The sequence below is a fragment of the Zea mays genome, chromosome 7 (genome assembly GCF_902167145.1).
Source record: "Zea mays cultivar B73 chromosome 7, Zm-B73-REFERENCE-NAM-5.0, whole genome shotgun sequence".
NCBI lineage: Eukaryota > Viridiplantae > Streptophyta > Magnoliopsida > Poales > Poaceae > Zea > Zea mays.
The window spans coordinates 112,376,718-112,448,806 of record NC_050102.1 but is presented as its reverse complement, the minus strand read 5'-3'; the positions used below and the strand labels follow the sequence as shown (position 1 = coordinate 112,448,806).

Below are 72,089 nucleotides of genomic sequence, written 5' to 3'. Positions count from 1 at the left end.
ACGCCTCGCCCGAGCCTAGCCTCGGACAAGGGCAGCCGACCCCGGAGGATCTCCACCTCGCCCGAGGCCCCCCTCCAGCGGCGAACACGTTCCCGGCTTGCCCGAGGCCCTGTCTTCGCCAAGAAGCAACCCCGACCAAATCGCAGGAGCATTTAATGCAAAGGTGGCCTGACACCTTTATCCTGACGCGCGCCCCTCAGCTGACAGAGCCGAAGTGACTGCCGTCACTTCGCCGCTCCACTGACCGGTCTGATAGAAAGACAGCGCCGCCTGCGCTGCTCCGACTGCGGTGCCACTTGACAGAGTGAGGCTGAAAGGCAGTCAGGCCCGGCCGCACACCATAGGAAACTCCGCTCCGCTCGACCCAGGGCTCGGACTCGGGCTAAGCCCCGGAAGACGGCGAACTCCGCTCCGCCCGACCCAGGGCTCGGACTCGGGCTAAGCCCTGGAAGACGGCGAACTCCGCTCCGCCCGACCTAGGGCTCGGACTCGGGCTAAGCCCCGGAAGACAGCGAACTCCGCTCCGCCCGACCCAGGGCTCGGACTCGGGCTAAGCCCCGGAAGACGGCGAACTCCGCTCCGCCCGACCCAGGGCTCGGACTCGGGCTCAGCCCCAGAAGATGACGAACTCCGCTTCGCCCGACCCCAGGACTCAAATTCCGCCCTGGCCTCAGCCAACGGCCTCCGCCTCGCCCGACCTAGGGGCTCGGACTCGGCCTCAGCCACGGAAGACGGACTCGACCTCGACCTCGGAGGAGCCTCCACATCGCCCAACCTAGGGCGCGGACCGGCCACGTCAACAGGAGGCGCCATCATTACCCTACTCCAAGCTGACTCAGGTTATGGGGAACAAGACCGGCGTCCCATCTGGCTCGCTCCGCCAGATAGGCGATGATGGTGCCCCGCATGTTCCCTAACGATGGCGGCTCTCGGCCGCCTTACGAAAGCAAGAGGACGTCAGCAAGGACTCGATGGCCCCGACATATGTCCCTCCGCCAGGCTCCAGCGCTCCTCCGATGGCCACGACATCACACAAACCGGGCGCCAAAATCTCTCCGGCCGCCACGATGGCGTGTACTTAGGGCACTAGCTCTCCTCCGCTAGACACATAGCACTCTGCTACACCCCCCATTGTACACCTGGACCCTCTCCTTACGCCTATAAAAGGAAGGACCAGGGCCCTCTTAGAGAGGGTTGGCCGCACGGGGACGAGGACGAGACGGGCGCTCGCGTGAGGCCGCTCGCTCCTTCCCCCGTGTGGACGCTTGTAACCCCCTACTGCAAGCGCACCCGACCTGGGCGTGGGACGAACACGAAGGCCACGGGATTTCCACCTCTCTCACGCCCATCTCCGGTCACCTCACTTCCCCCCCTTTCGCGTTCGGCCTCGCGTCGACCCATCTGGGCTGGGGCACGCGGCAACACTTCACTCGTCGGCTCAGGGACCCCCCGGTCTCGAAACGCCGACAAATGTATTGTGTCTAAGTACTGGAAATAGGAAAGATTGAATTGGAAATGAGATGGCTTTGTTCAGCCAAAGTCTGCTCGGTCTGGGTGCACCGGACTGTCCGGTGGTGCACCGGACAGTGTCCGGTGCGCCAGGCTGGCTCTGGCGAACTTACTGCTCTCGGGACTTCGACGACGGTGTACGACTATAATTCACCGGTCGGTCCGGTGGTGCACCGGACTGTCCGGTGGGCCATTCACAGGCGAACTCGTCGCTCTCGGGAAACCATCAACGGCGTACGGCTAAAATTCACCGGTCTGTCCGGTGGTGCATCGGACTGTCCGGTGAGTCAACGGTCAGCCGGGGCAACGATCGGCCGAGTATTCCGCGCGTGACGCGTGGCCGAGCCAACGGTCACATTGGTGCACCGGACTGTCCGGTGTGCACCGGACAGTGTCCGGTGCGCCAATAGCTCTCAGACTCCAACGGTCGGCTTCGCCAAGTAAGGAAGGAGATCTGCACCGGACAGTGTCCAGTGGTGCACCGGACTGTCCGGTGCGCCAGTCGACAGAAGGCAAGATCTGCCTTCCAGGAATGTTCTCAATGGCTCCTAGCTGCCTTGGGGCTATAAAAGGGACCCCTAGGCGCATGGAGGAGTACACTAAGCATTCTTACAACATTCCTAAGCACCAAGACCTCAATTCCGCGCATTTGTTTCTTTGTGATAGCATATAGAGCTCTAGTGGAGTTGTGAACTCATTGGGTTGCGTTGTGAGCTCTTGTTGCGACTTGTGTGCGTATTGACACTCTGATTTTTGTGTCTTGTGTGCGTTGCTAATCCCTCCCTTGCTCTGTGCTTCTTTGTGAACTTTAAGTGTAAGGGAGAGAGGCTCCAAGTTGTGGAGATTCCTCGCAAACGGGATTAAGAAAAGCAAGCAAAACACCGTGGTATTCAAGTGGGTCTTTGGACCGCTTGAGAGGGGTTGATTGCAACCCTCGTCCGTTGGGACGCCACAACGTGGAGTAGGCAAGCGTTGGTCTTGGCCGAACCACGGGATAACCACCGTGCCATCTCCGTGATTGATCTCTTGTGGTTATTGTGTTTTGACTCCTCTCTAGCCACTTGGCGATTATTGTGCTAACACTTAACCAAGTTTTTGTGGCTTAAGTTTCAAGTTTTACAGGATCACCTATTCACCCCCCCCCCTCTAGGTGCTCTCAGATTTCTAGCAAACTCCATATACACAGGAGTACACACCGAATGACAGGTTCAGTTTGGCTTTTGTGCGTTTAATAGAATATTGAGGCATTATACTATATGGGCATTCCTCCCCCTAATGCCGAGATGTTCTAAAAAGCATACAGATAAAATCCCCAACCACAATCATCCAGTTGTGGCCAATGTATGCTATTGTGGTGATTTATTTGGGAAATCTTACGCACATTACATATAGGGGTTTTATGCAGTAAGCTTTGGACTTAGATTAATGTAGTGGCATGAATACTACATATTTGTCCTTCATCGTGAAGGATTAGTCTCAACTTCCAGCAAGACACGCAACAACAAGTTGCTTCATGGTTACAATTTTGCAAACTTATTGTTTTTATTACCAAATACACAGTCAATCATTAAGATTTAGACTGATATGCGCAACACTATGTTATCCAGAAGGGTCCTTCAGGGGCTCATGCATACCATTCATCGTTTGGAGCTAGTAGTTGACTTCAGATCAACAAGTCAAATGACCATCAGAGTCTAGCGCTCACAAGGACATTCATTGGTTACATTGTGCTTTCAAGCACATAGGAGAATATGTGCGTATATAATGGTGGTAAAGTGCACGACATCAGGCCAATGCTGCCAAGCAGAGATTTTTATATGCAGAGATATATAGTCCAGCTCGTTTTATTATTGCCCATGGGTTACCCAATTACTCATACCGATATGAAATCGGGTATCAATTTATGCAACATTTTTAGGTATTATAATTTTGAGAGAGAATTTATAACAATAGTTAATAATTTGTGGTGCTGCCAGCAGGGCAAATATTTCTCCTCATATTATATACCAAATTGTTCTATATAGCATTATTTCGATCTCTTCATTGTTCAGCAAAAAGAGAAGCTTTGGAATAGAACAGACAAGGCCAAGAATTTATTTTATCTGGGAAAATCACCATATAACTAGCTTTTGATGAAGCAAATGATGATAACTGCTTGGCAAGAATGAAACAAGACTGGTATCCGCCTAGGATCCATCTTCAACAACAGATAGTACTGCTCTCATACGAAGAAATCATCATGAGTAGAGAGGATACAATAGGTCTCTACAAGATCTTCATATTTCTATCACAAATTATCATCACTAGTAGTCTAGTGGTCAAGACATATGACTCTTCTGCTCCAAGGACCAAGAACATGTTAATGTCTAATTTAGCTTCAAGTTCTATGGTGATGTAGGATTTCATAGTTATTTGTCTACTCTTCTCACTTCTGGTAGATCGGAGGTAGATAATGGTAAGCATGCCAAAGGGTGGAATTCGGTGTAGTTCGGCTACATAAACCCCAAGTATGTGTCCATTCAGGACCAGCCTTTACCATTTAGCTTACAATGTATACCAAACTTGTCAAAGGACTATCCCGAGTCGATTCAGTGACTATAAGTATTTACAATTCCGAGAGATGTATGCGACACAAGCATAGAGGTTCTAGATAGAACGAGTAAAGTGGTTCGACGGGAACACACTATGGTTTTCACATCAACATAGTGAAATTTTTATTAGAATAACCTCTCGGTATACTCGCAACTTCGTGTTGCTGGCGATTACATGTCCTTTTATCTCATAGTTTGCTTCATGTCATTTAACGACAAAGAGAGCAATGTGCTAACATCAGGTTGAACAATGTATGGCTGAGATTTATAGTCTTAAATTATTTGATAAGGCCTTTTGCTTATTAATAGAATCCCAATTTGTGATGTCTTCTATGTCAAAAAGGCTTTCATGCATTATATTATATATCTTTGGGTTACTTCGGGTAAAACTTTATGCATGAGGAAAGAGCAGAAAATTAACTTATCTGTGTTTAATTGTATTTCAATTTAATTTCTCAGATTTCCAAGCACTATAGAGCTTGATACAGCTGTTATGGCCACTTGGCGATATATATAAATATATGATGTCACACAACACAATCAAATAAAATATAGAGCCAAATAAAAAAATTAGGAAGGTTGTGCATAATATGACTTCAGGGCCTTGAATAACTCACCACAATCCACGCGAGTACAAGCTCTAGCGTATCTGGCGTCAACGCGTGTGCGGCCATCAGGGCCACGACAACACAACAAGCCTTCATAATAAGCGCAACAGGCACAATTATGGCTTGGTAATCAGGATACACGATAAGTCCACGCAACGTGCGCAACAGGCACAATTGTGACTCAATGATCACGGTATACAGACAGTGCCTATAGGGCATGCGAAAAATACGCGACTCAATGATGGTGGGTCGACTCAACGGGAGCTGTCCGAATAAACGAGAGTGCTACATAGCAATCACATGACGCAGCCAAGTTCGTACGACACAAATACTACGTCGTGTTGCCAGGGCGCAGCCAATGCTTAGCTAATGTCTTAACTCAGCCGATTAATAATGTAACCTGATCGGCACATCTATATACCCACTATACAATTTAATCGCCCGATGTGTGTCCGAAGGCTCAACACATAGCAAATGTTCAGAGCAATTTGAGTATACACAATATAACCTTCACATGCATTTTTAATAATTTTCTGCTATTTATTTACTATGGAAATAAAAGCAGAAAAAAAATAAATAACAAATTTAATGCATGAACATGACACATCAGGTATAAAAGGTATTTCCCCATATTTAAGCATGCAAATTTCTACTAATTATTTATGACAAGAAATAATTAATTAGGGTAGAAATTAATATATAAAACATGCTTTATTCTATTTATAATTTGCAATAGAGAACAAATAAAATGAATAACATGGGGCATGCATATAAATTAAAATAGTACCAACATTTACGGTGTAGGTTCGTATGGTAAGTCAACTCTGATTGAGAAATAATTTGCGTCAACTTTTTAACCATAAATGTGGGTGTAACAAATCCTTAACAATAGCAAAGCATTTTCCTTTGTTTTCTTTAGGTCCGATAGATCCATTTTTATTGCCCCCATCCGCCGCTTACCGGAAGACAGCCAATCGGGCGTATGCGATCAAGATGCATGGATCAGTTGTAGGATCCGCTGCATGCGGTCATGCGTGCAACTGCCAACCGCACAAGGGATCAGTCCGCCTTTACAGGACGGTCAAGGACGACGACTCTTCTGGCGTTGTTTACGCGCGGCGCAGAGATTGTCCTCTGGACAAATCAAATCAAATACGAAAGAGATAGAGGAGGGCACCGCATTGCATAGACTGCCAAAGACGGAGCCGCGCATTGGGAACTGCCCCCATCTCTCTCTTCTCCCTGCGCTGCAATTTCTTTTTCCTTACACGCATGCATGCGTTTGGCTAGGCCATGCAGGACTGCACGCAGCCGCTTAACCGACGCTAGAGAAAAAAAAGGTGTGGGCTACTCTCCGAGCACTCCGGTGAGATATACCCGACCAGCGCGAACCCCTGAGTGGACCACCGACGCCCGGACGCAGCGGTGTCCAATGTGACACCCCAGTGTCACCTAGGGTTTCTCTCAAATGCCAAACCAAGAACCATCATTTTATGTGAACCAAAGTAAGCATGAGCATCAAATAACTTAAGTACTAAAAGATTCACCAAGTATATACTTAAAAGTATCATGATCCAAACAATTGAGTCTTTTAAAAAGATAAGAATGTACAACCCTAATGAAAAACCCTAAGTGAGCCCCATAAGCTAAATTCAGGAAAGTAAGAAAAAGGGGATGAAAAGTTTAAAATTTTGACTTGAGCCAATTATAAAAATTGAAGTATATTTAATGAGCAACAAGAAAGGTTGAGAAAGCTTAGCCAAAATAACTCAAGAAAAACCCCAAATCAAGCTTCTCATGTGGGGACTTAATGGGAATTCTGAATTTCAGAATTCTGAAATTCAGACCTTGAGCCAAAGATCAGGGATGTTCACCTTGATCCCCAACTCGAATCCTAATGGCCCCATTGACAAAATTGTGTCTAACTAACCCCTCTGTCGTGTGCCAGAAGATGGCATTGGGACGCGAGCCCTAGACACGACAAAACCTTGGATTTGCCTCGGGTTTGAGTAGGGAGACAGACCGGATTTCCTGGCTCCATATCTCTGCAACCAGTAGGCAAAATCCTTTGACCCCCACACAAGAATGGTAGCTTGTAGGGAGGAGAAGAGGTTTTGTGCACTGACCAAGGCGAGAGCAGGCTCGGATGAGCGACCACACGCGCCAGAACTTGGGCAGAACGCACGGGCACACGTGTTCGACCCTGGTCGGCACGCCAGAGCTCGCCCAACCCGCGCGCGCGCTCGCCCCGGCGTCCGGTCAAGTCCGCCGCGCGCCCACGCCCTCGGCCGTGCCCGCCCGCACCTATAAAGCCTCCCCAGGCGCACCTCACTTCGCCCCGCACTCACCCTCACCGGCCAGCCCCCTCCCCTTAGCTCCGGCGAGCTCAATTCCGCCCGCCATTGCCGCCAGAGCCTCGGCCATCGTGGCCAGCCCACCCCAGCCATCCTCTGGGCAAGCCAGTGCTTCGGCTAGCTCCGCCAGAAGCCCGTGAAACTTGCCAAGCCCGCGGACCCGGCCGGACTTCACCGGAGGCCCGAGATCGACCACACCGGACTTCGGTCTTCCGCCGCCGCGCGTGGACCGAGCTATCCAGTGAGTCTCCGACCGATTCCTTGCACTCATATCTTCTCTGGCATCCCGTGAACCTCTCTGACCCATCCAATTGCTCTATCTCGCCGTGACCAGGCCGGACTCCTCGCCGCCGACGAGCATCCCCGCCTGCGCGCGTGGACCAACCGACTCCGGCCATCTCCGACGGCGACCCGCACCTCGTTGTGATCCTCGAGACCTCCCCTACGTCCTCGACCACTTCACCGGAGCAATCTCGCCGCCGGTAAGCCCCTCCGCCCTTTTTTCCGCCGCGGTTACTGTTTGAGGTAGAAGAAGGACCTCGGGTTAGGATCCGTAGAACCCGAGGGGTTTTCTGTAACGTCAGCGACTCATGTGAATAGTAGCTTAAGGACTGATTCGCGAGGAAAACTTAAAAACCCGCCAGGGACCCCAGTGCAAAGTGGATTTCCATTAAACCATTTCTGTTAATCTTTTTAAAATAACCAGAGAACTTAGAAAATCCATAACCTGCTGAATTCTTCATAAAAAGTTGTCAAACCAATTTTGCTAGCTCCTGAATATTATGAACTGTCATTTAAAAATGATAAACCATATGCTTTCTGTTCTAAATTTTAGAGTTTAAAATTAAAAACAGAAACCCACCAAACCTTGTTTAATTAAGGAAAATTAGTTTTTCTTCTGTGCTGAACTTAAGAAAATGTGTAGATGTTTAAACCTCATTTAGACACTGTTTAAAAAAGGTAGGAACCCCAGCATTAGAAATTATGATGTAATTATTCATTTAAAGCTAATTTGTCCAAAACTTAGAGAAAATTTGAAAGGCATTAGAAATTAATGAACAGTGATTAAGATTATTTTTCCTAGTTTACTTATGTGACAGAGAACCTAGGAAAAATACAGAGACCATTAATTTGGACCAGTCTTAAATTAAGATGATTTATTTAGTCTTATATAGACTGAAAATAAATTATTAGAATGGCAAAACTATAACCAAAATGATTAATAAAAATCCAGTGGACTTACAACCCCCAGAGCCCCACTACAAAAATAAAGAGCACCTCAGCCCAACTTTTTAAGTAAGGAAAATAAATACAAAGTGATAATAAGGCATTTTCCCAATAATTCTTTAACAATCCCTAATAATGTGATAATGGGCAACCAAAAATTAGCTAAGTCCACGATGAGATAAACTACCAGAGAAAAATGCAAACCCATGAAAAAGAAGCAAACTCATACCTATTGCTAATAATTTAAAAGAAAGGCCATTTGATTCAAATAATGCATACCACCCCTTCCCTTAAGCAAATAGATGCCAAACTTCAGAATGATTGCTCTTGCACAAAACAAAAACTAAGAAAAATAAGAACTCTGTTGTTTGATATTTTTCAAATATAGTGGTAGTAGAAAGCACCCATGTGGCTAGAAACTTGAGAAAACCATAGAAAACTAACTAAAAGGTATTAATGGCTAGAAGTTTGCACCAAATCATGTTATGACACCTAAAAACCAGCAAAAATAAGTTTTAGAAAATTACCCACTGTTAAATAATAGTTGTAGTTCAAAGCACCCCTTCTGCCCTAGAATTTGATAATTTTGTCCAGAGAAAACTATTCACTTCCTGATCCCCAAATTTTGAGACATAGAAACATACACTAGTACCAAGCCACTGTAATTTTTGCAGAATTTTTAAAATTTTATAAAAGCAACTTGTAGTTCAAACCCACTCCAAAACATTAAAAAGAATAAAAGAAAAGGGAAGAAGAAATAAACCTCACCCCAATAAGGCTAACTTGAGAACTTATCAATTCTCCCTAAGACTTAAAAGGAATTCAGTGAAAGCCCAAAAAATTGAATCCACTACTTACCTTAACTAAGTTTAAACCAATTTACCAAGTATACCACCTAAGGGTCTTACATAAGTAAAGTAACCTTGTTTAACTCAAGAAGATCATACACCTTTAAAGTTGTAATTTCTAGAAGCACGTATCATATCATGCATATATCTTACGCATTGCATTCATTAGATTGTAATCTTGCCGACGGAGAGTACGTGCTCATCCCCGAGCAAGGACCTGTCCAAGAGGAGGACCAGGAGCAGGCTTCAAAGGCTGCTATTGAGGATCTCCCTGCAGCCCCAGCAATTGAAGGCAAGCCCCGGTTTATATGCATAACCTATTATTATATGCTACTTTACTACACTTAATGCTTGTAGGATTGCAATGTGCACTTAAGTGTAGGAGTTGCTTGAAACCTCTAGTTTGCATGAACTTAGGATTCCTTTTTGAGATGAATACTAGCATACTAGGTCGAGTAGCTGCTTGCTAATCAGGATCTCGGTAGAAGTCGAGTGATTTTTCTAGCACTCACGCGAGGTCAGGAATTGATTGTATTCATCTTGATAACGGGGTATATGTTGGTCTATGGACTTGGATCCAGGGAGGATGTCTTGTCCATGAGACGGGAAAAAGAATTAAGGATTAATGTGTGGATACCTGAGTCAAGCTTTTGAACGTACTAAGCACATGCCGGGAAATATGGTAACCGGTAAACCTAGTACCTGAGTGAAGCCGGGCGCGGACTTTATCCCTCATGCGACCTGAGACTGGGTCTCCCATGCTAGCTATGGTGGGTACAAGTGCGGCCACTGCACGGCGGCAGCCGGGGTCAGTGGAGCATTGTATGCCAAGGCGGTGAGGCCTGGACGCGAACGGGGAATCGATGGGGACGGTTGTCATGTGTGGGGTCGGAGTACCCTGACATGCCGTGTGTTTAGGTTTACCTTGCAAGGTTAAAACTCGATTCGAATCGTCTGCTTCTCGCAGCTAATGAGACTGCTTGATTCCTTGTACTGCATTGAGTAAGAAGTGAAATGAGGTTACATGAGATAACTTGTTGATTGATCTAAATGCTTGTTACCATGTATGCTTAGAAGAAGTGAATCTAGCTAAGTAATGATGATAGAATTTGAAAAGCTAAAAGTTGATTTTAGAAACAGCTAGTGCTTTTGGCAAACCAAACCCCTCAGCCAAACAGCTGCATAGTCTAGAGGTAGAGGAGTAGATTCCTCACACCGGGTAAGTCTAGCTGAGTATTAGTATACTCAGCCTTGCTTGTGGCAAAATTTTTGCAGGTACTATTCAGGAAATGGTTGATGGTGTGACTTGGCCTACCACCCTGCCACCGGGTTGGACGGTCAAGTGGGATGCTGCTCCGGCAGGAGAGGAGCACGAGGAGTAGTGGGCTAGGCCTTGCCCAATTCCTCGATACCGACGACATCGATCATCCGCTGCACTTTATTTTGTGAACTCTTATTTGCAACTCAAAAACTCCGATTTATGTAATAACTCAGTACTTAATTTGAGGTTTCCTGTTTTATTGTATTTCTTCTGTGACTCACCTTCAAGTGAGATTGTGGAATTTGATCCTGGTTAAGTGGCTCTATCAGACTAGATCTGAGGGACGGACGGGTTATTCCGATTTAAGTGTGTTACGGCCCCTGGGGCGTGACTTAGGCACTTAAGCTGGAATAATTCGGGCGGTTCTGCCACAGCTGGTATCAGAGCAAATTCCACCACAGAGAAGGACAATAAACCATGAATACAAATTTTCAAAATCTAAAACTTGCCTAGAAACTGTTATGGATCGTCAGGACTAGACCGCTAGACCTAGGACGAAAGGCCTTAGGCGTAGAGGGAAAATGGGTGGCTAATTACTTAGGCCCCGTGGGCCAGTACTTATATTTTCAAGGATGCCCTAAAAGCACCCTATTTTCTTTGAGAGGCAACGTTTCTTCCAGCATGCATGCATTATAAAACATCAAGGAGGAATTAAAATTTGAGCTAACCCACTTTCTCTAAAACCATTCGGGCTCTCTTTTTTCTTTTCCTTCCACCATAATCTTTACCTTTGATTCCCCTCCGCAGATGAATTCACCCACCCCCACCAGTGGAGGAGACTCTTGTTTCAGTTCTGACTTCCTTTCTCGCGATGGTTTTCCTTCCATCTTGTGGGAAGTGCTTAACTCCGCCGGCTACCCTACGCCCCCTTTGTACACGGTGCAGTTGTATGAGGAGCATCGGGTACCTCGTTGTCGGGTCTGGCTGACTTTGGAGGCTCATCCCCTTCAGCCGGGTTGGCGTTCTCTTGATTCTGAGACGATTGGACTCAGGACGGACGACACCGTTGAAGCAGCAGCCATGAAGGCCCTGACAACTTTCTGTGGCTATCATCCCCTGGAGATGGTGATGCACCCCTTGGGACTCTTCCCTGCTGAGAGGAAGGATGATCCCATGTGGTGTAACCGCATGAGCCATGTGAAGGATGTGTGGGCAATGTATCCTGACTTGGTTGGGAGGGTCACTGTTCAGTGCATGAGTGCGTTGTACCGCCTTCAGGCCCTTCAGAGCGATGCTATGGCACTCCTTGCCAACACCGCTCAGACTGCCAAGCTCACTCTCGACAGTCGGGAAGATTTTGTGGTCGACCTATCCACGGAGTTGGTGGAGAAGGATCTGCAGGTGGAGAGGCTGAGCCAGCGCATTGCCACCTTGGAGCAGCAGGTGGAAATCCGAGACAACACTATTGATGTCTTGGAGAACTAGCTTCACGATGTGCAGAGAGAACTCGAAGAAGCGAATGACCACCTGGACATGCACCACTTGGAGATGGAGGCCAATGAAGCAGGAAGTGAGGGAGAAGAGGATCCCGAGGAGCTAGGACCAGCCCCTGGTGCCAATGGGACTACCTCCGCAATGCCCCCTTCACCCGCATCTAGTGTCGCTTCCACCGCTCAGGGTTAAGCAGTCGTTTCGACACTTTTAGGCGGATAGAAACCTATGCGAGCTTAGTAATATCACATTTTGGACTAGGCTTATGGGTACTTTCCTCCTAATTGATGTAACCCTGTGAACTTTTGAAATCTGTGGGATGTTGTCACCATGATTATCTTCATTTCGAACCTAATATTATGATTATGGCATTTTTCCTTCCATATGAGATGATATCTTGTCGTTCGAAACGGTGAGTTGGGATAACAATGGTGGCAATCTCTGTTTTCAGATGGCAGCTAGGCAGTGTCGCGGGCATAACGAGCAGGTTCCCCCGCCACCTCCTCCAGCTCCCACAGTGCAGGAGCTGATGGCCCAGCAGAATGAGATTCTGCGACAGCTCTTGCAGCGCCAGCCCCACCCGCAGCAGCATGGTGGAGGCCAGCCTCAGCGACCTCCGGCAATGGCCACTTACCAGGAGTTTCTGAGCACGCAGCCGCCCCTGTTCACCAAGGCAGAGGATCCGTTGGACGCCGACGTATGGCTTCGCGTCGTCGAGTCCAAGTTTCCCCTCCTCACGGGAGACTGCCCTGATGCTACCAAGACCCGCTTCGCCGCGCAGCAGCTTTGCGGGTCTGCTCGGACTTGGTGGGATCACTTCCGTGCTATGCTCCCCGCTGATCGTGAGGTATCTTGGGAGGAATTCAAGACTGCCTTCAGAGGACACCACATCCCAGCTGGCATTCTTGATCGGAAGTTGAATGAATTTCTGGCCCTTAATCAAGGAACCCGCACGGTACTGCAGTATGCGCAAGCCTTCAACGACTTATGCCAGTATGCAGGGTACCATGCTGATTCTGATGAGAAGAAGAGGGATCGCTTCCGCAGGGGTCTCAATACCAAGCTGCGGGAACGACTCAACACTGTCCGGGCTGATAGCTTCAATGAGTTGGTCAACATGGCCATCTCCCAGGAGGATTGCATTGTTGCTCACCGGGCAGAGAAGAAGAGAAAGGCACCAATGGCAGCACCATCCGCTCAAGCTCAGAGGTTCCGGATTGTTTCTCACAATCAGAGCAGGGGTTTTCAGCAGCAGGCAGGCAGATGGGTGATCAGGCCACCTCAGCAGCAGCAGCAGCCGGCACCCAACCGCTACCCAGCTCCCGCCCCAAGGAACAACCAGCCTCAGCAGCAGCAGTTCCGCCAGGGCAATGGGAACAAGTGTTTCACTTGTGGCAATGTGGGCCACTATGCCAAGAATTGTCCCAGGAACCAGCAGAGGCAGATGCCAGCACCAAATCAAGACAAGGGAAGAAAGCAGAAGGTGCAAGTCAGGCAAGGGAAGCTCAACTTCACCACTCTGGAGGAAATACCTGAAGGAGCTCCTATCATGACTGGTATCTTTTCAGTTTATAATCAACCTGCTTTAATTCTGTTTGATTCTGGTGCATCTCATAATTTCATTAGCCAAAAGTTCAGTGCTAAATGTGAACTGCCATTCTCTCACTCTAAAGGGTCATTCATGATAGTCACACCTGGGGGTAAAATTGCAACTAATCAATTAAACCAAAGTGTGCCTATTCAGCTGGGAAACCACATTATCAAAACCACTCTTCTTGTGTTGGGATTGGAAAATGTGGACATTATTCTAGGAGCAAATTGGATGACCTTGCACCAAGTTGTGCTTGATGTAGCCAGCCGTACCGTGGAAGTTAATTCTCCGTTCTGTGGGAACTTCACTTTAATTCTGCCCAGTCAAGGTTCTACTCAGTCATGTGCTTTCTCTATGACGGAGTTACCTTTGAAGAAAATCCCAGTGGTCTGTGAGTATGCAGATGTCTTCCCTGATGAGTTGCCAGGAATGCCACCGGACCGGGATATTGAATTCGCCATCGAGTTGCAACCGGGAACGGGCCCAATTTCCAAAAGGCCCTACCGGGTGCCACCCGCTGAGTTGGTAGAGTTGAAGAAGCAATTGCAAGAGTTGCTGGATAAGGGATTTATTCGCCAAAGCACTTCGCCTTGGGGATGTCCAGCACTATTTGTGAAGAAGAAAGATGAAAGCTTGAGGCTGTGTATAGATTACCGCCCTCTTAATGCGGTAACTATCAAGAACAAGTATCCTTTGCCTCGTATTGATGTTCTCTTTGACCAGTTGGTCGGGGCCAAGGTGTTTTCCAAGATAGACCTTCACTCTGGCTACCATCAGATCAAGATACGAGCAAGTGATATTCCGAAGACGGCATTCTCAACCAGATATGGGCTATATGAATTCTTGGTGATGTCATTCGGGCTGACAAATGCACCAGCATATTTTATGTACCTGATGAATTCTGTTTTCATGCCTGAATTGGACAAGTTCGTGGTGGTTTTCATCGATGATATTCTGGTGTACTCAAAGAACGAAGAAGAACATGCTGGGCATTTGCATGTAGTGCTTCAACGTCTGCGAGAGCACCACCTTTATGCCAAGTTATCCAAGTGTGATTTTTGGCTAAAGGAAATCAAATTCTTGGGTCACACTATCTCTCAGGCTGGAATAGCTGTTGATCCTGATAAAGTGCAAGAGGTGATGAACTGGAGGCCACCAACAACTGTTCGTCAGATTCGGAGTTTTCTGGGATTAGCTGGTTATTACCGAAGATTTATTCCGGACTTCTCTCGAATTGCGAAGCCTATTACTGAGTTGCTGAAGAAAGAAGTCAAATTTGTCTGGAGTCAGAAGTGCGAAGATGCCTTCCATGCATTAAGGCAGCATCTGACCACAGCACCAGTATTGGCGCAGCCTGACAACAGCAAGCCTTTCGATGTATATTGCGATGCCTCTGGCACAGGGCTAGGTTGTGTCTTGATGCAAGACAACCGAGTCATCGCTTATGCCTTAAGAGCACTCAGGCCTCATGAGCAGAACTATCCCACTCATGACCTTGAGCTAGCAGCAGTGGTTCATGCATTGAAGATGTGGAGGCATTACCTAATGGGGACCCACTGCAACATCTTCACTGATCATAAGAGCCTTAAGTACATTTTTACTCAGGCTGATCTCAACATGAGGCAGAGAAGATGGCTAGAGCTGATCAAGGATTATGACCTGGAGGTACATTACCACCCAGGAAAAGCTAATGTGGTAGCAGATGCCTTGAGCCGGAAGATGCAGTGCAATTGTATTCTGATGGATTCTCGCATTAACACCTTGTGTGATGAGTTGAGCAAGATGCAAATTGAAGTAATTCCTTCTGGTTCTTTGTCTCACATTTCTGTTGAGCCAGCTTTGCAAGACCAGATCATCATGGCCCAGCTCAGTGACAAGGGAGTGCAGATTATCAAGGAGAATCTCCATCAGAAGGTCAAGAAGTATAATTGTTTCCGCCAGGATGAAAAGGGTGTGTTGTGGTTTTAAAACAGATTGGTGATTCCTAAGGACCAGGATCTCAAGAGGAAAATTTTGGACGAAGCTCATCTCTCCAAATTCTCTATGCATCCGGGAAGCACCAAGATGTACCATGATCTGAAGCCTTTGTACTGGTGGACCAGAATGAAGAGGGAGATAGCCCAGTTTGTATCAGAATGTGACACCTGTCAGAGGGTAAAGGCAAGCCACTTGAAGTCAGCTGGAGCTTTGCAATCCCTGTCCATACCTTCATGGAAGTGGGATGACATCAGCATGGATTTCATTGTGGGTCTGCCCAACACCTCTCGTCATCATGATTCGATTTGGGTTATTGTGGACCGATTGACGAAAGTGGCACGTTTTCTTCCTGTGCACACCACTGATAAGGCTCAGAAATATGCAGAATTGTATATTGACTGGATCGTGTGTTTGCACGGATTCCCTCGGACCATTGTTTCTGACCGAGGAGCCCAATTTGTTGCCAGATTTTGGGAACAATTGCAAGAGTCTCTGGGAACTAAGCTAATCAGAAGTTCAGCTTACCACCCACAGACTGATGGTCAGACGGAAAGGGTAAACCAAATTCTGGAGGATATGCTGAGAGCTTGTGTGATCGATTGTGGCAAGAACTGGGATAAGCACCTCTCCTTAGCAGAGTTTGCTTATAACAATAGTTATCAATCCAGCCTAAAGATGGCACCTTTTGAAGCTTTCTATGGAAGAAGGTGCAGGACACCACTCAATTGGTCTCAACCTGGTGAAAGAGAAGTTTTTGGACCTGACTTAGTGACTGAAGCCGAAAGGAAGGTCAAACTAATCAGGAAGAATCTAGAAGCTGCTCAGGCCAGGCAGAAGAGTTACCATGATAAGAGAAAGAAACCTCTCCAGTTCGAGGTGGGAAGTTTCGTATACCTCAAGGTATCACCCACCAAGGGAATGCAGAGGTTTGGGATCAAAGGCAAGCTAGCCCCTCGCTATATTGGACCTTATGAGATCATAGAAGCATGTGGACCCGTGGCATACAAGCTGAAGTTACCTTCAAAGATGTCTGCCATTCACGATGTATTCCATGTATCTCAACTGAAGAAGTGTGTTCGATTGCCGACTGAGATCTTAGCAGAGCCAGAATTGGAGATAGAGTCAGATCTATCGTACCAAGAGTACCCCTCCAAGATTCTGGATTGCAAGGAGAGATCAACTCGGACTAAATCGATCAAGATGTACAAGGTCCAGTGGAGTAATCACTCAGAGGAGGAAGCTACTTGGGAAACCGAGGAATTCCTGAGATCCAACTTTCCCGATTGCCTACCTAAGGAAGCTGATACGTAATCACCCCAACCCCTCCTCCTGCCCTTCGAATCTAATTTTCAAAAATATAATCTTAATTCAGAATGGAGTAACTATGAAGTAAAACTTAAGAGGGCTTCCTTCTGAAGTTGCAAAGAGAATGACATTTGAAGAACAGTTTTACCCTGATAATAACAACACTCACCCATTTCCTATAAGTCTCACCCTTCGCTTCACCCCGGGAGGACTCTGGCCCGAATCTTGGGACGAGATTCCTTTAAGGGGGGAAGGCTGTGACACCCCAGTGTCACCTAGGGTTTCTCTCAAATGCCAAACCAAGAACCATCATTTTATGTGAACCAAAGTAAGCATGAGCATCAAATAACTTAAGTACTAAAAGATTCACCAAGTATATACTTAAAAGTATCATGATCCAAACAATTGAGTCTTTTAAAAAGATAAGAATGTACAACCCTAATGAAAAACCCTAAGTGAGCCCCATAAGCTAAATTCAGGAAAGTAAGAAAAAGGGGATGAAAAGTTTAAAATTTTGACTTGAGCCAATTATAAAAATTGAAGTATATTTAATGAGCAACAAGAAAGGTTGAGAAAGCTTAGCCAAAATAACTCAAGAAAAACCCCAAATCAAGCTTCTCATGTGGGGACTTAATGGGAATTCTGAATTCTGAAATTCAGACCTTGAGCCAAAGATCAGGGATGTTCACCTTGATCCCCAACTCGAATCCTAATGGCCCCATTGACAAAATTGTGTCTAACTAACCCCTCTGTCGTGTGCCAGAAGATGGCATTGGGACGCGAGCCCTAGACATGACAAAACCTTGGATTTGCCTCGGGTTTGAGCAAGGAGACAGACCGGATTTCCTGGCTCCATATCTCTGCAACCAGTAGGCAAAATCCTTTGACCCCCACACAAGAATGGTAGCTTGTAGGGAGGAGAAGAGGTTTTGTGCACTGACCAAGGCGAGAGCAGGCTCGGATGAGCGACCACACGCGCTAGAACTTGGGTAGAATGCACGGGCACACGTGTTCGACCCTGGTCGGACGCCAGAGCTCGCCAACCCGCGCGCGCGCTCGCCCCGGCGTCCAGTCAAGTCCGCCGCGCGCCCACGCCCTCGACCGTGCCCGCCCGCGCCTATAAAGCCTCCCCAGGCGCACCTCACTTCGCCCCGCACTCACCCTCACCGGCCAGCCCCCTCCCCTTAGCTCCGGCGAGCTCAATTCCGCCCGCCATTGCCGCCAGAGCCTCGGCCATCGTGGCCAGCCCACCCCAGCCATCCTCTGGGCAAGCCAGTGCTTCGGCTAGCTCCGCCAGTAGCCCGTGAAACTTGCCAAGCCCTCGGACCAGGCCGGACTTCACCGGAGGCCCGAGATCGACCTCACCGGACTTCGGTCTTCCGCCGCCGCGCGTGGACCGAGCTATCCAGTGAGTCTCCGACCGATTCCTTGCACCCATATCTTCTCTGGCATCCCGTGAACCTCTCTGACCCATCCAATTGCTCTATCTCGCCGTGACCAGGCTGGACTCCTCGCCGCCGACGAGCATCCCCGCCTGCGCGCGTGGACCGACCGACTCCGGCCATCTCCGACGGCGACCCGCACCTCGTTGTGATCCCCGAGACCTCCCCTACGTCCTCGACCACTTCACCGGAGCAATCTCGCCGCCGGTAAGCCCCTCCGCCCTTTTTTCCGCCGCGGTTACTGTTTGAGGTAGAAGAAGGACCTCGGGTTAGGATCCGTAGAACCCGAGGGGTTTTCTGTAACATCAGCGACTCATGTGAATAGTAGCTTAAGGACTGATTCGCGAGGAAAACTTAAAAACCCGCCAGGGACCCCAGTGCAAAGTGGATTTCCATTAAACCATTTCTGTTTATCTTTTTAAAATAACCAGAGAACTTAGAAAATCCATAACCTGCTGAATTCTTCATAAAAAGTTGTCAAACCAATTTTGCTAGCTCCTGAATATTATGAACTGTCATTTAAAAATGATAAACCCTATGCTTTTTGTTCTAAATTTTAGAGTTTAAAATTAAAAACAGAAACCCACCAAACCTTGTTTAATTAAGGAAAATTAGTTTTTCTTCTGTGCTGAACTTAAGAAAATTTGTAGATGTTTAAACCTCATTTAGACACTATTTAAAAAAGGTAGGAACCCCAGCATTAGAAATTATGATGTAATTATTCAGTTAAAGCTAATTTGTCCAAAACTTAGAGAAAATTTGAAAGGCATTAGAAATTAATGAACAGTGATTAAGATTATTTTTCCTAGTTTACTTATGTGACAGAGAACCTAGGAAAAATACAGAGACCATTAATTTGGACCAGTCTTAAATTAAGATGATTTATTTATCCTTATATAGACTGAAAATCAATTATTAGAATGGCAAAACTATAACCAAAATGATTAATAAAAATCCAGTGGACTTACAACCCTCAGAGCCCCACTACAAAAATAAAGAGCACCTCAGCCCAACTTTTTAAGTAAGGAAAATAAATACAAAGTGATAATAAGGCATTTTTCCAATAATTCTTTAACAATCCCTAATAATGTGATAATGGGCAACCAAAAATTAGCTAAGTACATGATGAGATAAACTACCAGAGAAAAATGCAAACCCATGAAAAAGAAGCAAACTCATACCTATTGCTAATAATTTAAAAGAAAGGCCATTTGATTCAAATAATGCATACCACCCCTTCCCTTAAGCAAATAGATGCCAAACTTCAGAATGATTGCTCTTGCACAAAACAAAAACTAAGAAAAATAAGAACTCTGTTGTTTGATATTTTTCAAATATAGTGGTAGTAGAAAGCACCCATGTGGCTAGAAACTTGAGAAAACCATAGAAAAATAACTAAAAGGTATTAATGGCTAGAAGTTGGCATCAAATCATGTTATGACACCTAAAAGCCAGCAAAAATAAGTTTTAGAAAATTACCCACTGTTAAATAATAGTTGTAGTTCAAAGCACCCCTTCTACCCTAGAATTTGATAATTTTGTCCAGAGAAAACTATTCACTTCCTGATCCCCAAATTTTGAGACAGAGAAACATACACCAGTACCAAGCCACTGTAATTTTTGCAGAATTTTTAAAATTTTATAAAAGCAACTTGTAGTTCAAACCCACTCCAAAACATTAAAAAGAATAAAAGAAAAGGGAAGAAGAAATAAACCTCACCCCAATAAGGCTAACTTGAGAACTTATCAATTCTCCCTAAGACTTAAAAGGAATTCAGTGGAAGCCCAAAAAATTGAATCCACTACTTACCTTAACTAAGTTTAAACCAATTTACCAAGTATACCACCCAAGGGTCTTACATAAGTAAAGTAACCTTGTTTAACTCAAGAAGATCATACACCTTTAAAGTTGTAATTTCTAGAAGCACGTATCATATCATGCATATATCTTACGCATTGCATTCATTAGATTGTAATCTTGCCGACGGAGAGTACGTGCTCATCCCCGAGCAAGGACCTGTCCAAGAGGAGGACCAGGAGCAGGCTTCAGAGGCTGCTATTGAGGATCTCCCTGCAGCCCCAGCAATTGAAGGCAAGCCCCGGTTTATATGCATAACCTATTATTATATGCTACTTTACTACACTTAATGCTTGTAGGATTGCAATGTGCACTTAAGTGTAGGAGTTGCTTGAAACCTCTAGTTTGCATGAACTTAGGATTCCTTTTTGAGATGAATACTAGCATACTAGGTCGAGTAGCTGCTTGCTAATCAGGATCTCGGTAGAAGTCGAGTGATTTTTCTAGCACTCACGCGAGGTCAGGAATTGATTGTATTCATCTTGATAACGGGGTATATGTTGGTCTATGGACTTGGATCCAGGGAGGATGTCTTGTCCATGAGACGGTAAAAAGAATTAAGGATTAATGTGTGGATACCTGAGTCAAGCTTTTGAACGTACTAAGCACATGCCGGGAAATATGGTAACCGGTAAACCTAGTACCTGAGTGAAGCCGGGCGCGGACTTTATCCCTCATGCGACCTGAGACTGGGTCTCCCATGCTAGCTATGGTGGGTACAAGTGCGGCCACTGCACGGCGGTAGCCGGGGTCAGTGGAGCATTGTATGCCAAGGCGGTGAGGCCTGGACGCGAACGGGGAATCGATGGGGACGGTTGTCATGTGTGGGGTCGGAGTACCCTGACATGCCGTGTGTTTAGGTTTACCTTGCAAGGTTAAAACTCGATTCAAATCGTCTGCTTCTCGCAGCTAATGAGACTGCTTGATTCCTTGTACTGCATTGAGTAAGAAGTGAAATGAGGTTACATGAGATAACTTGTTGATTGATCTAAATGCTTGTTACCATGTATGCTTAGAAGAAGTGAATCTAGCTAAGTAATGATGATAGAATTTGAAAAGCTAAAAGTTGATTTTAGAAACAGCTAGTGCTTTTGGCAAACCAAACCCCTCAGCCAAACAGCTGCATAGTCTAGAGGTAGAGGAGTAGATTCCTCACACCGGGTAAGTCTAGCTGAGTATTAGTATACTCAGCCTTACTTGTGGCAAAATTTTTGCAGGTACTATTCAGGAAATGGTCGATGGTGTGACTTGGCCTACCACCCTGCCACCGGGTTGGACGGTCAAGTGGGATGCTGCTCCGGCAGGAGAGGAGCACGAGGAGTAGTGGGCTAGGCCTTGCCCAATTCCTCGATACCAACGACATCGATCATCCGCTGCACTTTATTTTGTGAACTCTTATTTGCAACTCAAAAACTCTGATTTATGTAATAACTCAGTACTTAATTTGAGGTTTCCTGTTTTATTGTATTTTTTCTGTGACTCACCTTCGAGTGAGATTGTGGAATTTGATCCTGGTTAAGTGGCTCTATCAGACTAGATCTGAGGGACGGACGGGTTATTCCGATTTAAGTGTGTTACGGCCCCTGGGGCGTGACTTAGGCACTTAAGCTGGAATAATTCGGGCGGTTCCGCCACATCCAAGACGTTCAACGATGTGCTGATCGAGATCGAGGATAATATCCAATCTACTTAGAAACACATACCGCTCGATTGCGTAGAGGGGAATCGAAGTTTGTCGCGTAGGACAGTTTGGCTAGGCCGGAGGACCTGCCGGCTTGAAGAAGAGTTGTTGCAGATCTGATCCCGTAGTAACGTTGAGGTAGAGCGTGCTGATAACGTGTTGAGAACTATGTTACCACGGATCACCAGATCCGCTCCCTTCCCTCCCGTCAGCAGTAGAGGCGTAAGAAGTCGTGGAAGACCTGTCTCCCTTCCCATAAGCACGATAGAGGAAACACACGAGACACAGGATATAGGGTTGGGCCTCTGGCCTCTTTCTGATCTATGTATTTGTTGGGGGCCTTCGTCTTCCGAAGGTCCTCAAAAACATGATTTAACAATGTTTCCGGAGTTTTAATACATGAATAGGTACCTTCAGATTCGAATCAGAACCACAGTGGGAGAAGCACGGACAATACAAAGATTGATGCAGCGCCGAAACTACGCGCAAGGGAGCTTCGGCATGACAGCAGGAAAGGAAACCGACTTAAAGGGGAAAAGGCTATTTAGACCCCGATGAGTTACCTTATAGTCATTAGCAAATGTAAAGGGCATGAATGTAATTTCACATGGGCTACGTCCCATGCCTATAAATAGATGAACAGTACCCCCGTACTGTTCACACTGACTTGGCATTTGCTTTTGCATCACGCTCGTACCTTTGCTATCTATCAAGTCGAAGGTACCAAATGTAATTCAATATTGTTTTTATGTTCTCATGATAATATAATGGAGATGAATTTATAATGCTATATGATTGTTTATGTTATCTTTTGTATTTTACACGCTTCATCTATTACCATCTTACCTTCGATATTCGAAGGTATGTCCTTCATGACCTTCGTCTGAAGATCATTATATCCTAAGGGAAATAATGTTTCGAAGGACAAAGGGCGTTAATATTTAACATTTTATGTTGCCTTGTTCTTGATTCATAGCATTTGAGAACAAGTCACCAACATTGGCGCCCACCTCCGGTGAATCCTTTTCGACCACCTTCGGCAAGCACTGACCTTCGTCATGCCACCGAAGAAAGCTTCAGCGACAGGGGCTATCGCTCTGCAGCCACTGGACCCAAACCAGGAAACCCTTTCTCTTCGAGAGGCCCGAAGCCAGAAGAGGAAGGCCACTAGTCCAACACTCCAGGAGGAGGAGTTGGACCAAGAAATCAGAAACATGGAGATGCTTCATCAACAAGTATAAAGGAAGAAGGAGAAGATGGCTCGACTAGCCGATCTTCAAAGGCAGATTAACGAAGCCACTGAAGAAGTACGCCATCTTGCCCAAGACGAACAAGAGCGAAGGCCCCAACATAGGGAGCTTCACCAAGAAGGCTTCTTCAACGAGGATGGATGGTATGATGATTTTAATCATGATACCTTTACCTTTGACGATGCTTCTCCCTTGGCAGCACAACTGTAGGCTATTCCATGGCCTCCATCATACAAGCTACCTCAGCTCCCCATGTATGATGGACATTCAGATCCGAAGCAGTTTTTGATGAGTTATGAAGCAACTGTATCTTCATACGGAGGCAATGCAGCTATCATGGCCAAGTCCTTCATCATGGCAGTTAAGAATGTGTCCCAAACGTGGTATTCTTCTCTTCGGCCAGGAACTATTACTTCATGGCAGAAGCTTAAGGATATGCTGGTGACAAGTTTCCAGGGCTTTCAGACAAAGCCAGTCACAGCTCAGACTCTCTTTCAATGTACACAAGAACATGAGGAGTATCTTCAAGCATACGTCCGAAGGTTCTTGCGCCTGAGAGCATAAGCGCCTACAGTGCCCAATGAAATTGTCATTGAGGCCATGATTAAGGGGCTTCATCCAGGACCTACTGCCCAGTATTTTGCTAGAAAGCCTCCATAGACTTTGGAGAAACTGCTTCAAAAGATGGATGAATACATTCGGGCTGACAATGACTTTCGCCAAAGAAGAGAGGAAGCCTACAGGTTCTCTGAGATGATCAGGGGCTTCGGAGCAAGAATCCACCCAAGACATGTCAGGTCAATTCACTCCACCCTGAGTGACGACAGAGGAAGTCAACAACAGAGGCCATAGTATTCCTCACACGCTTCGGGGTAGCAACAAAGCTCTTTCTGACCGCCAGCTCCAAGAGGTAGAGGCGCCAGGGGCTTCGGAGGAAGGTTTGGGGATCAGCCTAGAAAAAATTATTGCTTATTCTATGGTGAAGACAAGGGCCATACTACAAGGATGTGCCATGTCACTATTCAGAAACAAAAGGAAATAGCAGAAGCCGCAGGTCAGCAGAACCAGCCGAAGCAGGTCATGCATATTGCTTCGTATCACTCACCCTACATACCAGAGTATGTGGGTAACCATTCTGCAGCATCTGTTGCTTCGGCTAGTCAGCCATAGGCATCTTGGCTACAGCCTCCACCTCCGCCACCACTATAGCCCGTGTATTCACGAGGCCAGCAGCCAGAAGGGAGCCAACAGACCCATCAGTAGCGAGATTTCAGGGAGGAGTCCGAAGCTCGCACAGTCAACAGTACTGTGCTAGAACCGAAGCATATCTATTGAGAGACATCCTACCCCTGAAACAATTTTTACATTCATTGTCATTTTCTTTTTTAATAAGGAACAATTATTGAAAACCTATTTCTCTTGTCATTTTCAATTTCCTGTAATAGCTTCGTTCTTGTCATAGCGAAATATATCTTATCAACAGACTTACGAAGTCCAAAAAGTCGCTGAAGCACAAAAGTCGTTCCTAAGGGAACGCAGAGCTAAAAATCACATTACAAGTATCACCGAAGCTACAAAAAGTCGTTCTAAGGAACGCAACGTAAGTTTGCCGAAGATACAAAAAGTCGTTCCTAAGGGAGCGCAGTGTAAGTTTTCTGCTCAAAAGTTGTTCCAAAGGGAATGCAGAGCCAAATACCGCCGAAATATAAGGCGAAGCGCGAAAAGTCAACACGAATACCGCCAAAATAGAAGGCGAAGAAGTTCAAAAGACGTTCCTAAGGGAATGCAGAACTTACAGTGAAAAGTCAGCGCTGATACACCGAAAAATAAGCAGCAAAGAGATTGTGTATTCCACTATGGGGGTGTGAGTGTGTGTTTTCGGCATAAATATCATTTTGCATAACATAACATCATCACATCATTTCGCATAACATAACATCATACATTATATTGCATCAATGGCACAAGAAGGGGATACAATGTTGACCTTCGGAGAATGCTTCGAAAAAATGAAATTGTGCTAAGGCACAAAATAAGTCTTGAAGAAATACAGCTTCATCAGCTCTGATGTGGAGGAACAAATCTATTGTTGACGAAGCATTAATGTTTTTGCGACGCTTGGAGGATTTTTTACGAAGCATAGAAGCTCTTCTTTACGAAGCATGAAAAGAAGGGAAGGTGTTTTTTCGCCAAAGGCTCAAAAACGGTATGTACATAAAAGTTTCATGCATCGCAAAGAAATGAATTACAAAATCATTCATATATTACATTCAAAACCTACGAGCACCGAATATTACAAGCATGTTCCAGCAAATGTTACATTAATATTCTAGCAATGTTTTTACAAATAGCTATTCTTCTTCCTTCAGGACTTTTTCTGCAACTTCGGTTAATAATTTCGTGACAACTTCGTCCACAATAGCTTCGGCCATATTAATAATTTCTATTGTCTTCTTTGTCTCTGGGTCGGCCAGTGGGTCGAAGGGCTCTGGGGGAGGAGATAGTTCAGCTGCAATAGAAGATATAAATTAGTTCGAAATCACAAAAATAAGCAATAAAGTTAAAAGCCATTAAGTAATACCTATCCATTTTTCAAGTTTCGCAACTTTTTCAGCTGCTTTTGTTGCTTCTCGAGCGTCATGAATGTCTTTTTCACTCTTTTTCATTATTTCATGCACCATCCCTCGGCCGCCATTTTCCCAAATATCAGTGAAAAATTTCCCACCTATTAAGCTTGCTTCGGCCGAGGGGTCCTTCGTATCATCAATAGACAAAGCAGCTTCGGCCTGGGCCAAAGTTTTAACATGATCACACCTTGCTTTCTCCAAAATAGCTGCAACTCCCCTCGCACCAGAGAACGCGCAGACGTCCCCGCGGTCGCTCAGAATTTCTTCAAAAGCTTCGGCTTCGCTGCTAATCCACTCAATTACGCCCTCAGGGTCGCCTCTTATGAAGTTGCCTTCGCTTGAGTATGCGCCCGCGTTGGCGAAGCTAGTTTTTATCTTTTTGACGCATTCTACAGATTTTTCAAAACATCTTTCCTTCGATGAGCGAAGCTCTGCAACTGTTTTTCCAAAATAATTTTTCCAGTACTCACTGGCATCTCGGTCAGCTTCGGCAATAGCGCATTTAAATTTGGCTTCGGCCAGTTGTTTTTGAAGGTTTTCAATCTCATTCCTTTGGATTTCAGATTGAGCCTTGAAGTTAGCTTCATCCCCCTTTACTTTGTCCACCAATGTAAGTAGAATTTTGTCTTTTTCCAAAGCTTCGTTCCTCAGCTTGATAACCTCTGTTCGAAGGTTGTTGAGAGCAATAGTGCAAATCTCGTCTTCGGCATTCTTTTGCGCCCTTAAGGCGTTGCTAAGTATTAAACCCTATATGAAAAAATGAATGGGTTAATATAAGAACAAAAGAATAATTCAAAAATTCATAAACTTCTAAATACACAATTTTTGTACCTTCAGACTGTTATATGCAAGGCTATCTGCAAGATCGTCCTTCGTCATGGCGCAGAGGCCAGCTTCAAGCTTCGAGAACCCCATACTTCTGGCCGTCTCCCGGCAGACAGATAATTCTTTGTTCTCTGGGAGGCAATACAAGAAGTCATCTTCATCTGTGCCATTAAACACTAAGGCCCCTTTCGGGTACTTCAGTTCTTGGGCATAGTGTTTAGCTTCAAAATTTTCTTCTTCAGATAATCTTTTTCCCGAAGCATGTCGAATAATATAATCAAGGACTTCGGAAGACGCTTCGGGAGTAGGTGCGACCGCTTTTTCAAGCAAAATCTGTTTTATAGCTTCTTCTCCCGCCGCTTTTTCTCCAGTTTCCGAGGATTTCTCCTTGACGGGCTCTGAAGGCCCAGCTTCGGCATCGGCCTGGCTCATTGTAGCTTCAGCTTCGGTTATCTTTGCCTCGATTTTAATCTGCGCCTTTGAAGCCTTGGCAATTTTCCCTGGAGTAGAGCTTGAAGCTTTTATTGTCTCCAGCACATCTAGTACACTAGCCATCCTTTTTCTCTTAGGGGTCGCTGCTAGACCTTTTTGTGTCTTCGGCACCTCCACTCCTGCCGAAGGGCTTAGAACTTCTAATGTTTTCGTCTCTTCAATTCTCGATTCTTCAATTTTCTCAGTCTTCGGCATTGCAGCCGGCTCTTCAATCTTCTGTGTAAGAGCAGGTCCTTTGGCTTCAATAGCTGAAGAAGTCTCACTGCCAAATTCAGGCACTATGGTCAGTTCAATGTAGCGCGGTCAGTGAGTAAGGACCTTCAACTTTTTCCTCTTCGATGCGGGCTCGCTTGAGGTAGCCAAAGCAGCAGCCTTCCCAGAAGTTACACCCTTTCTTTTCTGCCCCCACGACGGGTAGCGATAGTCAGGGTACACAAATCTGATAGCATCAAAAACTCTATTTAGTCTTTTCTTTTTTCGGCTCCCGAAGGCCGCAGATAGTGCATTATCTTCAGACTTGGAGTATGTTCCAAGTAGTTCATCACTAGTATTTTCAACACACTTCAGCCAGTCATCGTCTGGTTCCATAAATTGGTCTCCAAACCTGAAAGTATATTTCAATCGAACCAAACCACCTTCGCTAGGGTTAGTGATGGTTTTCTTTGGCATTTCCCAGCTGTCTATCAGTGGCCATATCCTGTAGGCTATATGTTCTTGAACCAAATCTCTTGTCCCGATAAAAGAACAAACTGTACTGAAGGCCCTTCGGCATGCTTCGGCTGCCTCATCAATTTCTACCTTCGGTTTCTGAAGGCCGAAGCGTGACCAGATGGGTCGCATAATGATTTCTTTAATATCTTCTCTTGCTTTCAAATCATTTTTCACGTAAAACCATTCTTCCATCCAGGCCCCGGGCCACCTCTTCCGGAACGTTGGCACTGGGTAGCTTGCGCCAGAGCGAGCAACAAAGCTGTAGCACCCAAAGTTGTTATGATATTGTTCCTTACCCCAAGGCTTCGTCTCATACGAAAGCTCGTGCATACTGCAAAAACATCTTGCGCTTGGCTCTAGACCTTGACTCCTCACAGCCCAGACGAAGATCCCCATTCTGATAATAGCTTCGGGAGTGATCTGGTGAAGGAAAATCTGATATATCTTTAAAACTTCAACCACAAATCTGCTTAATGGGAACCGAAGTCCAGCTTTGAAGAAACTTCGGTAGATTACAACTTCGTCTTCTTCAGGAGCAGGAACAGCTCTATCTAAGTTAGCCCTCACAATAGAAATATCTCGAAAGTATCTTCCTCTCATATTATCAAGATGACTCTGTTTGATAGTTGATTTCCCGAAGACCGTGTGACTTGGTCACCAAGGACGATCTTCCGAGTCTTCGCCTCCACTCTCCACATCATAGTTGTCGCTATCATCAGTATCTTCAGACAAGCCTTCTAATATCTCTTTAGTTATCTTCTCTGTGTTGGTTTTTGCAATTGACTCAATAAATCCAGCAGTCTTCTCCTCAAGGAGCTTCTCCTCCTCGCTTAGCTTCGTCTCAGCAGCAACTTTTTTGTCTTGAGACATCTCTTCTTCGGAAATGGTGAAAATGTGTCCTTAGAACCGAAGCTTAGAAAATCTAAGGAACTAAGCAACTGTTGGTAAGCAAGAGCTAAGAAATTGAGCAAAGCAAAGCAGGCGGCAAGTAACGTACCAAATGTGCTCGGGGTGAGTTCTTATTTATACGCCCAGCGCGCTCCAAGTTGGAGGGCCCTGTCTGTCATTGACTGTTGCTATTCTAGCAAAGGGAATGTGTTTTTTCGGACCTTCGACTTAGGGTCTTCGTCCATATCGCAATCTGAATTCGTTATTCTAACAAATTAACCGTGCGAGGGGCTACTGTTGGGGGCCTTCGTCTTCCGAAGGTCCTCAAAACATGATTTAACAATGTTTCCGAAGTTGTAATACATAAACAGGTGAAAGGGAAATGTGCCCTTGGGCCATTTCTAAGTATTTTGGTGATTGAGTGTCAACACAAGTGTTTAAATGTAAATCTATGCCCATGGGTGAACAAAGTGCAAATCTAGAGCAAAGGTATGTTTCTAAGTCTTAGTACATTGGTTTTGTGTACTAATATACTTGTCTAAGTATTAGAAACAGGAAGAAGAAGAAAAGAAGAAAGCTGGCTGTGTACAGCCAAGAGGCTGTTTCGGTCTGGGGCACCGGACTGTCCGGTGGTGCACCGGACAGTGTCCGGTGGTGCACCGGACAGTGTCCGGTGCGCCAGGTTGCCTCGAGCGAAGTGGCCGCTCTCGGGAATTCGCCGACGGCGTACGGCTAAAATTCACCGGACTGTCCGGTGTGCACCGGACTGTCCGGTGAGCCAACGGTCGGCCGGGCCAACGGTCGGCCGCGCGATCTGCGCGGGACACGTGGCCGAGCCAACGGTCGGAAGGGGGCACCGGACTGTCCGGTGTGCACCGGACGTGTCCGGTGCGCCAACGGCTCCCGCATCTGCAACGGTCAACTGCGCTGTTTAAGGAAGGAAATCGGGCACCGGACAGTGTCCGGTGTGCACCGGACTGTCCGGTGCGCCCGACGACAGAAGGCAAAGATGGCCTTTCAGATTTGTTCTCAACGGCTCCTAGCTGCCTTGGGGCTATAAAAGGGACCCCTAGGCGCATGGAGAGAGACACCAAGCAACCTTAGAGCATTCTTGATCATCCACACTCAGTCTTTGCGCATCCGTTTGTTATTCTAAGTGATTCGAGCTCCGTTCTTGTGAGAACTTTGAGATAGTCTTTGAGCTCGATTCTTGGCCGTGTGTGTGCGCATTTCGCTGTGGATTTGTGTGTGTTGCTTCCCTCCCTTACTCCGTGCTTCTTTGTGAACTTTAAGTGTAAGGGCGAGAGACTCCAATTTGTGGAGATTCCTCACGAGTGGGATAAAGATAAGCAAGGCAAAACACCGTGGTATTCAAGTGGGTCTTTGGACCGCTTGAGAGGGGTTGATTGCAACCCTCGTCCGTTGGGACGCCACAACGTGGAGTAGGCAAGTTTTGTACTTGGCCGAACCACGGGATAAATCACTGTGTCTTCTCTGTGTTGAATTCTTTGTGATTGTCATATTGTGCAAGATCTCCTCTTTAGCCACTTGGCAATTATTGTGCTAACCCTTAACAAGTTTTTGTGGCTATAAGTTTAAGTTTTACAGGATCACCTATTCACCCCCCCCTCTAGGTACTCTCAATTGGTATCAGAGCCGTTCTCTTCAAGAAAGGGACTAACCGCCCGAAGAGATGGATCCTAAGGGGAAGGGAATCGTGATCAACGACAAGGAAAAGGAGTTCTTCGTCAACGAGCCAAAAGATGACAAATCCAACGACTCTGGCTCGGGCCACAGACGTAAAGATGGGAAGAAGAAGAAGACAAGACGTATCAAGGAGATCGTCTACTACGACAGCGACGAGTCTACTTCTTCTCACAAGGACGACGACTACGACAAACAAAAGACGGTTAACTCAAACTTTTCTTTTGATTATTCGCGCATTCCGCACAGCTCAAATGCTCATTTGCTCCCCATTCCACTTGGCAAGCCTCCTCACTTTGATGGAGAGGACTACGGATTTTGGAGTCACAAAATGCGTACACACCTATTTTCTCTCCATCCAAGCATTTGGGAGATTGTGGAAAGTGGAATGAAATTTGATAGCTCGGATAGTCCTTCATTTATTAATGAACAGATCCATAAAAATGCACAAGCTACTACTGTGTTGCTAGCCTCTTTGTGCAGGGACGAGTATCACAAGGTGAGCGGCTTGGACAATGCCAAGCAGATTTGGGACACCCTCAAGATTTCTCATGAGGGGAATGATGTCACCTTACTCACCAAGATGGAGTTGGTGGAGGGCGAGCTCGGACGATTCGCGATGATAAGGGGCGAGGAGCCGACGCAAACATACAACCGGCTCAAGATCCTTATCAACAAAATAAGGAGCTACGGAAGCACGCGATGGACGGATCACGACGTCGTCCGCCTAATGCTAAGGTCATTTACCGTTCTTAATCCTCATCTCGTGAACAATATTCGTGAGAATCCCAGGTACACGAAGATGACGCCCGAGGAGGTACTCGGAAAATTCGTAAGCGGGCGGATGATGATCAAGGAGGCAAGATACGTGGACGACGCCTTGAATGGACCAATCAACAAGCCTCAACCCCTTGCTCTCAAGGCAACAAGAAGCAAGGAGGCGCTACCTAGCAGGGTGGCACAAATTGAGGCAGCCGGACTTAATGATGAAGAGATGGCCCTCATCATCAAGAGATTCAAGACGGCGCTTAAAGGTCGCAAGGGACAGCCAAGCAAGACCAAAGCCAAGGGGAAGCGTTCGTGCTTCAAATGCGGTAAGCTTGGTCATTTTATTGCTAACTGTCCCGACAATGATAGTGATCAGGACCAAGGGAACAAGAGGGAGAAGAAGAATTATAAGAAGGCAAAGGGCGAGGCTCATCTTGGCAAGGAGTGGGATTCTGACTGCTCCTCGTCTGACTCCGACAATGAGGGACTCGCCGCCACTGCATTCAACAAGTCATCCCTCTTCCCCAACGAGCGTCACACTTGCCTCATGGCAAGAGAGAAGAAGGTAATCACTCGTAATGATGTCACTTATGATTCTTCTAGTGACGATGAGTCTAGTGATGATGAAATAGATTATTCTAGTTTGTTCAAGGGATTGGATAGAAATAAAATTGATAAAATCAATGAATTAATTGATGCCTTGAATGAGAAGGATAGACTCTTAGAGAAACAAGAGGATTTATTGTATGAAGAACATGATAAATTTGTTGAAGCACAAGGATCTCATGTTCTAGAAGTTAAAAGAAATGAAATGCTTTCTTGTGAATTATCATCTTGCCATGAGACAATTTCAAAACTAAGGAGCATTAATGATGAATTGAATGCTAAGTTAGAGATTGCTAGTAAATCTATCTCTTGTGTAGAAAATGTTGTAACATGCACCAGGTGTAAAGATATTAACATTAATGCTTATAGTGAACACCTAGCTTGCATTTCTAAATTAAATGAAGAGGTAGCTAGTCTCAAAGTCCAACTTGAGACTAGCAAAAGTGATTTTGATAAGCTAAAATTTGCAAGGGATGCCTACACAATTGGTAGACACCCCTCAATTAAGGATGGACTTGGCTACAAAAGGGAAGCCAAGAACTTGACAAGCCATAAGGCTCCCATCCCCGCCAAGGAGAAAGGGAAGGCCCCTATGGCTACTAGTGCTAAAAAGAATCATGCCTTTCTGTATCATGATAAGAGACAAACTAGAAATGCTTTTAGAAGTTATGATGCCTTTGATTCACATGCTTATGATTCTTATGCTATGACTGCTTCTAGTTCTCATGTTGTGCATGATAGAAAGGTTGGTAGAAGAAATGTTATTCACAATATGCCTAGGAGAAATGTTGTTAATGCTCATAGGAAAGTTCATGGACCTTCTACAATTTATCATGCCCTAAATGCTTCCTTTGCTATTTGTAGAAAGGATAGGAAAATAGTTGCTAGGAAGTTAGGGGCAAAATGCAAGGGAGACAAAACTTGCATTTGGGTCCCTAAGGAAATTTGCACTAACCTTGTAGGACCCAACAAGAGTTGGGTACCTAAGTCCCAAGCCTAAATTTGCCTTGCAGGCTTATGCATCCGGGGGTTCAAGCTGGATTATCGACAGCGGATGCACAAACCATATGACGGGGGAGAAGAAGATGTTCACTTCCTACGTCAAGAATAAGGATTCCCAAGATTCAATTATATTCGGTGATGGGAATCAAGGCAAGGTAAAAGGGTTAGGTAAAATTGCAATTTCTAATGAGCATTCTATCTCTAATGTATTTTTAGTAGAGAGTCTTGGATATAATTTGCTATCTGTTAGTCAATTATGTCATATGGGATATAACTGTCTATTTACAAATGTAGATGTGTCTGTCTTTAGAAGAAGTGATGGTTCACTAGCTTTTAAGGGTGTATTAGACGGCAAACTTTATTTAGTTGATTTTGCAAAAGAAGAGGCCGGTCTAGATGCATGCTTAATAGCTAAGACTAGCATGGGCTGGCTGTGGCATCGCCGCTTAGCACATGTGGGGATGAAGAACCTTCACAAGCTTCTAAAGGGAGAACACGTGATAGGTTTGACTAACGTAAAATTCGAAAAAGATAGACCTTGTGCAGCTTGTCAGGCAGGTAAACAGGTGGGAGGAGCGCATCACAGCAAGAATGTGATGACCACATCAAGACCCCTCGAGCTGCTACATATGGACCTCTTCGGACCCGTCGCCTATCTAAGCATAGGAGGAAGTAAGTATGGTTTAGTTATTGTTGATGACTTTTCCCGCTTCACTTGGGTGTTCTTTTTGCAGGATAAGTCTGAAACCCAAGGAACCCTCAAGCGCTTCCTCAGGAGAGCTCAAAATGAGTTTGAGCTCAAGGTGAAGAAGATAAGGAGCGACAACGGGTCCGAGTTCAAGAACCTTCAAGTGGAGGAGTTCCTTGAGGAGGAAGGGATCAAGCACGAGTTCTCCGCTCCCTACACACCCCAGCAAAATGGTGTGGTAGAGAGGAAGAACAGGACGCTAATCGACATGGCAAGGACGATGCTTGGAGAGTTCAAGACCCCCGAGTGTTTCTGGTCGGAAGCCGTGAACACGGCTTGCCACGCCATCAACAGGGTCTACCTTCATCGCCTCCTCAAGAAGACTTCGTATGAGCTACTAACCGGTAACAAACCCAATGTATCTTACTTTCGTGTATTTGGGAGCAAGTGCTACATTCTAGTGAAGAAAGGTAGAAATTCTAAGTTTGCTCCCAAAGCTGTAGAAGGGTTTTTGTTAGGTTATGACTCAAATACAAAGGCGTATAGAGTCTTCAACAAATCATCGGGTTTGATTGAAGTCTCTAGCGACGTTGTATTTGATGAGACTAATGGCTCTCCAAGAGAGCAAGTTGTTGATTGTGATGATGTAGATGAAGAAGATGTTCCGACAGCCGCTATAAGAACCATGGCGATTGGAGAAGTGCGGCCACAGGAACAAGATGAACGAGATCAACCTTCTTCCTCAACAACGGTGCATCCCCCAACTCAAGACGATGAACAGGTTCATCAAAAGGAGACGTGTGATCAAGGGGGAGCACAAGATGATCATGTGATGGAGGAAGAAGCGCAACCGGCACCTCCAACCCAAGTTCGAGCGATGATTCAAAGGGATCATCCTGTCGACCAAATTCTGGGTGACATTAGCAAGGGAGTAACTACTCGATCTCGATTAGTTAATTTTTGTGAGCATTACTCCTTTGTCTCTTCTATTGAGCCTTTCAGGGTAGAGGAGGCCTTGCTAGATCCGGACTGGGTGTTGGCCATGCAGGAGGAGCTCAACAACTTCAAGCGCAATGAAGTTTGGACACTGGTGCCTCGTCCCAAGCAAAATGTTGTGGGAACCAAGTGGGTGTTCCGCAACAAACAGGACGAGCATGGGGTGGTGACAAGGAACAAGGCTCGACTTGTGGCAAAAGGTTATGCCCAAGTCGCAGGTTTGGACTTTGAGGAGACGTTTGCTCCTGTGGCTAGGCTAGAATCAATTCATATCTTGCTAGCATATGCCGCTCACCATTCTTTCAGGTTGTACCAAATGGATGTGAAGAGCGCTTTCCTCAACGGACCAATCAAGGAGGAGGTGTACGTGGAGCAACCCCCTGGCTTCGAGGATGAACGGTATCCCGACCACGTGTGTAAGCTCTCTAAGGCGCTCTATGGACTTAAGCAAGCCCCAAGAGCATGGTATGAATGCCTTAGAGACTTTTTAATTGCTAATGCTTTCAAGGTTGGGAAAGCCGATCCAACTCTTTTTACTAAGACATGTGATGGTGATTTGTTTGTATGCCAAATTTATGTCGATGACATAATATTTGGTTCTACTAACCAAAAGTCTTGTGAAGAGTTTAGCAGGGTGATGACGCAGAAATTCGAGATGTCGATGATGGGCGAGTTGAACTACTTCCTTGGGTTCCAAGTGAAGCAACTCAAGGATGGCACCTTCATCTCCCAAACAAAGTACACGCAAGATCTGCTAAAGCGGTTTGGGATGAAGGACGCCAAGCCCGCAAAGACTCCGATGGGGACCGACGGACACACCGACCTCAACAAAGGAGGTAAGTCCGTTGATCAAAAAGCATACCGGTCAATGATAGGTTCTTTACTTTACTTATGTGCTAGTAGACCGGATATTATGCTTAGCGTATGCATGTGTGCTAGATTTCAATCCGATCCTGAGGAGTGTCACTTAGTGGCGGTGAAGCGAATTCTTAGATATTTGGTTGCTACGCCTTGCTTCGGGCTCTGGTATCCAAAGGGGTCTACCTTTGACTTAGTTGGATACTCAGACTCCGACTATGCTGGATGTAAGGTCGATAGGAAGAGTACATTAGGGACGTGCCAATTCCTAGGAAGGTCCCTGGTGTCATGGAACTCTAAGAAACAAACCTCCGTTGCCCTATCCACCACTGAGGCCGAGTACGTTGCCGCAGGTCAGTGTTGCGCGCAACTACTTTGGATGAGGCAAACCCTACGGGACTTTGGCTACAATCTGAGCAAAGTCCCACTCCTATGTGATAATGAGAGTGCTATCCGCATGGCGGAGAATCCTGTTGAGCACAGCCGCACAAAGCACATAGACATCCGACATCACTTTTTGAGAGACCACCAGCAAAAGGGAGATATCGAAGTGTTTCATGTTAGCACCGAGAACCAGCTAGCCGATATCTTCACTAAGCCTCTAGATGAAAAGACCTTTTGCAGGTTGCGTAGTGAGCTAAATGTCTTAGATTCGCGGAACCTGGATTGAATTGTAGCATACATGTATTTATGCTTTTGATCATGTTCCTTTTTGCATTTTGTTGCTTATTATGGTGCTCAAGTTGTACAAACACTCCCTGGACCTCACAAGTCCGTTGCAAAGTGATGCACATGTTTAGGGGGAGATGTGTTACAACTTGACCCTTTGAGACTAACCATGTGCTTGAGTTTGATGATTTAGTCTCGAAGGAGGATTGAAAGGGAAAAGGTGGACTTGGACCATGAAAGACTTCCACTGCACTCCGATGAGAGGGTAACTTATTCCAAGTTCATCTTTAGACTCCTATTGCCTTTGTATTCTTATGAAGATTTTGGTGAGGCAATGGGGTTAATAGGGCAAGATTGATCCCGTTTTGGTGCTTGATGCCAAAGGGGGAGAAAATAAAGGCCAAAGCGATAAATGGATCAGCTACCACTTGAGAGATTTTGAAAATAGTAGAATAGAGTTTTTGTTTTGTTAAACTCTTTTATTGTCTCTCTTGTCAAAAGTTGGCTTCTTGTGGGGAGAAGTGTTGATTATGGGAAATAGGGGGAGTTTTTGAAATCTTTGATCAATCTCTTTTGGAATGACTCTCTTTATGCTTCAACATGTGCGTTTGACTTAGAGATAGAGATTTGAGTTTGATTTGCAAAAACAAACCAAGTGGTGGCAAAGGATGATCCATATATGCCAAAATTGAATCAAAATCAATTTGAGTTTTATTTGAAGTGATTTTGCACTTGTTCTAGTTGCTTTATGTTGTGTTGGCATAAATCACCAAAAAGGGGGAGATTGAAAGGGAAATGTGCCCTTGGGCCATTTCTAAGTATTTTGGTGATTGAGTGTCAACACAAGTGTTTAAATGTAAATCTATGCCCATGGGTGAACAAAGTGCAAATCTAGAGCAAAGGTATGTTTCTAAGTCTTAGTACATTGGTTTTGTGTACTAATATACTTGTCTAAGTATTAGAAACAGGAAGAAGAAGAAAAGAAGAAAGCTGGCTGTGTACAGCCAAGAGGCTGTTTCGGTCTGGGGCACCGGACTGTCCGGTGGTGCACCGGACAGTGTTCGGTGGTGCACCGGACAGTGTCCGGTGCGCCAGGTTGCCTCGAGCGAAGTGGCCGCTCTCGGGAATTCGCCGACGGCGTACGGCTAAAATTCACCGGACTGTCCGGTGAGCCAACGGTCGGCCGGGCCAACGGTCGGCCGCGCGATCTGCGCGGGACACGTGGCCGAGCCAACGGTCGGAAGGGGGCACCAGACGTGTCCGGTGCGCCAACGGCTCCCGCATCTGCAACGGTCAACTGCGCTGTTTAAGGAAGGAAATCGGGCACCGGACAGTGTCCGGTGTGCACCGGACTGTCCGGTGCGCCCGATGACAGAAGGCAAAGATGGCCTTCCAGATTTGTTCTCAACGGCTCCTAGCTGCCTTGGGTCTATAAAAGGGACCCCTAGGCGCATGGAGGGAGACACCAAGCAACCTTAGAGCATTCTTGATCATCCACACTCAGTCTTTGCGCATCCGTTTGTTATTCTAAGTGATTCGAGCTCCGTTCTTGTGAGAACTTTGAGATAGTCTTTGAGCTCGATTCTTGGCCGTGTGTGTGCGCATTTCGCTGTGGATTTGTGTGTGTTGCTTCCCTCCCTTACTCCGTGCTTCTTTGTGAACTTTAAGTGTAAGGGCGAGAGACTCCAATTTGTGGAGATTCCTCACGAGTGGGATAAAGATAAGCAAGGCAAAACACCGTGGTATTCAAGTGGGTCTTTGGACCGCTTGAGAGGGGTTGATTGCAACCCTCGTCCGTTGGGACGCCACAACGTGGAGTAGGCAAGTTTTGTACTTGGCCGAACCACGGGATAAATCACTGTGTCTTCTCTGTGTTGAATTCTTTGTGATTGTCATATTGTGTAAGATCTCCTCTTTAGCCACTTGGCAATTATTGTGCTAACCCTTAACAAGTTTTTGTGGCTATAAGTTTAAGTTTTACAGGATCACCTATTCACCCCCCCTCTAGGTACTCTCAACAGGTACCTTCGGATTTGAATCAGAACAACAGTGGGAGAAACACGAACAATACGAAGATTGATGCAGCGCCGAAACTACGCGCAAGGGAGCTTCAGCATGACAGCAGGAAAGAAAACCGACTTAAAGGAGAAAAGGCTATTTAGACCCCGATGAGTTACCTTATAGTCATTAGCAAATGTAAAGGGCATGAATGTAATTTCACATGGGCTGCGTCTCATGCCTATAAATAGATGAACAGTACCCCGTACTGTTCACGCTGACTTGGTATTTGCTTTTGCATCACGCTTGTTCCTTTGCTGTCTATCAAATCGAAGGTACCAAATGTAATTCAATATTGTTTTTATGTTCTTATGATAATATAATGGAGATAAATTTATAATGCTATATGATTGTTTATGTTATCTTTTGTATTTTACACGCTTCTTCTATTACCATCTTACCTTCGATATTCGAAGGTATGTCCTTCATGATCTTTGTCTGAAGATCATTATATCCTAAGGAAAATAATGTTTCGAAAGACGAGGGCGTTAATATTTAACATTTTATGTTGACTTGTTCTTTATTCATAACATTTAAAAACAAGTCACCAACAGTATTATAAGGAGTGTACAGATTTCTTATATAGAGATGTGAGACCTTAAAAGTAAAACAGATATTTGCGCACGTAACCTAACTGGTTACTTCACTCAAGTCGGGGCGTCGTGCGTCCAGATAGGTAACGTCCAGTAAAAAAAAACTCAGAGAGCCGAGCGCTCCTTGGCCCTTGGATTGGATTGCGTACGTCAGGCTGTTGTTGTAGTAGTCAGCACAGGCCGGGCCCCAGGAATCCAGGAGGCGTTGGCCCCGCAGTCCTCCGTGGTGGGGCGACCACGTCAGCTGGGCCTTCGAATTCCGAAATGAAACAGCGGCACAGCGCTCGCCAGGCGCACGGCCCGAGGAGGAAAAGGCAGGCAGCCTCACGGGAAAGCGCTGATGCGAGGCAGAGGTCCGTCCGTCGCAATAGGGCTCGCAATAAAACCGCTCCCCACTGTCTCCGGCCGCACCGGGCTGAGGAGGCCATCGGACGCACAAGGACAGCAAGCAGAGTGCAGGGCCGGAGCGAGCGACCGAGAGTGTGTGTGAGAGAGAGATGGCGTCCAGCGCCTCGTGTACCCTGCTGCTGCCAACGCTCTCGCTCGCGGTGATCCTGCTCGCGCTGTGCGCCCGCGGCGGCGAGGCCAGGCCGCCGCCGCCGCTCCACGGCGTGCGCCCGCTCGCCTTCGACGAGGGGTACACCCAGATCTTCGGCAGCGCCAACCTCGCGCTCCTCCGCGACGGTAGGCGCGTCCGCCTCACGCTCGACGAGTCCACCGGTGAGCTGCCCTGCTGCCCCCTTCAGTTTCTCCTCCCTTCCGTGATTTCTGGCCGAGCCGGGGGGGGGGGGGGGGGGGGGGGCGCATTGCACTTCTTTTTTCTTTTCTTTTGCCGGATCGGTCCCCAGCTGGCACTGCAGCAGCGGCAGCGGAGGGGCGCCGTTGCGATTTTTCGCTAACGCCTGGGTGTTGTTTGCGAAACCTCACGCCTTCCTCCGCCCAGGAGCCGGGTTCGCGTCGCAGGACGTCTTCCTCCACGGCTTCTTCAGCGCCGCCATCAAGCTGCCCGCCGACTACGCGGCGGGCGTCGTCGTCGCGTTCTACGTGAGTCGGTCGTGAGCCAAACTTGTCCGCCATGTTGTGCTGAAAGAGAAGGCGTTTCACTCATTTTTGTCCCCGCTCGCCAACGATGCAAATGCAGCTGTCGAACGGCGACGTGTACGAGAAGACGCACGACGAGCTGGACTTCGAGTTCCTGGGCAACGTGCGCGGCCGCGAGTGGCGGGTGCAGACCAACGTGTACGGCAACGGCAGCACCGACGCCGGCCGGGAGGAGCGCTACGACCTCCCCTTCGACCCCACCGACGACTTCCACCACTACTCCATCCTCTGGACCAGCGACCGCATCATGTGAGTTTTTCTTCTTGCCTGCGTCACTCGCCGTCGCCCGTGCAGTTTTCCTCTTCCGTGTCTCATCTTATGCTCGGCGCGCTTCGTGGAAGGGCTTAGCAGAAACAGGAAACGTCTCTCTTTCTTTCTCCGTGTCTCTCTGCCCGTGCTCAAAGTCCTCGGGAGTCGCCGTCCTTTTGGTTGCCTCTTTTGCTGCTGCTGGCGTCGCCACCTCTGCCCCAGTGCCCCCGGCTAATTTGGGGGGCCTTTCCGAGATCTTTGCGCCCGTTTAAATGCGCAACTCTTGGACTCACTCACTGTCCAAAAGGAGAAGCTAAAAGATTTTCTTGTCATAAAAAGGGAGGGTGATGGAATCCAATGGAAATGTCAGAAGTACTAACGTTCTTGCATTCAAATTTAAGTATTGTTTCCTGGTGCTCGTGTCCAATTGGCAGTTTCTACGTCGACGAGACCCCGATCCGGGAGGTGGTGCGGACGGCGGCCATGGGCGCGGCGTTCCCGTCCAAGCCCATGTCCCTGTACGCCACGATCTGGGACGGCTCCGCGTGGGCCACGCTGGGCGGCCGGTACCGCGTCAACTACAAGTACGCGCCGTTCGTGGCCGAGTTCGCCGACCTCGCCATCCAGGGCTGCGCCGTCGACCCCGCCGCCGACCACGCCGTGGCGTCGTGCGGCGCGGGCCTGGGCCTGGCCCCGCTCGCCGTGTCCGCGGAGCAGCGCTCGGCCATGGCGGCGTTCCGGCGCGCCCACACCTCCTACTCCTACTGCCACGACCGGCGGCGGTACCCCGTCGCGCTGTCGGAGTGCGGGGCCGGCGCGGGGCTCCTCCCCGGCCGCATGTTTGGCCCCGACGGGATGAAGCAGCACCGGCGCCACCGGGGCGCGGCGCGCGGCCACCGCGGCGGCGCCCAGGACGACGACGTCATGTGATCGCCGGTCCCTGGCCCCTCGCCACGTCGCGGCGGCGGGGCGGGGATGGTTGCACGCTGTGGATTGGATTGGATTGGATTGGATTGGATTGGGGGGTTGGGCGGGGATTGTCCGGGATGGAAAAGCTCGCCTCATTGTACTATTCGCGCCATGGAAGTAGGTCGTGTTTATTGCCTGTGGTGGGACCCATGTCCGTGCCAACGCCAATTGCCAGCCGCGTAGCCGTTGATGAAGAAAAAGCCATTCGCTGGCCGCTCTTTACCTTGTAGCGTTAAAGGGTAAAAAAACGCTGTCTCGTGACGCCGTGGTTGATGAAGAAAAGCCATTCGCTGGCGGCGCTTTACCTTCTGGCGTTAAAAGGTTAAAACGCTGTCTCGTGACGCCGCGCCGCGGTGGTCTCGCGGTCGGGGCACCCGTGAGGTGGGGGGGCTCCGCCGTCTGCACTGAACGCCTCTGGCTCGTCGCGTAGTGTAGCACAGCGTTGCGTTGATGAGAGCGACGACGGCGGGCGGCGGCCTAGCTCGGGGGGAACTTGCACATGAATGGCCCTGCGCCGCTGCGCGTCAACGGGGAGGCGTGCCCGTGTGCCTCGATAGGGGGACTGGGGAAGGGAAGGGGGCTGTGTCTTTGTCGGAGGTGGAAGGAAAGAGAATCCCCTTTTCCCAGCGATACGACGAACGGAGATTCCCGCGTTGCTTGCCTTGCGTTGCGCCTGTCACTGTTCCCAAACGGGGAGGAGGTGGCCACTGATCAACTTCTCGGGAGGCTAAAGACAGGACATTTCCTATTACTACTCACTCCCCTACTGTATTGATGTAGCTGAAGTACTAGACAAAATCGAGGAGCTCCACAGCGCGTAGTGGTAATAGTCTACAGTACTTTCAGTCACTCACGGACACGGGTTGCAATGCAGTATGATATCGCTATGGGTCAGGTAATGCACGGGGTTGCATTGGCAGTTGGCACCTGCTGAACTGAACGCTCACTCACTGAAAGTCCATGCCCAGCAGCTGTGTGTGCAACCCAACCATCCCACGCGCACGTGAGACTGCGAGAGCAGGTGCCTGCCTGACCAAACGGCAATGGCAGGCAGACCGCCCCCGCTACAGTACACCATTCCTACCGATGTGCCAGCAGCACGCAGCCCAACCCACCACCACAGCGTCCTTTTGTGCAGAGGTTTTCATGGACCAGCAGCGGCCCTCGATTCTATTGCATCTCAGCAGCGGCTTTAATTTGATTCCTTCCTTGAGATGCAGGCCGCCACGCTTTCAAGGCTCAGCGAACGGAGCGTCGCCGTCGCGTATGGCGCTGCGTTGCCATACGGCGCGGGCTGCCTGGTCGCTGTTCAGACTTGGGTTGAGGATGACCAAAATCTCAGATGCCAGGGCCCTCTTCTAACATCTTCGATCAGCGGCACCTGTTTGATTATGGAGACACAAATGACAAGTGTGAAATCTCAGTTATCTTTATTGATGGATACAAAGGGGTGTCTTAAAAGGGTCAATCCAAAAGGTGTCTCTACAACCTAAGGGGTGCCCTAAAGGGATGAGATCATTTCTCAACACTCCCCTTGACCGAATCCAACATAAACATCCTTCAATAATGTTGTTAATTCATTTAAGAAAAACCCATAGAAAAAAACTTAGGAATTTATGTAGGTTAATGTGATATTCTGGCCCCTGTGATGGTGATATTTTGGTCCAAGGCTTATTAGAATTAATAGAATATCCATATCCCATATCAACAAGGTGCATATTCTTTTTTTGGAAGCCGGTCTCGAAAGAACCTCCAAGTTAAGCGTGTTTGACTTGGAGCAATTTGGGATGGGTGAATGAGAAGTTTTCTCGCGTGCGCATGAGTGAGGACAAAGTGTGCACAAAATAATCAGATTGGTCTGTGGAGACAATATATGATACTAGAGAGCTGACAGGAGTAAGTACCGCTGGTCCAGAGATTGGACGAGGTGTTACAAGTGGTAGCAGAGCCGACCCTCGCGGTTTCACGAGAGTGTGTGGGTTAGGGGTTCGGGTATATGGCGCATGACGCATGTGGGCCCGGAGTGGTCACATGGCATGGCATATGACGACACTAGACACGCATACGTGGCTAAGAGGGGAGATTCCTGGATTGGGGTTGACCGACGAGGACGTCGATCTTCTAAGGGAGGTGGATTGTGATATCCTGGCCACTGGGATGGTGATATCCTGGTCCAAGGCTTAATAGAATTAATAGAGTATCCATACTAAAAAGGTGCATCTTCTTTTTCGGAAGCCTGTCTCGAAAGAACCTCCAAGTTAAGCATGCTTGGCTTGGAGCAATTTGGGATGGGTGACCGACCGGGAAGTTTTTTTCGGGTGTGCATGAGTGAGGACAAAGTGCACACGAAAGACCCGGTTTGGTCTGTAGGGACAATATATGATATTAGAAAGCTATCAGGAGTAAGTACCGGGATGGGTGACCGACCGGGAAGTTTTTTTCGGGTGTGCATGAGTGAGGACAAAGTGCACACGAAAGACCCGGTTTGGTCTGTAGGGACAATATATGATATTAGAAAGCTATCAGGAGTAAGTACCGTTGGTCTAGAGATTGGACGGGGTGTTACAGTTAATTAGTATCAAGTGAACTCAAAACCCAGTAGAAAAAATAAAGAGTAGAACCATAGTACATCATTATTCCCCATGTACCTCTAGTCCAAAAAATAATAGTATGTCTACAGTCATCATTCCTAAAAACTCCAGTGGGGACAAATAAAGTCATCATTCCTAAAAACTCCCGTGGGGACAAATAAATGATGAGACATACAACTCATGCCAATATTTCTCCAAGATAATCTTGTTAGAAAATCTGAGAAATCATGTCGGCCGAGTCTTCTTAAAAACCCAATGGGAAAGATAAGGAGAGTAGTCATTCTCTATTATCGATCCATTTAAACTCTAGGGAGATAAACTCATAACCTAGTTTAAATACAATAATAACTATGTCATAATGTATCATCCTTGAAAACCCCTACGGGAAAATAGATGATACGACAAAGGCCTTGTGTTGACGTTGCCTAGTTAAAAACTTTGAATGAGAAACCAAAACATGGGAAAACTCATGCAAAGAAAAGAGTACAACATGATGTATAGACAAGTTCTTCCGATCAAAAGGGAAACTCCCCTGATCTTTGCAAATCACTAAGTCATCCCATACTCTCGGGTTTCTGCTGGGCGCGCTCCACTAAAATTCACCGGACCGTCCGGTGAGCCAGCGGAGCAACGGCTCCCTACGCTCCAACGATCGACTGCTCAGATGAACAGTGGCGAACAGTGCCATGACAGAAGTCAGAGCGCAGAAGTCAGAGGTCACCGGACTGTCCGATGTGGCACCGGACTGTCCGGTGCAGCAAAAAGACAAACGGCTCCAACGGTCAACTGCTCCAAACCCTAACAGACACGCTGACGTGGCGCACACCGGACAGTGAATAATGTCTGTCCGGTGCGCCACCGGACTATCTGGTGCACCCATTGACAGTAGCCTTTGCCAACGGCTAGGAAGTGGTTGGGGGCTATAAATACCCCCAACCACCTCATTCAAAGCCATCCAAGTATTCTGAATTCAACATTCAATACAAGAGAAAAAAACTACACTCCAAGACACATTCAATAGATCAAAATCCTCTCCAAGTCCCAAAATCAACTCCACCGCTTAGTGACTTCAGTGAGAGAGTTCTTGTGTTCATTTGTGCTCTTGTCGCTTGGATTGCCTTTCTTCCTTCCTCATTATTTTTCTAAGTGCTTGTAAAGCTAAGCAAGAGACACCAAGTGTGTGGTGGTCCTTGCGGGGTCTTAGTAACTCGTTTTATTAAGGAGAAGGCTCACTTGGTCTAAGTGACCATTTGAGAGAGAGGGAAAGGGTTGAAATAGACCGGGCCTTTGTGGCCTCCTCAACGGGGACTAGGCTCTTTGAAACCGAACCTCGGTAAAACAAATCACCATGTCTACTCGCTTTGATTCTCGCTTGATTTGTTTGCCCTCTTTCCTCTCTCTAACGTTTCCTTGCTAGTATTGATTTGAGTTTGCTCTCATACATCATCTGCATCCTTTGAGCAACTCTTAGCAAGCGAAACAATCTTTCGTACTTGAATTTAATTCTAACGCTAACCCCACCCTTAGTGTGTGTTTAAGTTTGTAAATTTCAGGTTTCGCTTATTCACCCCCCTCTAGGCGACTTTCAGTACTATCGCACGAAGTGTGCTACATAATGATTAGTGTAAGTGACCATTAATCTCAGTTGATCGACATTTATCAAATAGTAGGTCCAACTTACCTAAAGTATGTCATTGATCTTATACCTCGGGATCTTCTATAGATATCCAAATCAGTATATCCAACCATAACCAGATCATGAGTACTATTAGAGAACATAACTCGATCTCATGTGTTGTTAGCTAGCAAATCATTGCAATGCAATATCCGGTTGGATGCTCTTGCAAGATACAATAGCACATCTCATGATCCGAGAGAATCAAATAACCATGATTCCATTATACTGAATTTCTTCAATATATGTTGGTTATAGACAACTTCGTATCAAGATACTCAAGAGAGTTTACTGTTGAAAATCTCTTTCAATTCATATCCTCTATCTTGAACTCCGTCGATAAGTAATGTATGTTTAGAAATATGATGCACATATTTACACTAAACATACCATTATTCGTGTATCCCTTCGGAAGGAAGGATTCACTAGGTCGATTGTACCATATGTGATCGGGATGCTCTAAGTCACAAAGACTTTCCAAGCATTGCAAAATTGTGATTGACGATTTATGTATTTGGAATCCTTCAAGACTCCACAAATACCATAATCTAGTGACCACATATGCATATGTTGTCACTACATCTATCAACTGCACATATAGATGATTTACTGCCCATATTATTGTATCGAAATTTTACTACTCACGGTAGAAGAGAATTTATAGCATTCAAATAATGCTTGGGTTTGCGTAAAAAACTAAGTTGCCACTAGCCATGCTTTCTCACCACCTCATTGTTTCCAAGTTCATGAAAACAAATTTGTATCCACAATAAAATACCATTAAGTGAAAATAATTCAACACTTCTTTTCTGTGAGCAAGGCTATCTCTGCAACATTATATCACTCAACAAGATCCAATTTGAGCATACTCGTGCTCTGCTATGACCATAGTCTTTTGGATCACTTGGAGCGCATATATAATTGCTCAGTTGTATGTGTCGACACTTGTAGTTTTCAAATAACACAATTCTCCAGTTGACATAAAGTCATTTTCTTATGCACCCTTATGATTCCTCGTGAAATCCCAAAACAAGAATTAAGGGCTTCCGATAACCTAGCCTCACTGAAAGGGAAATATGCCCTTGGGCCATTTCTATAAGATTTTGATGATTAAGTGCCCAACACACATTAAGGGAATGAGTATATGCCAAAGGCTGGACAAAGTGCAAATCAATACAAAGGTATGATTCTAGACTTAGTACATTGGTTTTTGTTACTAACATATTTGTCTAAGTGCTAGAATCAGAGAAAAGACAATTGGAAAAGACTTGGCTCGAGCAGCCAAGACTCTACTCAGTCTGGGTGCACCGGACTGTCCGGTGGTGCACCGGACAGTGTCCGGTGCGCCAGGCTGGCTCTGGTGAAAAGGCCGCTCTCGGGATTTCGTCGGCGGCGTATGGCTAAAATTCACCGGACAGTCCGGTGTGCACCGGACCGTCCGGTGAGCCAACGGTTGGTCGAGCCAACGGTCGGCCGCGCAATCCGCGCGTGACGCGTGGCCAGGCCAACGGTCTGAAGGGGGCACCGGACAGTGTCCGGTGTGCACCGGACAGTGTCCGGTGCGCCAACGGCTCCAAACCTTCAACGGTCGGCTGCGCCAGAATAGGAAAGAAATCCGCACCGGACTGTCCAGTGCGCCAGTCGACAGAAGACAAGAATTGCCTTCCTGGAATGCTCTCAACGGCTCCTAGCTGCCTTGGGGCTATAAAAGGGACCCTAGGCGCATGGAGGAAGACACCAAGCACACTTTGAGCATTCTTGATCATTCACACTTCATCTTTGTGCACTCGTTTAACATTCTTAGTGATTTGAGCTCCGTTCTAGTGAGAACTTTGAGATATTCCTTTGAGCTCAAGTCTTGGCCGTGTGTGTGTTGCTGTGGACTTGTGTGTGTTGATCATCCCATCCTTACTCCCGTGTTCATTTGTGATCATCTTTTGTAAGGGCGAGAGACTCCAAGTTGTGGAGATTCCTCGCAAATGGGATATAGTGAAAGGAAAAGAAATATCGTGGTATTCAAGTGGATCTTTGGATCACTTGAGAGGGTTTATTGCAACCCTCGTCCGTTGGGACGCCACAACGTGGAGTAGGCAAGTGTTGAACTTGGCCGAACCACGGGATAAACCACTGTGCCTCTCTGTGTTGATATCTTTGTGGTTATTGTGTTTTGCAAGAACTCCTTTCTAGCCACTTGGCTTTATTGCTCTAACACTTAATCAAGTTTGTGGCATTAAGTTTTAAGTTTTTACAGGATCACCTATTCACCCCCCTCTAGGTGCTCTCAATTGGTATCAGAGCCGTTCTCTTCAAGAAAGGGACTAATCGCCCGAAGAGATGGATCCTATGGGAAAGGGGATGGTGGTCAACGACAATGAGAAGGAGTCCATCTTCATCGAGCCAAGGGACGACAAAGTCAATGACTCCGGCTCGAGTCAAAAGAAGAAAGATGGAAAGAAGAAGAGGCGCATCAGGAAGGTTGTCTACTACGACAGCGACGAATCTTCCTCTTCTCAAAAGGACGACGAATACGAGGAGAAAAAGAAAACGGTTAACTCAAACTTTACTTTTGATTACTCTCGTATTCCGCATAATTCCAATGCTCACTTGCTTTCTATTCCACTTGGTAAACCTCCTCACTTTGATGGAGAGGACTATGGATTTTGGAGTCACAAAATGCGTAGTCATTTGTTCTCTCTTCATCCAAGTATATGGGAGATAGTAGAAAATGGAATGCAATTTGATAGTTCGGATAATTCTATGTTTATCAATGAACAAATCCATAAGAATGCACAAGCTACTACTGTTCTTCTAGCATCCTTGTGCAGGGAAGAATACAACAAGGTGAGCGGCTTGGACAATGCCAAGCAGATCTGGGACACCCTCAAGATCTCACATAAGGGGAACGACGTCACCATGCTCACCAAGATGGAGTTGGTGGAAGGCGAACTAGGAAGGTTCACAATGATCAGGGGGGAGGAGCCAACCCAAACGTACAATAGGCTCAAGACCCTCATCAACAAAATAAGGAGCTATGGAAGCACGTGATGGACGGACCACGATGTCGTCCGACTTATGCTAAGGTCTTTCACCATCCTTGATCCTCATCTTGTTAACTCTATTCGTGAGAATCCTAGGTACACCAAGATGACGCCCGAGGAAATACTTGGAAAGTTTGTAAGCGGGCGGATGATGATCAAGGAGGCAAGATACGTTGATGATGCGTTGAATGGCCCAATCCACGAGCCTCAAACCGTTGCTCTCAAAGCAACAAGGAGCAGGGAGGCGCTACCTAGCAAGGTGGCGCAAGTTGAGGCGGCCGGGCTTAACGAGGAAGAAATGGCCCTCATCATCAAGCGTTTCAAGACGGCGCTCAAAGGTCACAAGGAGCATCCCAACAAGAGCAAGACGAAGGGAAAGCGCTCCTGCTTCAAGTGTGGTAAGGTTGGTCACTTTATCGCTAATTGTCCCGATAATGATAGTGACCAGGAACAAGGGAAGAGCGAAAAGTGGGAAAAGAAGAAGACCTACAAAAAGGCGAAGGGGGAGGCACACCTTGGAAAGGAGTGGGATTCGGATTGCTCCTCGTCCGACTCCGACAATGAAGGACTCGCCGCCTCAGCCTTCAACAAATCAGCTCTCTTCCCCAATGAGCATCACACATGCCTCATGGCAAAGGAGAAGAAGGTAAATACTAGAAGTACTATCACATATGCTTCTTCAAGTGATGATGAATCTAGTGATGATGAAATAGACTATGCATGTTTATTCAAAGGATTAGATAGAACTAAAATTGATAAGATCAATGAGTTGATTGATGCTTTAAATGAGAAAAATAGACTTTTAGAAAAGCAAGAAGATCTTTTATATGAAGAGCATGATAAATTTGTAAGTGCGCAAAATTCTCTTGCCTTAGGAGTTAAAAGAAATGAAATGCTTTCTCGTGAATTATCTACATGCCATGAATCCATTTCTAGCTTAAAGAGTATCAATGATGACTTGAATGCTAAGTTAGAAATAGCTAATAAATCAACCTCTTGTGAAGAACATGTTGTGGTTTGCAATAGGTGTAAGGATTTTAATGTTGATGCTTGTAGTGAACACCTAGTTGCCATTTCTAAATCAAATGATGAAGTGACTAGTCTTAATGCTCAACTTAAGACTAGCAAAAATGAATTCGATAAATTAAAATTTGCAAGGGATGCCTACACGATTGGTAGACACCCCTCAATTAAGGATGGGCTTGGCTTTAAGAGGGAAGCCAAGAACCTAGCAAGTCATAAGGCTCCCATCTCCACCAAGGAGAAAGGGAAGGCACCTATGGCTAATAGTACTCAAAAGAATCATGCATTTATTTATGATAGGAAATTTTCTAGAAATGTTCATCATGATAGGAGTTGTAATGCTTATGATTCAAATGCAATGTTTGCTTGAAGTTCTTCCTATGTGCATGGTAGAGATATGCCTAGGAAAAATGTCATTCATCATATGCCTAGGAGAAATGTTGCTCAGGTTCCTAGGAAAATAGTTAATGAACCTTCTACAATTTATCATGCTTGCAATGCTTCCTTTGCAATTTGTAGAAAGGATAAGAAGGTGATTGCTAGGAAATTAGGGGCAAAATGCAAGGGAGATAAAATTTGCATTTGGGTCCCTAAGACCATTGTTACTAACCTTGTAGGACCCAACAAGAGTTGGGTACCTAAAACCCAAGCCTAAATTGCCTTGCAGGTTTATGCATCCGGGGGCTCAAGCTGGATTATCGACAGCGGATGCACAAACCACATGACGGGGGAGAAGAAGATGTTCACCTCCTACGTCAAGAACAAAGATTCCCAAGATTCAATCATATTCGGTGACGGGAATCAAGGCAAGGTTAAAGGGTTAGGAAAGATTGCTATTTCTTCCAAGCACTCCATTTCTAATGTGTTTTTAGTTGAGTCGCTCGGTTATAACTTATTGTCCGTTAGTCAACTTTGTAATATGGGTTATAATTGCCTATTCACAAATGTAGATGTGTCTGTCTTTAGAAGAAGTGATGGTTCATTAGCTTTTAAGGGTGTACTAGACGACAAACTTTATTTAGTTGATTTTGCAAAGGAGGAGGCCGGTCTAGATGCTTGCTTAATAGCTAAGACTAGCATGGGCTGGCTGTGGCATCGCCGTTTAGCACATGTGGGGATGAAGAACCTTCACAAATTTGTAAAGGGAGAACATGTGTTAGGTCTAACAAATGTGACTTTCGAAAAAATAGACCTTGTGCAGCTTGTCAAGCAGGTAAACAAGTGGAAACGCTCATCACAGCAAGAACGTGATGACCACATCAAGACCCTTGGAGCTGCTGCATATGGACCTCTTCGGACCCGTCGCCTACCTTAGCATTGGGGGAAGTAAGTATGGTTTAGTAATTGTTGATGATTTTTCCCGCTTCACTTGGGTATTCTTTTTGTAGGATAAATCTGAAACCCAAGGGACCCTCAAGCGCTTTCTAAGGAGAGCTCAAAATGAATTTGAGCTCAAGGTGAAGAAGATAAGGAGCGACAACGGATCCGAGTTCAAGAACCTTCAAGTGGAGGAGTACCTTGAGGAGGAAGGAATCAAGCACGAGTTCTCCGCTCCCTACACACCACAGCAAAATGGTGTGGTAGAGAGGAAGAACAGGACACTCATCGACATGGCGAGGACGATGCTTGGAGAGTTCAAGACGCCCGAGAGGTTTTGGTCGGAAGCTGTGAACACGGCTTGCCACGCCATAAACCGAGTCTATCTTCATCGCCTCCTCAAGAAGACTTCGTATGAGCTTCTAACCGGTAACAAACCCAACGTTTCATACTTTCGTGTCTTTGGGAGCAAGTGTTATATTCTAGTGAAGAAAGGTAGAAATTCTAAGTTTGCTCCCAAAGCTGTAGAAGGGTTTTTGTTAGGTTATGACTCAAATACAAAGGCGTATAGAGTCTTCAACAAATCATCAGGTTTGGTTGAAGTCTCTAGCGATGTTGTATTTGATGAGACTGAAAGTTGCCTAGAGGGGGGGTGAATAGGCAAGTTAACACTTTTTCAACAAAAACTAGAAGCAAACTGGGTAAAACTAAATTGATCTCGAAATTCACCCAGTTAACTTTGGAAATGAGATGTTCTAGTTGATCCACAAGGTTCAAAGTAGTAGATCTGAGAAGGGCACTTCTCAAAATCCACACACCAAAAAGATATGAACAAATCTTTCACGGAAGGGTGAGAGAACGAAGAACACAAACAAACACAATGAACAAGAACACAAGAGACACAAGATTTATCCCGAGGTTCGGTCACACCACCAAGGTGCCCTACTTCCTCGTTGAGGCGCCCACAAAGAGCCGGGTCTCTTTCAACCCTAATCCTCCCTTTGCCGACCACAAAGGTCAAGCTCACACACTAATCTTTGCTCAAACGAGCGGGTAATACAAACTTTCTTGCGGTCTTCCACAAGATTTGGAGACTCATAAGAGACACCTAGTCGTCTAGGAGCTAGAAGCTCCAAGAGTAATGAATCCACAAAGAACTCGATGTAGTACCAAAGCTCGAATGAAGAAGAGCAAGAGAGATTTGGAGATGAAGCACAAAAACCGCAGCTCTCAAACTCACTCAAAGATTTCTCTCCAAAGATTTGAAATGGGAGAGGCAAGAGATGTGTGAGAGAGAGTGGGAGGTGTTCTTCAAGTTAGAAATGGAGTTTGGGTCGTGCTCTTGTGTATGGGGAGAGAGGTAGGAGTGAATATATATAGGTGGAGCTCAAAACTAGCCGTTGGATAGATTTTTCTGCCTGAGACCGGTTGAACCGCCCCTGGCAGGCCTAGCAGCCTGTCCGCCAGTCTGACTGGCAGACTGACGCGCAGACTGACCTGCAGACTGGTCAGGGTTGACCAGACCGGTTGAACCGCCCCCTAGGGCGGTTGAACCGCCCCTGACACCTCTGGCGACCTGTTTGCCAGTCTGACTTGCAGACTGTTGGTTAGAGGTCAGAGGGGTCAGAGACCAGCTGAACTGCCCCTTAGGACCAGTTCAACCGGTCTTGACCAGAGAGTTTAGGAGAGAAAACCCTAGCTCAACTGCCCGGAGGCAAGTTCAGCTGGTGTATGGTCAAAGAGGTTCACAGCTGAAGTTGAGTTCAGCTGAAGTTGAGAAAGCTCAACTCAGCTGAAGTTCAGCTCAGCTGAAAAGCTCAGCTGCAGCTGAAGAAGCTCAACTCAGCTGAAGTCAAGTTCAGCTGGAAAGCTCAGCTGCAGTTGAAGAAGTTCAGCTGCTTTTCAGCAAGAACACTCTAGGTTTCTCAACCCTAACCACGGTCAACCATAGAATGTTAAAGAGATTTTTGCTTTTCAAAAATAGCTTTTGAATAGAGAGGTTTGAGCTTTGGCAAACATCTACCTTCTTTTTGGATCCCTCTTTATAGTACGACGATTCCTATACTCAAATTAAATAAAATTAATTAAGTAAACTCCTTGAGTCATTGGTGTCTCATGTGTGATTTCTCCATGGCGTTGCTTCATAAGGATCACAAACATCTTTGTCTCACCTTTTGAAGCAAACACAAATCAAACCCTATGACTTGTACCATATCACCATATATGAGATCAAATCATGGCTTCAAGTCATCTTACTGATGCATCAACATGTTATAACTCTTCATAGCTGATTAGTTCATCGACTTACTGCAAGTACTCTCTTCTTCACCTTAGCCATGGTACCTCGGTCCATAAGCCGTCGCTTGGCCTTCACCTTCGCTTAGTTCCTCGAAGCCCTTTCCTTGCTATCTTCACCCTATCAAGCCATTCTTGAGTCACATCATATTGAGCATCCATTGAGAGAATCATTTCTTCAATATTGTGAACCTTGCTTGAATGTCATCTAGATATAACTGCTAAGATCAATCAAGCTCTAGTTTGATTCTCATATATTCATATATGGACTAATAGTAATATGGTCTAGCCAATTCACGATTCCTCATATCTTATTCACTTTGGCTTGACCAATCCTCTTAATCACTTCAACCTCTATTATGATCATATTTATGCATAGTGATTTCTCAGGACTTGTCCATATATTCAAACCAATATAGAGACCAAATTATATCCATTTGCATTGTCTCACTGATTATTTGACCTTGTGTTGAACCTTGTTCACTGATCATTATACACTATTCAAGTATGTTCACCATACTGAATTTCCTGTTCAACACTTAGCAAAATTGTTAGACCTTTAAATGTGTTGTTATCCAAATCACCAAAACTCACAAAAGGGATGAATGCACTTTCAATCTCCCCCTTTTTGGTGATTGATGACAACACATTTAAAGCTTACATAAGATTTGATAAATAAGATTTTGAATCCTATGATATAGTTTCCTCCCCCTAAATATGTGCATTTCAGAAAACAACACTTTTTGTACTCAAATGCCAAAAGCACATATTTGGGTCAAAGTATGGAGACAACTTATATCATACTATTCATGGAGTGCAGTGTGTCATAAAATAAACGTGATGCTCATGACATAGTATGCACTCATCAACTTTCTACATCTTATGTTTTTCTTATGATTCCCCTTTTTTTGTTAATTATTTCTCCCCTTCTTAAAAGTATTCTAACACTTAGTTACATAATACTAAAGGTAAGCTTTAATGCAAAATTTCTCCCCCTTTGTCATAAATCTCCAAAAAGGATACAAAGAATATAAATGGTAGAAATTATGATTAAGCGAGATGTGAACACACTTTCATGAAAAGGGTCCTTAGATGACGCGAAAGTAATGTAGAAGTGACATGATGTGATGTACCTTTGTGTTTTACCTTTTCAAGGGGGTGTTCCAAACTTTAATGCAAAATTTCTCCCCCTTGTGTTGCAAGCTCTTGTTGGTATAGTTGTGACATAGGTCTAAGATATTAAATGAAGATTGTCATACTAAATCGAAGGTGACGCTTGATACCTGGAGTCTAGATGTCACCTAGCATTTTCTTATCATAACAAGAGGCAACATGAAAATTGCACAAGTGTGGATTATACAACTAGTGATCTTGTATGAAAAATATCAATTGAAAAACACCAATTGATACAATTTGATAGATAAGCATATCACTAATTTCATATTACATTAAGTTCTCCTCAAGTTTTATTGCACACATATATATGTATTCAATTGATACCTATTGAGAGTACTTATTTGCAATTTAAAGTACCGTTGGCATAAAAAGAGTATCAATTGAATATAATCATACAACATAAGGAACATGTGCATTTAATGAATTAAGTTCTAGAAAGGAGAATTTATAGGCTATGCTACTTTATACATTTGCAATCCAAAAGGATATGATACATATTTACCAATTTTAAATGACGTTGGAGTAGCATATACAAGAGAAACTCATTCTCTTATGAAATGTATAAAAGATACATTTATTGGAGCAAAGAATCTTTGATACCCATCAAATTTGCAGTGGAAGCGATTGTCTTTGACGGAAGGTTCCTTTCTAATTTGAGACTACACACATAATAGACTTGAAAATGAAGTTAGTCTCAAAGATTCAAATTATAAACCATTCTCCCCCTAAATGTGTGCATACAAGTGATGAATACTTGTTTAGCTTATGCACTTGGACTTATGAGGCCAGGGGATTAAGTTCTACAATTTGAACCTTGGTACAAATAAAGTATGAAAATATGAAATTGCACCAATTGAAGGAATTACTCATAATCAAAGGTATACTAATATACATGATATGCAATATTTTATGCCAAGATTCTTGAGAAGTTAGCATATTTGACTCATACCTCACTAAGATGACTTAATACTAACTTATGACATCACCACAAGAGGTATTAATCGAATATCTAGATATTCTTTAATCATCACCACAAGTGCAACCTTATGATGTGACTTAAGATATTGCATATACATGCACACACTAGCATGTAAGAGCCTAGATACACAAATGTTATACAATAGTTCATGGAATGACACACCTTTGTTTTATGCCACATGTTCTCCATTATAATCATGAATTTCCATCTTAGCTTTTGACAGGCTTGACATTTCAAAGAGAAACTTATCCTCTTCAAACGATCAAGATAAACTCATTCTCTTCAAAGAACTACACAAATTCACTAAAAGAAAATGTTAGTCTTTAAGGACACAAGATATAAAATGAGCTCCCCCTAAATGTATGCATCAAGTACTCGAATTACTTGTAACATGCACTTGATTCAATTAAGATTCTTAGAGGAGTTAATCATATATCTTGGTCAAGGCACAATATATTTGAAACAATTGAATTTATGCTAGAGAACACATATCGTTCCCCAATAGAACTAATCCATGGGGTGACATGTGGTAAATATTTGATCATTTCCTTGGAACCACTCATCCTCATTTGATGTTCTCCAAGGTGTGAGACTACAAAACATGAATCTTGAAGAAATCATTAGCCTCACAAGATATAGGCTAAACTCTCCCTCAATTTGTGCATGCAAGAGTACACAAAGTACACTTATGCACATCAACAATACGAGGTTAAAGGAGATGTTTGCACTATATCTTGGTTTAACATAACATGCGTTACATAGATGATGAAAATTAAACCAATTGAAAGTTTAAGAACTAAAAGTATATCAATTGAAATTCTGAAGGGTAAAGCATGCTAATGTGAACCTCAAACCTCATAATGAAGGATATCATATAAATATGTCACTACATCTTCATTATTTGGTTGACAAAAAAATATAACTCCCTTCTTGAATCACTATGATCTCTTTTCTCTTTACGATTTCATCCAACCAAGTGATCTTGAACTTCTTTCATCTTTTCTTGATTCGATCAATTAAAACTCAACGATTGAAACAACCAAGACTCTTTGTAGATTTTGAATTCATCTTCAAAGAACTTGGGAGGACCTTGTTGAAACACTTAGAAAAGAGAGCATTAGAAACACAAGAGAGGGTTTCACAAATGATGATCCTTATATGTGGATGGAAAATGAATCATCATTATTGAAACCCAAAAGGATAGACTAAATTCCTTTAAATTAGTGCACACATATAGTTGATGTCAAAGTTATATGCACTATTGAACATTTTATATTGCAAGGAATTTAACCTATACTATGGTACATCCCACTAAGGATAGAATACTAAAACAACTGAAGGAGAGGAAGTTTTCATACCTTGGCCTCTTATCAACTTTATCTTACTTTAGTTGAATAATATCCTTTAAACTCGTGATTTATCCAATTTAAAACAAGCACCATCTCTTAACATAGATTTTCTATGGATAAACTCAACACAAGAGATGGCATTAGCAACACAAGCGCTAGTTTCTTATTTAGCAACCCTTTATATGTGGAAGACAAGCGAGTTGCTAAAATAGAGAAACCTCATAATATGGACTAAATTTCACTTGAGCCCTCATGCACAATATATTTTGAATGTCATGGATAATATGCATGGTTGTTCAATGAAGTCTAAAGGGCTGACTTTATCCATATTATGGTGAGTGTCTAATATAGAAGAATCAAATCCAAATTAACTAAAGAGAGAATATATCACATAATTTTGGATTGTTGACCATATGATAATATTCATTTATCTTACAATTGGACCTTTATTTCATAATCAACAACTGATGTATATCCTCAAGTGCTTCTTTTTCTTAGTGGCTACACAAGTCACAAAAGAGAAAAGGTTTGAAAATAATATGCACTTGAGATTCAGTTGTTACCACCCTTGCTACTATCTCCAAATATGATTTATACATTCATTATCAAACACCCAGCTTGATCCATTTAAGGAGTGATCCTGCAAAACAAGTTTAAGCTTCGTATTTTGGTACCCAATTTTAATTGGGTCCTTTAAGATTAGTAGTAAGAGCCTTGGGTACCCACACATTCCTTATTGTGGCCTTTCTCTTTGTGTAGGCATCCACATATACTTGACAACCATCTTACTATGGTTCCAAGTTAATATGTAAACTCACAGATAAGAGCAAGAGTTAAGAATAGGAGCCTTTTCTCCTTTTCTTGATACATCATTGTGTTGCCTTCTTGATGATGAACCCAGCTTTACCTTGGGTGCACCTACCTTATCAAGGTTAGTCGCACAAGCATTCATATCATAAAGACAAGTTATGCATGGAATTTACAACTTAGTGATCCAATTCAATGTGAAGCATATGGATACCGATTGAAGTAGATTTCTAAGATATCAAAATATGGGTTTCCAAAATTTAGAGAGTATGGATCACTAATTGTACCTTTTACAGTTTAAAAATCATATCTATGTTAGTGCATATGTATGTGATGAATATCAACAAAAAGGATTCTTATGCACTTTTAGATTTAACGATAAGGGAATTTTAAACTGCATCAAGAGTAGCTATTTAGAAAACAAAGATTACAATCCATATGAATGAGATACAAATTTACCATTTTGGATTGTCTTAGTATAGCTTACTCAAGTGAAACTTATTCTCTATGACACAAGATATATAATGTTCTCCCACTAGATATGTGCATCAAGTATTTGAATGACTTGCCACATGCACTTTCAATTCAGTTAAGAGTCTCATGAGGAGTATATTACATATCATGGTCAAGGCATGACAAATTTGCAATGAATTAACTTATGCCTAAGAATACTTACCACCATATAGAATGTACCATTTATTATACCAATTTGATAGATCTTACTATTTGTGGTGGTGTCACCTTAGTATTCTTCTTTTCATCATTTGTGGAGACTTCCTTCTTTGTTATATCTTTTCCTTTTAAAACTAGTCGATAAAACACTTTGAAAAGAGGTATTAGTAGTACAAGGAAGTATTTAATGAATGATGATATCTATATATGAATGGCAAACAAATCATCATTTATGAGGCGTAAAGGCATAAATTAAATTCCTTTTAAGTTAATGCACATGGAGCAGTGAATTCACAATATGCATTAATTTACAAATTTAAGCCAAAAGGAATTTTAACCTTTATATTGAGATTTATTTCCATGGAATAGATTATTACCAATTGAAAGAATGCCACTTGAAAGGAACTATTATTGGTCACATACCAAATGAAACAACTAGTTCCATACCTTTGCCTTGAGCATTCCTAATCTTTCTTTGTTTGAAGATTAACCTTTAATGCTTGTGATTTTACCAAATGAAAGAGCACAATCTCTACTTATGAATTTCCATGAAATGGCTTAAAAGAGATTGCATTAGAAACACAAACAATAGTTTCCTATTTAGAAACCTCTAGTATATGAATGACAAGAAGGTTACTAAAATAAGGAAACTTCATGATATGAACTAAATTGCCCTTACAAGCATCATGCATAACACCAAATTAAACAAGGTGAAAAAAATGATTATTTAATTAAGTTTACATGGCAAGTTTAATTCATAGCATGGTGAGTGATTAATGTAGAAGACTCAAAACCAATTTAAATGAGAATGAATACATCACATAGTATTGGTTCGATCTTCTTTGAACGTTGAAGGTCACACTCCATTTGGGAAACACATTCTCATGTTGTGAAACTACATAAATCACTTAGATAAAAACATTAGTCTCACAACTCTAGTCATATAGAGAATTTCCCTTTTGGTAAGTGCTTTAAGAATTTGAATTTCTTACTTAGCACTCTATTCATTTAAGAACATGGGATAATCCTCTTTATGTCTAGGTCATGGCAATAATACGATAATCAATTTGAAATATGCCACAAGATACATACAACCAATTTAAAGCATGTAGATTATCATAATATAAAAATATGAACTTGCAATCTACCATATAATTAGATCCTTTCCAAAGCAAGGTAAAATCTTTTAAGTTCATTCTCAAGTGCTTCATTTTTCCTATGTGGCTACAAAAGACACAAAGGAATATACCAATTAAAAGCAATGTGCACTTAAGAATTAATTGTTACCATCCTTTGGATATCACTTGGTTGTAGGCCTTTTGCTTGATTCCCACAAAGGTTAATCCTTATTCCCTACAACACAAGTTCTTGCTAGAGATGAATATGAAGTTAGTGATATAACAACTCAATTCATCTTTGGGTCAATCTTAAAGGATAGACAATGTAAGATTGATAGCTTGAGATAAGAATTGAGTTAAACCGCTCAAGCACCCCAAAGCTTCATATCATCTGTGGGTACCTGCAAAACTTATCAAGTACATTTTGGTACCCATCTTTGGATGGGTCCACCAAGGTTAGCTAACAAGTACTTAGGCAACCAAATGGCCTTTGTGCTAGTTTTAGGTGAACTAATTATCTTTATAGCACAAATGTCATTTTTGGGTCTCCTAAGCGAATATGAATGAATTGACATGGTAGACTTAGGATACTTACTCATGGGACAATCCTTGCATAGGTGGCCCTTTCTTCGGCAAGTGTAGCAAATCTGATTTTTAATTTTGCAAGACTCCTTCTTGCCTTGCTTCTTGTTTGCTACATGGTTAGTGAGCCTCTTTCTTTCTAAAGTTAAGCCACTATCTTTTATGTAGGGACATGACTTAATCTCATGTCCCTTCTCATGACATTGATAACACTTTCTAGTGCATCTTCTCTTATTTGGAAGAGTGGCTTGTTTGTTACCTTGTGTGGAGCATGTGGAGACGTGGTTGAGGCACTTGTCATGAGCTTTGGATTTCTTATCTTGATGTTTGCTCATGACTTTCTTGGAAAGCTTGGTATTCTTTTGAAGGGGTTTTGTGCATGCTACGGTTGTCCCCTTCTCAAGCTTTTTCACCATATTATCACAGTTATCTTGAGAAGGTTGAGCATGACACTTTCCCTTCAAAAGAGTTAAGCTCCTTCTTTGCCTTCCAACTTCTTCCTTGAGCTCTTTATTTTCTTGTGTGATAGAAATATCACTAGTTCCTGAAATTTCTAGCTCAATGGAAGATTGGCTTTCTTGAGAGCAACATTTGTTAGCACATGATAATATAGTTTCTACTTGAGTACATGTGCATATGTGAGGTTGGTATGATTTCAAATTAGTTAACACAACCTCATGAGCCATTTCTAACATGATATGTGAATCCATAAATTTATTATGAGAGCACACAAGCATATCATGTTTTTCTTGCAAAGCTAGATTTTCAATATTTAGCCGTTCTATCGTGTTCTTGAACATAGCATTTTTATTTTCTAATTGAGCAATATATGATGAATGATTAACAACTTTAATTTGCTCAATTGAAATGTCTTCATACCTTTGGACCAAATCATCATGAGAGCACTTTAGCTTCTCATGCTCTTTGGTCAACTTCTCTAAGTCTTCGATTTTTCTGATGAGGAAGTCTTCTTGCTTATGAAGCATTTCTTTTTGTTCTTCCGCTCTTTTCATGAGTTTGAGCAAGCTCATCCGATGTTTCTTGCTTAGCTGAGCGAAGAATTGTTGAAGATCATCCTCATCTTCACTATCACTTTCTTGCTCCTCCTCATCCTCACTTTCGCTTTCACTGTCACTCCCATTAGCAATAAAGCACATATGAGAAGTGGATTTGAAAGACGAACCTTGTGAAGAGGTGGATTCGTCGTTTGGTCTCCATCGATCATTTTCTTCTTCAATTTTGTTCTTTGCCTCATCTTCCTTCATTTTGAGGAACATCCTTTCGGCGATTCTCATGGCAAGATCTATTGCCCTAGGATCAACATCTGCACCAAAAGATAAAGTCGAGGCAACCTCAACTTTTTCAAGCTTAGAAGCACTTTCGTTTCTTAGTCCCCCCGACATGATCTTTTCCTCACGCGGTTAAGCGTTAGAATGAGGATTAGGTTCTGATACCAATTGAAAGTTGCCTAGAGGGGGGGGGGGGTGAATAGGCAAGTTAACACTTTTTCAACAAAAACTAGAAGCAAACTGGGTAAAACTAAATTGATCTCGAAATTCACCCAGTTAACTTTGGAAATGAGATGTTCTAGTTGATCCACAAGGTTCAAAGTAGTAGATCTGAGAAGGGCACTTCTCAAAATCCACACACCAAAAAGATATGAACAAATCTTTCACGGAAGGGTGAGAGAACGAAGAACACAAACAAACACAATGAACAAGAACACAAGAGACACAAGATTTATCCCGAGGTTCGGTCACACCACCAAGGTGCCCTACTTCCTCGTTGAGGCGCCCACAAAGAGCCGGGTCTCTTTCAACCCTAATCCTCCCTTTGCCGACCACAAAGGTCAAGCTCACACACTAATCTTTGCTCAAACGAGCGGGTAATACAAACTTTCTTGCGGTCTTCCACAAGATTTGGAGACTCATAAGAGACACCTAGTCGTCTAGGAGCTAGAAGCTCCAAGAGTAATGAATCCACAAAGAACTCGATGTAGTACCAAAGCTCGAATGAAGAAGAGCAAGAGAGATTTGGAGATGAAGCACAAAAACCGCAGCTCTCAAACTCACTCAAAGATTTCTCTCCAAAGATTTGAAATGGGAGAGGCAAGAGATGTGTGAGAGAGAGAGTGGGAGGTGTTCTTCAAGTTAGAAATGGAGTTTGGGTCGTGCTCTTGTGTATGGGGAGAGAGGTAGGAGTGAATATATATAGGTGGAGCTCAAAACTAGCCGTTGGATAGATTTTTCTGCCTGAGACCGGTTGAACCGCCCCCTAGGGCGGTTGAACCGCCCCTGGCAGGCCTGGCAGCCTGTCCGCCAGTCTGACTGGCAGACTGACGCGCAGACTGACCTGCAGACTGGTCAGGGTTGACCAGACCGGTTGAACCGCCCCCTAGGGCGGTTGAACCGCCCCTGACACCTCTGGCGACCTGTTTGCTAGTCTGACTTGCAGACTGTTGGTCAGAGGTCAGAGGGGTCAGAGACCAGCTGAACTGCCCATCAGGACCAGTTCAACCGGTCTTGACCAGAGAGTTTAGGAGAGAAAACCCTAGCTCAACTGCCCGGAGGCAAGTTCAGCTGGTGTATGGTCAAAGAGGTTCACAGCTGAAGTTGAGTTCAGCTGAAGTTGAGAAAGCTCAACTCAGCTGAAGTTCAGCTCAGCTGAAAAGCTCAGCTGCAGCTGAAGAAGCTCAACTCAGCTGAAGTCAAGTTCAGCTGGAAAGCTCAGCTGCAGTTGAAGAAGTTCAGCTGCTTTTCAGCAAGAACACTCTAGGTTTCTCAACCCTAACCACGGTCAACCATAGAATGTTAAAGAGATTTTTGCTTTTTAAAAATAGCTTTTGAATAGAGAGGTTTGAGCTTTGGCAAACACCTACCTTCTTTTTGGATCCCTCTTTATAGTACGACGATTCCTATACTCAAATTAAATAAAATTAATTAAGTAAACTCCTTGAGTCATTGGTGTCTCATGTGTGATTTCTCCATGGCGTTGCTTCATAAGGATCACAAACATCTTTGTCTCACCTTTTGAAGCAAACACAAATCAAACCCTATGACTTGTACCATATCACCATATATGAGATCAAATCATGGCTTCAAGTCATCTTACTGATGCATCAACATGTTATAACTCTTCATAGCTGATTAGTTCATCGACTTACTACAAGTACTCTCTTCACCTTAGCCATGGTACCTCGGTCCATAAGCCGTCACTTGGCCTTCACCTTCGCTTAGTTCCTCGAAGCCCTTTCCTTGCTATCTTCACCCTATCAAGCCATTCTTGAGTCACATCATATTGAGCATCCATTGAGAGAATCATTTCTTCAATATTGTGAACCTTGCTTGAATGTCATCTAGATATAACTGCTAAGATCAATCAAGCTCTAGTTTGATTCTCATATATTCATATATGGACTAATAGTAATATGGTCTAGCCAATTCACGATTCCTCATATCTTATTCACTTTGGCTTGACCAATCCTCTTAATCACTTCAACCTCTATTATGATCATATTTATGCATAGTGATTTCTCAGGACTTGTCCATATATTCAAACCAATATAGAGACCAAATTATATCCATTTGCATTGTCTCACTGATTATTTGACCTTGTGTTGAACCTTGTTCACTGATCATTATACACTATTCAAGTATGTTCATCATACTGAATTTCCTGTTCAACACTTAGCAAAATTGTTAGACCTTTAAATGTGTTGTTATCCAAATCACCAAAACTCACAAAAGGGATGAATGCACTTTCAGAGATTAATGGCTCTCCAAGAGAGCAAGTTGTTGATCTTGATGATATAGATGAAGAAGATGTTCCAACGGCTGCCATACGCACCATGGCAATTGGAGATGTGCGACCACAGGAACAAACAAAGTAAGATCAACCTTCTTCCTCAACAATGGTGCAACCCCCAACTCAAGATGATGAACAGGTTCATCAAGAAGAGGCATGTGATCAAGGGGGAGCACAAGATGATCATGTTATGGAGGAAGAAGCACCTCAAGCCCCTCCAACTCAAGTTCGAGCGACGATTCAAAGGAATCATCCCGTCGACCAGATATTGGGTGATATTAGCAAGGGAATAACTACTCGCTCTAGATTAGTTAATTTTTGTGAGCATTACTCTTTTGTCTCTTCTATTGAGCCTTTCAGGGTAGAAGAGGCCTTGCTAGATCCGGACTGGGTGTTGGCCATGCAGGAAGAGCTCAACAATTTCAAGAGAAATGAAGTTTGGACGTTGGTGCCACGTCCCAAGCAAAATGTTGTGGGAACCAAGTGGGTGTTCCGCAACAAACAGGACGAGCACGAGGTGGTGACAAGGAACAAGGCTCGACTTGTGGCAAAAGGTTATGCCCAAGTCGCAGGTTTGGACTTTGAGGAGACTTTTGCTCCTGTGGCTAGGCTAGAGTCAATTCGCATATTGTTAGCCTATGCCGCTCACCATTCTTTCAGGTTGTTCCAAATGGATGTAAAGAGCGCTTTCCTCAACGGACCAATCAAGGAGGAGGTGTACGTGGAGCAACCCCCTGGCTTTGAGGATGAACGGTACCCCAACCACGTGTGTAAGCTTTCTAAGGCGCTCTATGGACTTAAGCAAGCCTCAAGAGCATGGTATGAATGCCTTAGAGACTTTTTAATTGCTAATGCTTTCAAGGTTGGGAAAGCCGATCCGACTTTATTCACTAAGACTTGTGATGGTGACTTATTTGTGTGCCAAATTTATGTTGATGACATAATATTTGGTTCTACTAACCAAAAGTATTGTGAAGAGTTTAGCAGGGTGATGACTCAAAAGTTTGAAATGTCGATGATGGGCGAGTTAAACTACATTCTTGGGTTCCAAGTGAAGCAACTCAAGGATGGCACTTTCATCTCCCAAACGAAGTACACGCAAGACTTGATCAAGCGGTTTGGGATGAAGGACGCCAAGCCCGCAAAGGCTCCAATGGGAACTGACGGACACGTCGACCTCAACAAAGGAGGTAAGTCTGTTGATCAAAAAGCATACCGGTCTATGATAGGTTCCTTGCTTTACTTATGTGCTAGTAGACCGGATATTATGCTTAGTGTATGCATGTGTGCTAGATTTCAATCCGATCCAAGGGAGTGTCACTTAGTGGCTGTGAAGCGAATTCTTAGATATTTAGTCGCTACGCCTTGCTTCGGGATCTGGTATCCAAAGGGGTCTACCTTTGACTTAATTGGATACTCGGACTCCGATAATGCTGGATGCAAGGTCGATAGGAAGAGTACATCAGGGATGTGCCAATTCTTAGGAAGGTCCCTGGTCTCCTGGAGTTCTAAGAAACAAACTTCCGTTGCCCTATCCATCGCTGAGGCCGAGTATGTTGCCGCAGGACAGTGTTGCGCGCAACTACTTTGGATGAGGCAAACCCTCCGGGACTTTGGCTACAATCTGAGCAAAGTCCCACTCCTATGTGATAATGAGAGTGCTATCCGCATGGCGGATAATCCTGTTGAACATAGCCGCACAAAGCACATAGACATTCGGCATCACTTTTTGAGAGACCACCAGCAAAAGGGAGATATCAAAGTATTTTATGTTAGCACCGAGAACCAGCTAGCCGATATCTTTACCAAGCCTCTAGATGAGAAGACCTTTTGTAGGCTGCGTAGTGAGCTAAATGTCTTAGATTCGCGGAGCTTGGATTGATTTATAGCATACATATGCCTTGATCATGTTCCTTATGCATTTTGTTGTTCATTTATGGGCTCAAGTTGTACAAGCACTCCCCGGACCTCACAAGTCCATTTGCAAGTGATGCACATATTTAGGGGGAGATGTGCTACAACTTGACTCTTTGGGACTAACGTACCATGTGCTTGAGTGTTCTCAAATTAGTCTCAAAGGTGCATTGAAAGGGAAAGGTGGGCTTGGACCATGAAAGACTTCCACTGCACTCCGATAAGAGGGTAACTTACTCCAAGTTCATCTCCATGTCTCTTATTGCCTTTTGCTCTTAATTAACAATTTTGGTGAGGCAATGGGGTTTAAGGGCCAAGATTGATCCTGTTTTGGTGCTTGATGCCAAATGTGGAGAAAATAAGGCCAAAGCAAGAAATGGATCAGCTACCACTTGATAATTTTGAAAATAGTAGAGTTAGAGTTTTTGTTTTGTCAAAATACTCTTCTGGTCTCTTATTGTCAAAAATTGGTCTCTTGTGGGGAGAATGTTTGATTATGGGAAAAAGGGAGAGTTTTTGAATCAGTGATCAATTTCTCTTGGAATATCTTTCTCTATGCCTCAACAAGTGAATTTGACTTAGAGATAGGAAATTGAGTTTGATTTGCAAAAACAAACCAAGTGGTGGCAAAGAATGATCCAAATATGCCAAATTTGAATCAAAACAAATTTGTGTTCTCATTTGCATTGATGTTGCACTTCTTTTAGTTGCTTCTTGTTGTGTTGGCATAAATCACCAAAAAGGGGGAGATTGAAAGGGAAATGTGCCCTTGGGCCATTTCTATAAGATTTTGGTGATTAAGTGCCCAACACACATTAAGGGAATGAGTATATGCCAAAGGGTGGACAAAGTGCAAATCAATACAAAGGTATGATTCTAGACTTAGTACATTGGTTTTTGTGTACTAACATATTTGTCTAAGTGCTAGAATCAGAGAAAAGACAATTGGAAAAGACTTGGCTCGAGCAGCCAAGACTCTGCTCAGTCTGGGTGCACCGGACTGTCCGGTGGTGCACCGGACAGTATCCGGTGCGCCAAGCTGGCTCTGGTAAAAAGGCCGCTCTCGGGATTTCGTCGGCGGCGTACGGCTAAAATTCACCGGACAGTCCGGTGTGCACCGGACTGTCCGGTGAGCCAACGGTCGGCCGCGCAATCTGCGCGTGACGCGTGGCCAGGCCAACGGTCTGAAGGGGGCACCGGACTGTCCGGTGTGCACCGGACTGTGTCCGGTGCGCCAATGGCTCCAAACCTTCAACGGTCGGCTGCGCCAGAACAGGAAAGAAATCCGCACCGGACTGTCCGGTGCGCCAGTCGACAGAAGGCAAGAATTGCCTTCCTAGAATGCTCTCAACGGCTCCTAGCTACCTTGGGGCTATAAAAGGGACCCCTAGGCGCATGGAGGAAGACACCAAGCACACTTTGAGCATTCTTGATCATTCACACTGCGTCTTTGCGCACTCGTTTGACATTCTTAGTGATTTGAGCTCTGTTCTAGTGAGAACTTTGAGATATTCATTTGAGCTCAAGTCTTGGCCGCGCGTGTGTGTGTGTGTTGCTGTGGACTTGTGTGTGTTGATCATCCCATCCTTACTTCCGTGTTCATTTGTGATCATCTTTTGTAAGGGCGAGAGACTCCAAGTTGTGGAGATTCCTCGCAAACGGGATATAGTGAAAGGAAAAGAAATACCGTGGTATTTAAGTGGATCTTTGGATCACTTGAGAGGGGTTGATTGCAACCCTCGTCCGTTGGGACGCCACAACGTGGAGTAGGCAAGTGTTGAACTTGGCCGAACCACGGGATAAACCACTGTGCCTCTCTGTGTTGATATCTTTGTGGTTATTGTGTTTTGCAAGAACTCCTTTCTAGCCACTTGGCTTTATTGCTCTAACAATTAATCAAGTTTGTGGCATTAAGTTTTAAGTTTTTACAGGATCACCTATTCACCCCCCTCTAGGTGCTCTCACTCAGCAGTGCGCACTGAGCTAGGTTGTGAATGTCTCTCATTCACAAGATAATACATATCCTCTAGGTGTCCACCAACGCTAGGTTGGTTACCAACTAATAGTTGGTCTGCATTTACTATCTTAGAAGGTCTAGCCTTCAGCTACTTGCAAGCATTTTAATCTCAATTTGTGTCCATACTTCTCCCCCTCTTATTTACAACGTCGTTGCAATAGAGAGTTGAGTGGTTTTCCATGTAACCACTCTCTCTGGCACATTACTCATAGGATTAATTTGAGTGACACCTCATGGTAAATGCACATTGCAGTCAATTTGCAACTTCTTGCAAATCATTCGGACCCAAAGGTTCAGTTTAGTACGTGATCTTGACCTTGAATGCTTACTACATTCATTATAATTTTCTGACATTCCTTTTGGTACTTGAAATCTCCCCCTGATGCCTGGAAAAGCTCACGATTCAAGCTAGTGTATGGGACGTAAATAGATTCTCACAAAGAGATTCTAAATACTTAATGATCGATGGAGAATGAATTCTGACATAGATCCCTAGCTTTCTGTGTGCCCATACATGTACGCTGCGGTGATGAGATTGGGAAAACATACCCAATGTACGCATGGGGAATTTTTCATGGATTCCCATGTACTAAAACTATAGGGGAACTTGTACATGCGATACATGCAGTTCATCACAAGTCAGAAGCATGCAAAACTTCATGACTCCAACCATAACTAGTTGGAAGTGACAATTCATTACTGATGGTCATGAACGATCTAAAATTTTCAAATCTATCACAGATTCGTCATATCCATTATGGAGGCTAATGTGCTCAAGCTTGAGGCATTATTACTTCATGGTCTCATGTTGTCCAAAGGACAGACTTCATGTCATCATATAGATGCACCGTAGAACCATATCAAGCCTTCAATGTCCATACAATCTCTGTAATGGACCACACTCGTTATTTCGAAAACAATTCAAAAACTTAACCATTTTAGATTAGATTTTAAGATAAGAGGGAGTTAAAATCTCATTCCCTATGATACTCATCAAGTATCCATATTATGGAAAAAACGTGACCAATAGAATTATCCATAACTTTTCATTTCATCCCAACAATGGAATGTCCAATTCAATCTGAAATGCAACACATTATACGGGAGGGTGTATGTGGAATACAATCCATAAGAAATGTTTCCAAGAAACACATGCAATATCCATCACTATCACTTTGTGTTTGCCCATGATAGAAATTATATGGATATCTCTATAACTTGGTAAGATAAAATTAGGATATATCAACACATCCTTGATACCTCCATTACCAAAGGGGACATGATAATAACATATCATGATATCTCACGAAGTGACTGTTAAAATATTCTTTTCTCTTTCCAAAGGAATATGAGGATATTTTGTTTTCCCACTTATAGAGTTTGTTGTTCAATTCTCCATATTGCATATTTCTTCTTCAATCGAAAGAATCTCTATACAAGTTTGCACAACTCAATCCAGGAGTTTATTTAACTCAAATGGATGAGTTTGTTCAACTCAAATCACATGAGTGGTTAACTCCAATCGATGAGTTTGTTTAACTCTAATCACATGAGTCTTCAACTATAATCAATGAGTTTGTTTAACTCAAATTCATATGAGTTTGTTCAACTCAAATCAAATGAGTTTGAACATATTACAATATCAATAAATATGATATCAATAATTATGGGATTATATCAAATCTCATGCATCATTTGAATAGTACTCAAAAACAAATCATCTAACAGAGTGGTCTTCTCACAAAAGGAGAAGTGGTGTTACGTGATTCACTATGAACCATGATTTAAACAACCAACCATCGGTATCATGTCAGAATGAAGATTGAAGTACACTTTATATCTTATCTTTCATGAGTAGTTTGCATCTATTAGGGATTTAATATACAAGATTAGATGCTTGGACATACCACACTACATCATGTATAGTGTAATGACAAACGAGTTTGTCATACTCATTTCCCTTCTCTTTCAAATATGCTTGTATATTTGCTTCTTCTTGTATTTGCATTGATTAGCCGGGTTCATTGATTGATAATAGTGTCAATCCAGCGAACCTCATGTTGTTTTGAACATTATTCTAAACACTGTGAACCTCACAAGAGAGGCGCCACAAAAACATTGACATTAATGATGAGTCTTCAAAAGAAGTTCATCGTACTATTCATTATGTGTTTGGAATGAATGGAGAATAATGCTGATAGTATGCAACAATTCAACTTCAAGCAAAATTTATGAATACAAAGTTTTAGTCTACAATATTATGTAGACACTTACTCATAAGTCCACATGTCTTATGATTTTCTTTGCTATTCATTTTGTGCTAGCACATCAAGCCACAAAAGCACATAAGTTCTTTTCATAAGAACCGCAAGAGAAAGAGAGCATCACACTTCCTCCAAAGTGAAAAGGTGAATCCTCATATTATGCAAAAATGATCTTGATATCCAATGAACATTGAGGATAATTAATCCCATTAGGCGAGTTCATCAAACTCTATTAAAGAATTATCCTTGAAATAACATAGCCATTTTTATGTGATGTTGCAACATTGCCGCAAAATGTATCATATCTTCATATGTTGGAGAATCCCAAGTATCACATACAGTGTACCAAAAGGATTTTATTGAAAATTGGTGAACACAACGTAGATAATCTCCATGTAATGACACAATGGAGTAGATCTCCGAGTAGTGGGCAAAACTTTTGCTGCCTGAAAGCATAGTTTCAAGGCTGGTATATATTCAAAGAACATACCACAATCAATGCTTAGGACTCCACTACCCTGCGCTTGACCAAAATTTTAAAAATAAAATGGTAATCATCATAAAGGTGAATAACCAACATCATATCTCCTACATATCTACTAGGGAGAACACATAGGTAATCGTCATGATCATATGATGTAGACCTCTTACTGATGGGCAAATAACATTTTGTTGTCTAAAAGCTTGGTCTCAGGGAAAATAAATTGCGAGAACTTATTGCAGCCAAAGACTAGATCTCCATCATATGTTGAATAATCCCAAGTTGAATATATGCACCATATTTTGCCAGAATTCATCATTTAATTAAGTTGTACTTAATTAAAAGAATTCTTTGAGTTGTTAGCGTGACCGCGGCATCCTATGTGGCTCACATAGCCGCGATGCCTGCATGGTCCGTGGCGAAGTCGGTGGGGCTTGTAAGGCCCACGACCAACATGCGAAAGGGGAGGGGCGTAATCAGCGTCTTGCACTCAGTGGCGCAACCCATGCGGGTCACGAACAATGTATGTTTATTTTTTGCATAAACACAACTTAGTAAAACATACATATGCGAGTCTGCTGAAATATAAGAGTAAATTACTTGCATAGTATAACGAGTCATAACCATTAGTTTATTAATCTACCATGTGTGGTAAGACTAAACAAACCTAAATGGCGATTGTTGTAATAAAATTACAAAATTTAACAGCATATCACAAAATTAGATACTTGAAGGTGTTTCATCCTTCAAAATTTTAGAGTACACCAAGTATCATATCCATTATATTTTATATATGAACACGTGTAGGTAATCACTGTATTGGTACACAGTGTAGACCTTTCAGTGACAGGCGAAATTAATCGTTACATTAGGCACGGTCTCTAGGCAGGATTATTCATGAGAATAAAACGCAACCAATGTTTATGACTCTATCACCTTATGTTTAAACATAAAAATAATGGGTGATATATGATAAATTTTGTATAAGATAAATCCTTTAAATATTTAAATTTCAAATATTCATCGTGCATATAGACAGAAATATATAAATATATGTATTTAAATAAATACAAATATTTGTATGTATATACCCTTTTTACGTAGAATGCATAAAAAGGTGTATGGAAAAAAATGGAAATGGGCTATGTGGCGTGCAAGTGCGTTGGAGCAACCGCTGGCCAAACGCATGGTTCCGCCATCGTCCTTGCATGTGTGCCAATGTGCGTCTTCGACGATCGAGTGCGCCATCGCCCGAAGTCTCCATGTGGAGCGAGCCTAGCAGGATGAGCGCCACTAGCGCCACCGCACGACACCACGATGTCGCGTCCGCGACGGAGCACCGCGCCTGCGACGGGCCTGGCCGGTGCTGCGCCCGTGCCATGGCCGCGCCCGCGCCGGGTATCAGCCTTGCCAGAGCAGCGCCTACACTGGGATACGCTCTCGCTGGAGCAGCATCCGCGCCGGCCACGGCCGCGCTGGACCGGACTCGCCGGGTCAAGGCAGCGCCCGCGCACCGAGAAGCGCCATGAAAGTATCGTCTGCAACAACCTGGCAGTTTCTTTGAAGGTAAACACAATCACCTGATGCGGGCGCTGTAGGCCTTGCCTGCACGCTCGTCGGCGATGAGCAGTTCGTCGCTGCCGAGTGGTCGCTCACGGTCACTGCCGGCCGGCCTGCACCCGTCCACGCTTTATTCCAGCGGTGGTTTCTCGCCAGACTCTAGGCCGCCCACCATGGGATACCATCTCCGCCGTGCCTTTATTCGCTCGGTGGTGAACTCGTGCGGACAACGTGTTTGATTATGGAGCGAAAGCGAGAGGCACCAATGACAAGAGTGAAATCTATGTTCTCTTTATTGATGGATGTTTTGCTTATATAGATACAAAAGGGTGTCTTAAATGGGTCAACTCAAAAGATGTCTCTACAACATAAGGGTTGCCTTAAAGGGATGCGATCATTTCTCAACAGCACCAATGCTTCTCCGTCTACATGTTTAGTTAGAGCAAATTTAATAATAGAGCTAACCTTAAAAGAAATCGCTTTGAATAATATTTGAGTCAAACATATAAAACTTTGACTATTAATAACAATTATGTTATTTAGTTTTGAAATCTAATAGTCTTATATATATATCTTAAACAATGCATTTGCAAAAGTATAATTATATTAAGAATTTATTTGTATTTTAAT

The 72,089-nt window shown here is 44.3% G+C and overlaps 1 protein-coding gene across 1 annotated transcript; it reads left to right on the top strand.

The window, feature by feature from the left end:
- Positions 1-38,803: 38,803 nt before the first annotated feature.
- On the top strand, positions 38,804-41,101 carry LOC103632715 (probable xyloglucan endotransglucosylase/hydrolase protein 28). Its single transcript, XM_008654459.3, has 4 exons — positions 38,804-39,198; positions 39,422-39,522; positions 39,620-39,828; positions 40,263-41,101. Exons 1-4 carry the CDS (start codon positions 38,976-38,978, stop codon positions 40,756-40,758), a joined length of 1,029 nt encoding a protein of 342 aa, XP_008652681.1. The 5' UTR covers positions 38,804-38,975; the 3' UTR covers positions 40,759-41,101.
- The last annotated feature ends 30,988 nt before the right edge of the window (positions 41,102-72,089 follow it).

Coding starts and splice junctions, on each gene's coding strand:
- LOC103632715 (XM_008654459.3), top strand. CDS start 38,976: ATGGCGTCCAGCGCCTCGTGTACCCTGCTGCTGCCAACGCTCTCGCTC. Junction 39,523..39,619: donor GCGTCGTCGTCGCGTTCTAC/GTGAGTCGGTCG, acceptor ATGCAAATGCAG/CTGTCGAACGGCGACGTGTA. Junction 39,829..40,262: donor TGGACCAGCGACCGCATCAT/GTGAGTTTTTCT, acceptor TCCAATTGGCAG/TTTCTACGTCGACGAGACCC.